General features: G+C 43.2%; 1 protein-coding gene across 1 annotated transcript; it reads right to left on the reverse strand.

Moving 5' to 3' along the window:
* Nucleotides 1-32604: 32604 nt before the first annotated feature.
* LOC311111894 (very-long-chain 3-oxoacyl-CoA reductase-B-like) lies at nucleotides 32605-47394 on the reverse strand. The gene is made up of 10 exons (XM_084154814.1): nucleotides 47035-47394; nucleotides 40327-40373; nucleotides 39645-39720; nucleotides 35952-36059; nucleotides 35686-35750; nucleotides 35480-35524; nucleotides 35207-35241; nucleotides 34819-34966; nucleotides 34490-34639; nucleotides 32605-34115 (listed from the first exon to the last, which is right to left on the reverse strand). Exons 1-10 carry the CDS (start codon nucleotides 47210-47212, stop codon nucleotides 34008-34010), a joined length of 960 nt encoding a protein of 319 aa, XP_084010940.1. The 5' UTR covers nucleotides 47213-47394; the 3' UTR covers nucleotides 32605-34007.
* Between the last annotated feature and the right edge of the window lie 24695 nt (nucleotides 47395-72089).

The following is a 72089-nucleotide window of genomic DNA, read 5'->3' on the forward strand; positions in this document are numbered from 1 at the left end:
CTAGCATTGTCTTGCATTAGGAGGAACCCAGGGCCAACCGCACCAGCATATGGTCTCACAAGGGGTCTGAGGATCTCATCTCGGTACCTAATGGCAGTCAGGCTACCTCTGGCGAGCACATGGAGGGCTGTGCGGCCCTCCAAAGAAATGCCACCCCACACCATGACTGACCCACCGCCAAACCGGTCATGCTGGAGGATGTTGCAGGCAGCAGAACGTTCTCCACGGCGTCTCCAGACTCTGTCATGTCTGTCACATGTGCTCAGTGTGAACCTGCTTTCATCTGTGAAGAGCACAGGGCGCCAGTGGCGAATTTGCCAATCTTGGTGTTCTCTGGCAAATGCCAAACGTCCTGCACGGTGTTGGGCTGTAAGCACAACCCCCACCTGTGGACGTCGGGCCCTCATACCACCCTCATGGAGTCTGTTTCTGACCATTTGAGCAGACACATGCACATTTGTGGCCTGCTGGAGGTCATTTTGCAGGGCTCTGGCAGTGCTCCTCCTGCTCCTCCTTGCACAAAGGCGGAGGTAGCAGTCCTGCTGCTGGGTTGTTGCCCTCCTACGGCCTCCTCCACGTCTCCTGATGTACTGGCCTGTCTCCTGGTAGCGCCTCCATGCTCTGGACACTACGCTGACAGACACAGCAAACCTTCTTGCCACAGCTCGCATTGATGTGCCATCCTGGATGAGCTGCACTACCTGAGCCACTTGTGTGGGTTGTAGACTCCGTCTCATGCTACCACTAGAGTGAAAGCACCGCCAGCATTCAAAAGTGACCAAAACATCAGCCAGGAAGCATAGGAACTGAGAAGTGGTCTGTGGTCACCACCTGCAAAACCAGACCTTTATTGAGGGTGTCTTGCTAATTGCCTATAATTTCCACCTGTTGTCTATTCCATTTGCACAACAGCATGTGACATTTATTGTCAATCAGTGTTGCTTCCTAAGTGGACAGTTTGATTTCACAGAAGTGTGATTGACTTGGAGTTACATTGTGTTGTTTAAGTGTTCCCTATATTTTTTTGAGCAGTGTATATGGACAAGCAATGACAGAGTGGCATGGACTAAGATACAGAAGCATATTATAGAATAGAATACAGTATATACATATGAGATGAGTAGTGCTAATGAGTAGTGCTACCTCCTGAGTGGCGCAGTGGTCTAAGGCACTGCATCGCAGTGCTAGCTGTGCCACTAGAGATCCTGGTTCAAATCCAGGCTCTCCTGGCCGTGACCGGGAGACCCATGGGGCGGCGCACAATTGGCCCAGGGTAGGGGAGGGAATGGCCGGCAGGGATGTAGCTCAGTTGGTAGAGCATGGTGTTTGCAACGCCAGGGTTGTGGGTTTGATTCCCATGGGGGGCCAGTATGAAAATAAAAAAATAATGTATGCACTAACTCTGGATAAGAGTGTCTGGTAAATGTAGTGCAAGATATGTAAACATTATTAAAGTGACTAGTGTTCCATTTATTAGTGGCCTCAGCAGCCTCTAATGTGCTAGTGATGGCTATTTAACAGTCTGATGGCCTTGAGATAGAAGCTGTTTTTCATTCTCTCGGTCCCAGCTTTGATGCACCTGTACTGACCTCACCTTCTGGATGATAGTGGGGTGAACAGGCAGTGGCTCGGGTGGTTGATGTCCTTGATGATCTTTTTGGCCTTCCTGTGACATCGGGTGCTGTATGTGTCTTGGAGGGCGGGTAGTTTGCCCCCGGTAATGCGTTTGGCAGACCGCACCATCCTCTGGAGAGCCCTGCAGTTGTGGGCGGTGCAGTTGCCGTACCAGGCGGTAATACAGCCCGACTGGATGCTCTCAATTGTGCATCTGTAAAAGTTTGTGAGGGTTTTAGGTGATAAGCCAAATTTCTTCAGCCTCCTGAGGTTGAAGAGGCTCTGTTGCGCCTTCTTCACCACACTGTCTGCGTGGGTGGACCATTTCAGTTTGTCGGTGATGTGTACGCCAAGGAACTTGAAGCTTTCCACCTTCTCCACTGCGGTCCCGTTGATGTGGATAGGGGGGTGCACCCTCTGCTGTTTCCTGAAGTCCACGATCATCTCCTTTGTTTTGTTGATGTTGAGTGAGAGGTTATTTTCCTGGCACCACACTCCCAGAGCCCTCACCTCCTCCCTGTAGGCGGTCTCGTCATTGTTGGTAATCAAGCCTACTACTGTTGTGTCGTCTGCAAACTTGATGATTGAGTTGGAGGCGTGCTTGGCCCCGCAGTCATGGGTGAACAGGGAGTACAGGAGGGGGCTGAGCACGCACCCTTGTGGGGCCCCAGTGTTGAGGATCAGCGAAGTGGAGATGTTGTTTCCTACCTTCACCACCTGGGGCCGGCCCGTCAGGAAGTCCAGGAAGAAGTTGAACTACTAGGAGTAATCATGGTCAAGTCATATTGACAAAGTTGTTGTGAAGATGGGGAGGGGTATGTCTGTTATTAAAAGATGTTCTGCGTTTTTGACACAAAGATCAACTGTACTAGTTGTTCAGGATCTGATCTTGTCCCGTCTTGATTACTGTCCGGTAACATGGTGCAGCAAAGAAAGACCTAGCAAAGCTACAGCTGGCTCTAAAAGCAGCACGCCTAGCCCTTAACTGCACACACAGAACTAACATCAACAACATGCATGATAGTCTTTCATGGTTGAGGGTTGAGGAGAAATGGACTACTTCTCTTCTAGCCTTTTTAAGAAACATGTGTATGTTGAAAATGCCTAACTACTTGTATAATCTATTTGCATACACTTCAAACAGGCATACATACTCCACCAGACACGCCACTATGGATTTCTTCACTGTACCCAAACCAAAAACAGATTTAATGCGTCACTCAGTTATGTATAGAGCCATGTCATGGTGGAATGCTCTGCCCCAGAGGTTACTCAGGCAAAAAGCAAGTTTAGCTTCATTGTGCCTCTCCTCTTTCTAACCATTTAATTTAACTGTATATAAGAATATGAATATGTATATATGAATAGTGTGTAAATAGTATTTTTGTTGTCTCTTGGTGTCTTTCCTGTACATAACTATTAAAAAATATATATATATTTTATATAATGTCCTTGTCTACAGTTTGACTGTTCTGTACTTTGTCATATACAGTATTTCTACATTTTATGTGGACCCCAGGAAGAGTAGCTGCTGGGGATCCGAATAAACTAAACTATGTCACAGCGTCCCCTACTGGTGACCGAAGAGAGATCCCCTATATAACTCCTTCCAGCCGCCCCACCCACCTTCCCAGCCACACAGCAAAAATAACCTCATTGTCTCTACAATCACCCTGAGCACATATTCAGGAGGAAGGAATTGCTTTCTCCTGAGCCGATTACCCATGTGGACATATTCCGATAAATGTTTGTGGAATAATACAGAGCTGTTTCTACAATAGCAGCTGTGCTGGGTGGCAGGGGGACAGTACAGGCACCCTGTGCTGCAGCTCTCTAAAATAATTACTGTTTACTCCTCACTCGTATCTCCACTCTCTCTTCAGTCGCATTTTCACTACATACCACTCGCTGAGTTTCCCATATTAGCTCTCTGCTTCAACTCTTAGGGAAGATCTCCTTAGGAAGGGGGAAGGAAGGGGGGGGGGGTGGGTAGGAGGGATACTCAGCCCTGTGGGACCTGACAGTTTACTGTAATAGAATTGTGTGTGGTGAAAGTGAGGGGAGACAGAGGGATGAGCTGAGCAAACCCCCTGGGTAGCATTTTCCTGTTCACTCAGCTCTGTGAAGGCGATGAAACTGGGCAGTGGATACTGAGACGGTGCGCGTTCCTCACACACATGCAGTAGATAAATGTGATTCCCTCCCACCCCCCAGGGAACGTTAATGAGCTATGGTGATTAAAATGAATGGGGAAAGAATTTATGCTCCTGAGAAATTGTAAATTTTTCAGGTTCAATGTCTTGAGCATCTGCTTAACGTATGAACACTTAATAATCATTATATTTACATTTACATTTTAGTGATTTAGCAGACGCTCTTATCCAGAGCGACTTACAGTAGTGAGTGCATTCATTTTTATACTGTCTTGTCATTAGTCTTGTTTGACTATTCTACACTGTAATTACACTGAACCTGCATCAGTACGTTGTACTGCATGTGCATAACAACCAACTGCATAAGTATTAGGGGTCCTTATTGTAAAGCGAGACTGAAGGAACACTTTGTAGGTCTGTAATGTGGTAGTATGCTTTTATTTTGAAAGTCATACTTTTATTCTGACATACCCTGCCGACTACGCCAGTTATAAGATGGGTAAAAAAAAAAACGATGCTTTCACGGTCAACAGTCATATTCCTTCATGATAATATGCCATTTAGCAGACGCTTTTATCCAAAGCGACTTACAGTCATGTGTGCATACATTTTTACGTATGGGTGGTCCCGGGGATCGAACCCACTACCCTGGCGTTACAGGCGCCATGCTCTACCAATTGAGCTCTACCAATTACCCATCTTCTAATGGAAGATGGGTAAAAACCCTATGCTTTCACAGCCAACAGTCATATTCCTTCATAATGGAAGATGGGTAAAAACCCTATGCTTTCACAGCCAACAGTCATATTCCTTCATAATGGAAGATGGGTAAAAACCCTATGCTTTCACAGCCAACAGTCATATTCCTTCATAATGGAAGATGGGTAAAAACCCTATGCTTTCACAGCCAACAGTCATATTCCTTCATAATGGAAGATGGCTAAAAACCATATGCTTTCACGGCCAACAGTCATATTCCTTCATAATGGAAGATATCTGTGAGAAATATATGAAAAACCAAACAAATTAACATGAAGCAGATGATGTATTATGCGTGTTACACGTAGCATAAAGGGCCCCGTTTAAACCACGGAGGGACAATTAGTCTCAACAAAAGGCAACAGTAAAGCCACACAAACACAGACAATGAACAGCAACGCAGTGCTACACGTCCACTGACCTTTCAGACTCAACCTATTACTATGGGCAGCTGCAACCCTTTGATATTCATGGTTATGTTTTGTTTGCCTTTTTCACGACCGCCAAAAATGTTGCGGAACAAACATGATTATCTGTTTTCTTTCAGGGCAACTTAACCACACTCACTATGTTAATTACTGCAATGTACTTCTGACGATATCTCGTGAATTTACATGATGTGGATTTTAAAGGTCAAACAAATGATCAAACAAGTCTTGTCTAATTCCCCCAAAATGACGTGTAGCCCACAGAAATATAATAACTAGTAGAATAACTAGTAGAATGACTAGTAGAATTACTAGTAGAATGACTAGTAGAATGACTAGTAGAATGACTAGTAGTATGACTAGTAGAATGACTAGTAGTATGACTAGTTGAATGACTAGAAGAATGACTAGTAGAATGACTAGTAGAATGACTAGTAGTATGACTAGTAGAATGACTAGTAGTATGACTAGTAGAATGACTAGTAGTATGACTAGTTGAATGACTAGAAGAATGACTAGTAGTATGACTAGTTGAATGACTAGAAGAATGACTAGTAGAATGACTAGTAGAATGACTAGTAGTATGACTAGTAGAATGACTAGTAGTATGACTAGTAGAATGACTAGTAGTATGACTAGTTGAATGACTAGAAGAATGACTAGTAGAATGACTAGTAGTATGACTAGTAGAATGACTAGTAGTATGACTAGTAGAATGACTAGTAGTATGACTAGTTGAATGACTAGAAGAATGACTAGTAGAATGACTAGTAGTATGACTAGTAGAATGACTAGTAGTATGACTAGTTGAATGACTAGAAGAATGACTAGTAGAATGACTAGTTGAATGACTAGAAGAATGACTAGTAGTATGACTAGTTGAATGACTAGAAGAATGACTAGTAATTCTGCTTCTATGGTGTTGCCTACAAGATGCAGTATGTCCGGAAACATAGCTAAAAAGCATATCTATAACATGTAAATGTATTTACATTCTCCATCTGGTATTCAAGAAAACGCACAACAATGAACACCCGGTCATGAGTGATAAGTGCATTAAATGTAACCATTCCTGCTTAAGTAATTACATCTCTCTCAAATTCAGAGTCATTCTAAATGCCTATGTTTAAAGCTGTACTATGCAGAAATCGCTCCAACATTTCCTGATTGCAAAATGTCGAATAGTTCGCCTAATTTCAGATTATGTGACAAAACAAGCAAGTTTAGTGTAGAGAATCATTGTACCATCTAAACCGCTGTGAAATATATTTTCCATAATCAAAAATATTGTATTTTCAGCTGTTTGAAGCTGGTGTTCAAAACCAAAAGTTAAAGATGCAAAAATGAAACTTAGGAATGGGAAGCATAGAAATAGCGCACATAGAACAGATCTACCTCTTCTTAGACTTGCTTTCAATGAGAATGGCAGATCTATAACTTACATTTCTATGTGAATTTGAATGAGTCCCCCAAGAAGTGACATATTGCAGCTTTAATAAGAGCTGTAAAAGAAAAATAATTCATATGAGTGATGGTCTCCCTCCCATTCTAAATGCGTTGCAGTTGTTTCCATTCATGCCCCTCTCTCAATCTTTTCTCTTGGTGTTTTCCCCTCTGCACTTGTTGCCATAGGAACATGAAGACATGCTGTCATGCTGTGTTCTACAAGTAACAATGTTGTTGTCTTCAAACTGAAGAGTTCATTTATAGTTTTCTACTGAAGGTCTCAAGTCACAAGGGTAAGGTTGTAAACCAGCAGACAATGCAGCACTCTTAAGACCTGGGTTGCATCCATAGACGTGCAAGCTGCAGTAATGTGGTTGGTTTTAATCCATAGAAAGCAGTAGGGGAAATGTAGATTATAAATACAACTAGACAGAGCAGCAGTAGGTGTGGGTAGAAACAGTAGAAAATCCATAAGCCAGATAATGTGAAGCCAACACACAGACATTTTAAATTACCGCAACCCATAATTATATTATACCAGCATTATTGTCAGAACTCTGTAACTCAACCTGTAATAAAGGCTATGAACCTTTCACAGGGACTGAGATTTCCCACGACAGGCTAACTGTTACAGCTCCCAGATCTCTTTCAATCCATTTACTGCGTGTGACTCCCTGGCACACCTACCTCTGTGTCATGATGTTTGCACAAAGAGATGGAAATGGACTTCAAAGAGATGAGCTGACTTCTGATGTTTGTTGGTTTCTCTATGGTGGTCTGTGTTCAGCTGAATTTTTTATTTTATTTATTTTATTTCACCTTTATTTAACCAGGTAAACCAGTTGAGAACAAGTTCTCATTTACAACTGCGACCTGGCCAAGACAAAGCAAAGCAGTGCGATAAAAACAACAACAACACAGAGTTACACATGGAATAAACAAAACGTACAGTCAATAACACAATAGAAAATCTATATACAGTGTGTGCAAATGTAGCAAGTTATGGAGGTAAGGCAATAAATAGGCCAGGGTGCAAAATAATTACAATTTAGTATTAACACTGGAATGATAGATGTGCAAGAGATGATGTGCAAATAGAGATACTGGGGTGCAAATGAGCAAAATAAATAACAATATGGGGATGAGGTAGTTGGGTGGGCGAATTTCAGATGGGCTGTGTACAGGTGCAGTAATCGGTAAGGTGCTCTGACAACTGATGCTTAAAGTTAGTGAGGGAGATAAGAGTCTCCAGCTTCAGAGATTTTTGCAGTTCGTTCCAGTCATTGGCAGCAGAGAACTGGAAGGAATGGCGGCCAAAGGAGGTGTTGGCTTTGGGGATGACCAGTGAGATATACCTGCTGGAGCGCATACTACGGGTGGGTGTTGCTATGGTGACCAATGAGCTAAGATAAGGTGGGGATTTGCCTAGCAGTGATTTATAGATGACCTGGAGCCAGTGGGTTTGGCAACGAATATGTAGTGAGGACCAGCCAACAAGAGCGTACAGGTCACAGTGGTGGGTAGTATATGGGGCTTTGGTGACAAAACGGATGGCACTGTGATAGACTACATCCAATTTGCTGAGTAGAGTGTTGGAAGCTATTTTGTAAATGACATCGCCAAAGTCAAGGATCGGTAGGATAGTCAGTTTTACGAGGGCATGTTTGGCAGCATGAGTGAAGGAGGCTTTGTTGCGAAATAGGAAGCCGATTCTAGATCTAACTTTTGATTGGAGATGCTTAATGTGAGTCTGGAAGGAGAGTTTACAGTCTAACCAGACACCTAGGTATTTGTAGTTGTCCACATACTCTAGGTCAGACCTGCCGAGAGTAGTGATTCTAGTCAGGTGGGCGGGTGCCAGCAGCGTTCGATTGAAGAGCATGCATTTAGTTTTACTAGTGTTTAAGAGCAGTTGGAGGCTACGGAAGGAGTGTTGTATGGCGTTGAAGCACGTTTGGAGGTTTGTTAACACAGTGTCCAATGAAGGGCCTGGAAGTAGCTCCCCTGAGCCTTTAGCTGCTGGGTTGTGTCTCCTTCTGCAGTCATGGTGCTGGGGCATTGGGGTTCTCCTTAGACCGGAGGGGGAACTATTGCCCTCCTACTGGCCCTCCAACTCCACTTCCAGCTCTTTCTGGTCTCCCATCCAAGGCCTAACCAGGTTCAACCCTGCCTAGCATCAGAAGCAAGCCAAACCAAACAGGTTGAGATCTTCAAGTTCCTTGGTGTCCACATCACCAACGAACTATCATGGTCCAAACACACCAAGACAGTCGTGAAGAGGGCACGACAAAGCCTATTCCCCCTCAGGAGACTGAAAAGATTTGGCATGGGTCCTCAGATCCTCAAAATATTCTACAGCTGCACCATCGAGAGCATCCTGACTGGTTGCATCACCGCCTGGTATGGCAACTGCTTGGCCTCCGACCGCAAGGCACGACAGAGGGTAGTGCGTACGGCCCAGTACATCACTGGGGCCAAGCTTCCTGCCATCCAGGACCTCTATACCAGGCGGTGTCAGAGGAAGGCCCTCAAAATTGTCAAAGACTCCAGCCACCCTAGTCATAGACTGTTCTCTCTGCTACCGCACGGCAAGCGGTACCGGAGTGCCAAGTCTAGGTCCAAAAGACTTATCAACAGCTTCTACCCCCAAGCCATAAGACTCCTGAACAGCTAATCATGGCTACCCGGACTATTTGCACTGCCCCCCCCCCCCACCCCATCCTTTTACGCTGCTGCTACTCTGTTAATTATTTATGCATAGTCACTTTAACTCTACCCACATGTACATATTACTTCAACTACCTCAACTAGCCGGTGCCCCCGCACATTGACTCTGCACCGGTACCCCCCTGTATATATAGCCTCCCTACTGTTATTTTATTTTACTTCTGCTCTTTTTTTCTCAACACTTTTTTTGTTGTTGTTTTATTTTTACTTTTTTGTTAAAAATAAATGCACTGTTGGTTAAGGGCTGTAAGTAAGCATTTCACTGTAATGTCTGCACCTGTTGTATTCGGCGCATGTGGCCAATAAAATTTGATTTGATTTGATTTGATTTTAAACCGGCAGTGGGGATGCAGGGTGGTATATTAGCTACTGGTGAGAATAAGGCACAGCGTCTTTAACTGTTTATTCTACCAATGCTAGTAAAGTACCACGCTGCCTCAGCAGCGATTAACACACTTCCTGTGATGATGATGACATTGAGTGATCCAAGAACAGAAGGATCTTTATTCATTAGGGTCTGGATGTCAGTTTGATGCCCGCTGCTCTCCTGCACAGTCTTGGGGACTCCATCATGACTCCTTAGTCCTTCCCTTATCTGCTACTGCGGGGCCTGTCTGGTTTCCAATTACCAGGGCTACGAAAGGTCAGTGTGCAAGTAAATTACCGGCTTCGTATTTCATTATCACGTCTTCATGGTTGGAGTGTCAGGAAGCCATAGACACTTCATTTGATGAAGCACAAGATGAAAGCAACAACTTACTTGATTTCTCTGTAGATCACTCAAATTAGGTTGTCTTGGTCAAAGTCGGCCAGGTAGCGTTGAGTAGCGTCCCAGTTTCACATCTTGAATGAAACGTTTCCCCCAGGTGTCTTTTATTGTCCTCGACTGCAGAATCAAGCACAGATCATTGCACATTCTGCTCTTCCATTTGCAAATGCATTGAGTTTCTATTCACATGTTTGTTTGCGCTTTCCCTGAGGAAATGAAAGCATAAGATCTAATAAAGAAACCATTCAGTTGAGCTGGGTTCATTACAAAGTAATTGCCATTTCGAGCAACTTTGTTTTTTCCATCGTTGTGCAAATGCTACACTGTACAACTCCAAGCCTATCACGGCTCTGTGTGTCTCAACAGGAAGTAGTACTGGATTGGGCCTAGCCTATTGTGGCTCTGTGTGTCTCAACAGGAAGAAGTACTGGATTGGGATCAAAAACGAATCACATTGTCAGAATGAATAAACGATTTATTGGTTCAAGTGGAAAGATCCTCAACAGAGATTCAACAATATAAATGCAACCAATACACATCTGAAACATTGTCATATTTCCTGTCCATATACAGCTGGCTCCTGATATAGGATATTTATATACACTGAACAAATATATAAACGCAACATGTAAAGTGTTGGTCCCATGTTTCATGCCTGTTAGTAAGAATTTATCCTTTGCCAAGATAATCCATCCACCTGACAGGTGTGGCATATCAAGGATCTGATTAAACAGCATGATCATTACACAGGTGCACCTTGTGCTGGGGACAATAAAAGGCCACTTTAAAATGTGCAGTTTTGTCACACAACACAATGCAACCGATGTCTCAAGTTGAGGGAGCGTGCAATTGGCATGCTGACTGCAGGAATGTCCACCAGAGCTGTAGCCAGAAAATTGTGTTTTCATTTCTCTACCATAAGCTGCCTCCAACATTGTTTTAGAGAATTTGGCAGTACGTCCAACCGGCCTCACAAGCGCAGACCACATGTAACCATGCCAGCCCAGGACCTCCACATATGGCTTCTTCACCTGCGGGATCATCTGAAGGGGTGGGGGGGGGCAATAATTCTGATTGGCTGGTCCTAGCTCCCCAGTGGGTGGGCCTGGCTGCCAGGTGGGTGGGCCTTTGCTCTCCCAGGCCCACCCATGGCTGCACCCCTGCCCAGTCATGTGAAATCCATAGATTAGGGCCTAATTAATTTTTTGCAATTGACTTATTTCCTTATATGAACTGTAACTCAGTATCATGTGTAAAACACTTCCAAGGGAAGTAGTCAGAACACATGATATCATCAGAGATTTACAGTCAGAACACATGATATCATCAGAGACTTACAGTCAGAACACATGATAACATCAGAGACTTACAGTCAGAACACATGATATCATCAGAGATTTACAGTCAGAACACATGATAACATCAGAGACTTACAGTCAGAACACATGATATCATCAGAGATTTACAGTCAGAACACATGATATCATCAGAGACTTACAGTCAGAACACATGATAACATCAGAGACTTACAGTCAGAACACATGATAACGTCAGAGACTTACATTCAGTGGTCACATGTTTATGAAAGCAGATTTGCTCGTTGGGGTGTTTCTCTCTGATGAAGATAATGGGACGCGTGGTAATTAAAAGACTCATTCATCTCATCGTACTCCAGGAGGAAATGGAGATCCAAGATACTCCATCACCAGCTAAGCCCCTCTCAAGTCATGTGACAGACAGAAGGTGAGTCAGAGGGCCTCTGTCATTGACTCTTAATGTTCTAATAGAGTCGACTCCTGAAGAGGACACATCAGATAAGTAAGAACTGAAGTTTAAGTCCCAACACTCGTAATGCATATCCTTTTTATTTGCTTAGAATACCTGCAAAATCTGCTTAATGACGTTTGAAATGTGATTTGAAATCCAACTGGTAAACAACAGACTTGAGCTAATTCCATTTCTATTCTATTTTAAGACACATGAGTTTTCCCCCTAAGTTTATTTGCGCACATATTCCAGTAAATCTAATCCTCTAAATTAATATATTCTGGATGTCAGCGGCAGAGTTCGCCGAGCAGCACACAACTGAATTGCATTGATGTCGTCACTACCTGGATCAGGTTGAAGTGAGTTTACGTTGAAATTACATTCACTCTCATTAGCTCGAGCCCTAGTCTGTGCATTGCCATGAGAGTAATGGTGTTTTCCTTTCATTTAGGCACAAAAAAAAAATGGATTTAGCATCCATTAGCTGATTAGGCGTGAAATGACATTATCTCCCTCAATGTGAATTTAATAGCGGCCATTTTAGGATAGATTACGCCTGAGTAACACCCCATGGATCTGTCAATCAATCCTCTTATTACTCTGTGGCTGTGTGGCTCTCCTGGCGGGTCGATAATCAGACTGTTATTGTGTGAGTCTGATGAATGCTCTTAGCACACACCATAGTGATGAACAGAGCACCTCCCCAAATGGAGAACCAAGAAGAGAGGGGAAGTACTGGACACCGTACAGAATGACTTTCTTGTAAAATAATTGAAGGGGAGGAAATTGAAAGGGAGAGTGAGTAAGGAAAGATAATGTTTCATCTGACTAGTTTGTGCAGGACACTACTTCCAACAATGCACTTGCACACACAGACAGGCACATGCGCTCGCAAATGCACACACACACACACACACACACACACACACACACACACAGTCTTACCTAATTCCTTTCCCTTTACGTCAAGGCAGGCCACTAAGTACATTACAATTACCCCTTTCAAATAATGTGCCTCTTTCCCTTCAAATGACTTTAATGACTTCAGTCATTAAAGTTCAGTGCATTATCTCAACAAAAGACAGGCAATATGGAAGGCCTAGGCTTTCTTAGTGAATAGCAGAGTTTCTTCATGTTATAGTTGCCTTCAGCTTGCTTTCTCCGGTGATTTTAGGTTGAATCCTGTGACAGGTGACCTTTGCAAAAAGTGCTTTACCTATTTCATTTACGTTGAGATGTAAGTATCTCAAAATGGTTGAATATGGTTCCATTTCCTGCTACCGGTGAAGGATCTTAATTTGATCACTCTTTTGTTGCTGAGAATTTTCCTGCACCGCAGGAAATGCAGATGAGCTTTGTGATTTGCATAAATTCATTGAAAACCCACACTAAAACAGGGTTATATTAACAGTATTGCACTTTTCATGTAGCCTACTTTTGGCCAGCTAATAGCCTAACCACCGATCAAGCAACATTATGGACTAAATGTTCAAATCCTGTTGCTGCAGGATTATTTTGCTGTGACAATATGGGTCAAATTAAGATCCTACAGCTGTACTTTAAATGTTCATGTCAAAACAATCATATCTTCCTTTTGCTAGTTCTAAATGGAGAGGATTTTTACATTCACCAGGCAAGGTAATGGCATCAATCAAGACCTCTATTCTTCTGTAGATGTCTTCTCTCAGAGCTGATTTATTCCACAATCAAATCTTTGCCCAGGGTTTAGCGCTGTCAGCACTGGATGTTTAGTCATCCAACCAGGTCATGAATTTCAGAGCCTTGGCCGCCATTTGATTAGCATGTAGATGAACACGCGTGCCGTCTCTCTCTATTCCCCTCTACACCATCACAGTCTCAGACGTGATAAAAACCTCATCATGCCAAAAGCCCGGCGAGTCCATTTCGCAATCTCCTAGCGGTAAGCGCCTGGCTCGATAATTAAAGGGGCTTAGAGAGAGAGTGAGATATGGGGGCCAGAGAGAGAGAAAGAGAGAGAGAGGGGGGACAGAGAGAGAGGGAGAGAGGGTCCCTGAGCATCCAGACGTAGCCTATCGTGCCAGACAAGGAGAGACAATGGCCACCATAGTGTTGATTTGACAGAAGAAAAAAAATACATTTCCATTTCCGAGTGAAGTGTCCATAGAGTAAAAGGGGATTATTTATCGCCATGGGAGAGACAAGGAGAGAGAGGGCCTTTGACAATGGCAGGGTTTTCTGTCCTTCGTTGCATGTATCCCCTCTTCAGATAGACAGAGGGAGGGTTCAGGGTTTGAATACATTTTTTAGTTTGTTTACCGTGAGGGGGGGGGGTATTCATAAATATGTATATAGATTCACTGTAGATTTGTGTTTTCCTTTCCACGCATATGTAATTAATAAATAGAAAAATGCAATACTGTGAAGAAATTGAAATATATTGTGAGAGAAATGTTCCATACTGCTCAGTGATGTGGAGTAGCGTTCTAAAGCGTTATCTTTTTTTTTTATGTTGTATTTGTTGACCACCATTCTCCACCTCCCACTCTCATTCTCTACATGTTCACACACAAAAATCCCCAACAATGATACATTTTTCACTTTATTACAATATTAGCCATTGTGGAGATTAGGTGGAGAGAGTCTGAAGATACATGCTAAACGCTAAATGGTTCCTTTGTGAGTAGCCTAGTAGATAGCAGGAAGGAAATGAATAGCTTCCGTGTAATTTCCTGCCAAGTATTGGAAATATGTAGAATGATTCATATCATTTGCCTGGTGCACAGGTCTTTTCAACAGCAACAGCATGTTTTTATTCAGTATCACACCCACATGTAGATTAACTATGCACTATATTAATAGTTTATTTCCAAAACGCTATATCCACCAGTTTTTCACATTTGTGTTTTTACACCAGAAGTTATTGCTCATGGGTACATGTGTGTGTGTAAAATATTACTGTTCTCAGATTTTTTTATTCATTGATTTTAGGTGTATACTGTATATTTGACAAAGTCTGTGGATGTCTCACTACCTAAAAGTGCATAAATTTTTTTTAATTAAAGTCAAATGTCAATTTTGTACATACAGATCTCAAATCACTGTATTGATTCATAAAAAAAAATCATTATATTGACGTCGCAAATCTATCATTTGTACAGTTCTTTATTAAACGTTTAGTTATTTGTTACATATGACTGTAAAACCTAGCAGTACTACTTATTTCTCTGAGAGTGAGGCGGATATATAGCGTTTTGCAAAAAAACTAGATTATTTGTCTCTCTGAAATGAAACCATCAAGTGAAACATTTAAAACAAATACATGTCTGTCACTGAACATCCCCATGTCATCATTAGATAGTGAAAAAACACAAATCTCATTCAGAAATTCTTTAAACAATAAAAGCTAATTTACCAACGTTTCTGAAAATATATATATAGCGTTTTGGAAAGACACTCTTCATGTTGCAACCCAGTATCACAGATTATTGTGACACAAATTGCTTATTGGAAATTTGTGACAGGCACACGAAAAAGTATGTTTTTTTTGTGTGCAGTACATTTACATTTAGCAGACGCTCTTATCCAGAGCGACTTACAGTTAGTGAGTGCATACATTATATTTTTCATACTGGCCCCCCGTGGGAATCAAACCCACAACCCTGGCGTTGCAAACACCATGCTCTACCAACTGAGCTACATCCCTGCCAGCCATTCCCTCCCCTACCCTGGACGACTTGTGCGCCGCCCCATGGGTCTCCCGGTCACGGCCGGCTACGACAGAGGCTGGATTTGAACCAGGATCTCTAGTGGCACAGCTAACACTGCGATGCAGTGCCTTAGACCACTGCGCCACTCATCTTTATACAGTCCATTTCACAGATAAAGACAGTAGGTTACTTAAGACAGAAACGATAGGAGGGAGATTGGTCCGGGAGGATAGGATAGGTGGGTGTATAACATGAACATCTAGCAACCCGAAAGTTGTGTGTTCGAATCTCATCATCAACTTTAGCCGTTTCGCTAATTAGCTACTTTGCAACTACTTACTACGCTTGAACTACTTAGCATGTTTGCTATCACTTCCCCTAACCCTAACCTTAACCCTTTAACCTAACCCTTTAACTACCAAGCTAATGTTAACTAGCCCTAACCTTAACCCCTAGCCTAGCTAACTTTAGCCACCTAGCTAGCCTAGCTAACATTAGCCACAACAAATTGGAATTTGTGTAATGAAGACAAATGCGTTATGAAGACAGAAAATCGTGTAATACACACAAATCAGTTGACTTTTTCGTGTGCCTGTCATGAATTTCGAATAAGTAATTTGTGTCTATTTCACAATAAGCTGTGATAGTGGTGCATATATGCATGTATGATTACACACTTAGGCCTACATTGCATACAAACACACACACACAAAACCTGTTTGTATAAATCACTTTGATGTATACCTAAATAATATATTGCCAAAGTTAACAAAATGAACATATTTTATGAATAGAGTGTTAGATTCATGTTCAAACACCATTGCTGTATCTTCTCCTCCATGAGTTAAAGCAGGTTTGTTCAGTCTTCTGACTTGAACCACACAACAAACCAACCCAAAAGCAGGGCAATCGATGAACAGGGGACATATCAACGGGGACAAAGTCTATGGTCAGGGGACATATCAACGGGGACAAAGTCTATGGTCAGGGGGACATATCAACGGGGACAAAGTCTATGGTCAGGGAACATATCAACGGGGACAAAGTCTATGGTCAGGGGGACGTATCAACGGGGACAAAGTCTATGGTCAGGGGACATATCAACGGGGACAAAGTCTATGGTCAGGGGACGTATCAACGGGGACAAAGTCTATGGTCAGGGGACGTATCAACGGGGACAAAGTCTATGGTCAGGGGACGTATCAACGGGGACAAAGTCTATGGTCAGGGGACATATCAACGGGGACAAAGTCTATGGTCAGGGGACGTATCAACGGGGACAAAGTCTATGGTCAGAGGACATATCAACGGGGACAAAGTCTATGGTCAGAGGACATATCAACGGGGACAAAGTCTATGGTCAGAGGACATATCAATGGGGACAAAGTCTATGGGGTTAGCGCGCTATGCTCTAGTTAGCGACTCAACATTTTAGTGAGGGTTGAGGGGAGGTACTGGGGGATCTCTCTTTGTATTAGAGATTGCCTGCCTCTCTTCTCCTGGAACAAAAAAACGAGCTGATTGCTCGGAGGCAGACCAATTCCCTGAGAGGAACTCAATTATTGACTTTGCTAAGTCAACCTTTAATGTACAAATCACCGTACAAACTCTGTCCTTGTCGCGGCCCACAGCCAATGACAGAAGGCATTCGGCTCACAGTCAAGCACACATTAATTCCTCTCAATCTTCACACTCAATTTAGTCGTGAATGTTCCTGCCAATGTGGCTGAGCCTCAACATTAGGAGCAGTAAATTATACAAACAGCCACTTAATAGTGTGCTGTGCTTCGATGAAGTGAACCCAGGAATGTTGCAGCTATGGGAGGAGTTGGGGGGGGATGAGAACCCAGGAATGTTGCAGCTATGGGAGGGGTTGGGGGGGGATGAGAACCCAGGAATGTGGCAGCAGTTGGAGGGGTTGGGGGGGATGAGAACCCAGGAATGTGGCAGCTTTTGGAGGGGTTGGGGGGGGATGAGAACCCAGGAATGTGGCAGCTGTTGGAGGGGTTGGGGGGGAATGAGAACCCAGGAATGTGGCAGCTGTTGGAGGAGTTGGGGAGAAATGAGAGGGCAAAGGCAATCGTGTCCTTACATACAGTGGGGAGAACAAGTATTTGATACACTGCCGATTTTGCAGGTTTTCCTACTTACAAAGCATGTAGAGGTCTGTAATTTTTATCATAGGTACACTTCAACTGTGAGAGACGGAATCTAAAACAAAAATCCAGAAAAACACATTGTATGATTTTTAAGTAATTAATTTGCATTTACAATGTGATTTTCTGGATTTTTGTTTTAGATTCCGTCTCTCACAGTTGAAGTGTACCTATGATAAAAATTACAGACCTCTACATGCTTTGTAAGTAGGGAAACCTGCAAAATCAGCAGTGTATCAAATACTTGTTCTCCCCACTGTATGTGTTCAGTGGAGAATGTGAAACTTGGCTAATGAAGATTGGCATTAAGATTGGCCGTCAATACTAATGTTTGACCCCTCACTGCCTGTCTGTCTGAAGGATGGCCAGCTCTCCTGAAAACTAGCGGGAAGAGGGCGGTGTGTTCAGATCAGAACAAGGGGCAGACCGTGACATCACATGGTGGAGATCTCACCCGACTCATAGTGAATCTATCAGTAGCCAATTCCGGACAGTGTCAAATCTGGGTGGTTAATCAGTTCTACATTAAACCCAGCAACATAGTGTGACACAGTTGAACTTCACTCATAAACGCACCAATCACCCAGAGATGTTGTGGATGTATGCAAATATTAATCAAATATGACATACTGTACAACCCCTCCAATGTGCTCAACTTTTCTCTATTATTTTAGTAGCAGGCATTTTGATGTCCAGTTTTCAACATCAGTGTAGATGAAGGAAAGATGTAGGAGCCACTTTAGACTCTGTTTAACTTATGTCTTTGTTTAAACTTAGTTTGAAGTAACTAAAATCTGTTTTTTTTCGCATCTCCAATACATATCTGATGTTTTTCCTGAGGTCTGAACAGCCAAACAGCAAATGGAATCGGATATTTCATTCATAGGTGATTTGAAATAATATACAAATCTGAAACCTTGCCGTGCAACTTGCATTCAACAGCGCTCATGTGTTGCACATAATTCATGTTGCAAAAAGAGGGACCTGGAGCTTTCTGATCGGGTCTAGAGCAGTGCAGCAACAGTGCCACCACATGGAGATACTAGGAACCTCCTGTAGATATCAGTAAATCCTCATTGAACTCAATCTCATACAGAATAGGATTTTGGTCGTACATATCAATGTGACACACCGTGTATGGATTTTTCTACATAATTATGTCAATGTCCATCCATTCGATAAAAAAGTATTGGAAAAGCACTCAACTCTACTGCAGCCTATTTGGTAGAGATGGTAATATTTATTACTGACAATAATGATTGAGCATCAGGACAATGCTGCCTTTACCGCTCAACCTAAGAAGACGAGAAAACTAAGGGGACGTGGCTGATGTGAAAACCAATATTATTATTTTTTGAATTTGTTAAAATTAAGGTTAGGGTTTAGGTAAGGGTAAGACATAGATTTTGGCTAGTCGGGCTGTCAATGGGATGCTGGTCAGAAAAGTCCCCTTAGTCTCTCCATAAGAGGACACATGATAGGCTACTAGAATTCCCCCCATTTAAATGTCCAATTGGCATCCATCGCAATACATCCTAGCCAGTAGCGGTGCGGGTAAAACCACTGGGGAAGCCAATGCCATCCTCCTCTCTTTCATGTTGACCAAATGGTCTATCACTCTGTCATACAGTACAAGCTTTTAATTTTTGTTGTCCTAGGCTACCTGGCTAAAATACTTGCTATCTAGCCTAACTTCCATTCATGGGTAATGTTAGCTAGTTAACATTAGCCTTCTACATCTAGCTACTGTGCATATTGAACTTCCATTATCTCAGTCCAGGGGTACAACAATGTATGAATTAATGGTTGGATCAGAATCGTCGTTATAATCATTGGCCAGTACGGAGAAATAAGTAAAACCACAAGTCCAAATCCCTATCTCCATCCATGGCTAATTTAGGAAAGGGCCAATTTTAGCTAGATACTTAGCTAACCACCGGAGGACAACAACACAACAAGGGTGCGTTCGTAAATTCAATCTGGAGTGCCAGAGTGCGCTCTGGGAGTTCGTAAATTCAGAGCGTTGTCAGAATGCTGGCTTCCCTTGCATTCAACGCTACGGGCGGCGACAATGTCATACTGGTTTGGACCAGACAGTATTAGATAGATGACCTACACGTAGAGAGAGAGGGGCGCTGTTTCACTCGCTGGGATGCTTTCTCCTGTGAGATACTTTCAGCCTCTTGCGAATTGAAGGAAAATTATGAAACACAGAGAGACGAAAGATAAAATAAATTGTTATTTTTAATTGTTGAACATTTTTGAGGGAAGCCTGGCCATGAATACACACCACTGATCCTAGCATACTAATTCCTAGATTAAATCCGGGAACGCCGAAGATCCGCTTTGTAAACAGATTGACATTTAAAGGTAATTTCCAATTGAGCCGATTTATATGCTGCGTTTACCCTGAATGTGGTCTCCGCTAACTCAGGAAGATGACCTCTAAAATGTGCAAAACCGAAAAGGGGGAAAGTAACATTATTGTCTAAAGTAGCATATTGTCAATGACATCAGATTGAGTACAACAATTGATCCAACAACTATTTGTCTCAATCTGAAGCATTTTAATCAAAAGATCACATTTGTCCTCAAAATGGGAATAAAATAAATACTTTTTTAAATATATTTATTTATATTTTTACATAAAACGTTAATGATACACATGCTTTCCAGGAAGCAATGAAACAACAAAAAACAGTTGCATCATACCAAAATATTGACCTAAATACCAATAAATAATTGTAAACAATGATAAACAGTCGACAGCCTGTTCTATATCCTGTCTGCCACAGTCCTGCCTCAGTGCCAGGCAGTCTGTAGAAGGGCGTAGAGGAGTCACAGGGAAGTCACCTCTGCTATTGCTTTGGAACACAGCGTCTCCTGAGAGGGTGGTCCTCACAACCTGCACGGCCACCCCTGGGTACTCCACCTCAGGCTCTCCAGGGTCTTCAGGAAAGAGCGCAGGGCCTGATCCTCTTCCTCTGTGATGTCAGAGAAGGAGGAGGGGTGTGTCTGCATCCGGAGGCGGTGCTCCCGGTGGCCCCTGCTGCAGAGCCGAACACCAGGGACCACAGGCTGAGGGAACTCCTCCATCGCCAATGGCAACAGATGGACGGGCAGTGTTTCCATTCTGGTGGCCATCGCACTCGAGGGGCTGCGAGGCCAGGTAGGGAAAGATCCGGTGTGGAGTTGAAAAGGTCTGGAAAATAAGTGAAGGAAATCTGGTGGGCTTTGAGCTCAATCTGAAGTCTGACAGTAAGTAAGCTATGCAGCCAGGAAGAATGCTATCAATTTATCGTGCTGATAAACAGCGATTTCAAAATCCCCAGGTCCAGGTTATTCCTACCTGTACTGGTATATCTGCCTGTTTACCTCCATCTGTCCTGGTTTCTGCTCCTGATAACAGTGGCTGGAGGGAGGAGAGCAGGAGAGCTTGATCTCTTCACCAGTGTCTTCAGTGCTACCGCTCCCTCTGGAACTTCTCTTAGTAGCTGTGAGTGTCTGTGGGAGCTGTTAGCTCCACCCGTGGTTATATAGGTCCCTCCCAGCCACCCACTCACTCCTGCTGACTACCCTCTTCCTGCAGTGCCAGGCACCCCTCTCCCTCCCTCCCTCCCTCCCTCCCTCCCTCCCTCCTTTTCAGCAAAGTCACAGTTCCGGCTTCCATAACGATCCTCCGGAATCAGCCCCCAGAAATAAACATGGTAAAGAGTCGGAGGGGAGGGGTGACAGCAGGAGAGAGAGGGAGAAAAAGAGAGAGAGCGGGAGAGAGAGACTCACACACAGAGAGAGAGACAGAGACAGAGACTCACACACACAGAGAGAGACAGAGAGAGAGCGGGAGAGAGAGAGTGGAAATGGAAAGTGGAAATGTAGATGTCTAGATAGATAATACATACATGATAAAAAGGGCAGCAGGTAGCCTAGCAGTTAGAGCGTTGGGCCAGTAACTGAAAGGTCGCTGGTTCGAATATCCGAGCTGACAAGGTTAATTTTTTTCCGATGTGCCCTTGAGCAAGGCACTTAACCCTAATTTGCTCCAGGGGCACTATCCTACTATGGATGACCCTGTAAAAGACCACACTGCACCTATCCGGTGTATGTGACAATAAAATATATTTTATTTTAATCAAGAGAATGAACTAGACTGGTAATTAAGAATGCAAGCAACAAATCCATCTCACACAACACACATAGGCCTGTCTGATGTGGGTGGGCTGCTTTCCCAGTCATGGCCCAGATGGCCTTAGGCGTGTGTGTGTGTGCAGGTCTCCGACAGAGACTGCATAAGTGACATACGGGCATGTGGAGTCTCAAACTCATGACATCACAACAACATGTCATTCTTGTCATCTCTATAATTATCCCATATGTCACACTGTTGTGACTGCTATATGGAGCTTCAGCTACAGTCCATAAAGAAAGCCCAGTCTCTGCTATATGGAGCTTCAGCTACAGTCCATAAGGAAAGCCCAGTCTCTGCTATATGGAGCTTCAGCTACAGTCCATAAGGAAAGCCCAGTCTGCTATATGGAGCTTCAGTTACAGTCCATAAGGAAAGCCCAGTCTCTGCTATATGGAGCTTCAGTTACAGTCCATAAGGAAAGCCCAGTCTGCTATATGGAGCTTCAGTTACAGTCCATAAGGAAAGCCCAGTCTCTGCTATATGGAGCTTCAGCTACAGTCCATAAGGAAAGCCCAGTCTCTGCTATATGGAGCTTCAGTTACAGTCCATAATGAAAGCCCAGTCTGCTATATGGAGCTTCAGCTACAGTCCATAATGAAAGTCCAGTCTGCTATATGGAGCTTCAGTTACAGTCCATTAAGAAAGCCCAGTGTTACGAGAATTTCTATCTCTAATTCAACCTACGTTTGAATCATTACCAGAGGTTGTAAGGCTCTGGTTTTAATCATCAATGATTCAAGGTCCACAACCCACAAGGATTATCTGTATCTTTATTCATGGAGAGCTCTGCCGCCCAAAACACATACACTCCTGTTTTATACCTCGACACACCAAGGCACCCTGCTCCGCCCACCTCTAGGAGGCCCCCTGTAACCCGTTTTCTCAGTCCCCTTCACCCTGGAATGTTTAGTCCCGCCCCCCTCTGTTAGTAGGTTGACAATACATTATAATTCTAACACAGTTCACACATTTATACTGTATTTGGGGTGAAATCCTTTAGTCATTATTCTTAAAATACAAATTAATCTAACAATCCACCCCTTTGACTAAATATCTTCACCTTCAGGATAAATGTATTTTACAAGCATGATTAATCTCAGAGATCACGTCAGAACTAATAAACATTTCATCCAATTGCGGTCTTTCAGGGTCCAAATCCTCGTCATCCACCAAGCCTGGAGGATTGTTTTTTTCACATTCCCCTGGTCAGAGTCCGGAGTCAGTCCATCTCTCATCATTGTTCAGATACTGCACCTCACCAACGCCTGATTCACCAATCCTCGGACACAGGGAACAAGACAACAACCACATAATACAAGAATAACCATACAAACACTGACCGCTCCTAAGATGGTGGCTGCTATGGTTTTCCATTTACCAAATATTTCATCAAACCACCCTATCCACGATGTACTAACTTCTGAGTTCTCAGTTCATTCTTCACTTAGTGCAGTTAATTCTGTAAGAGCTCTGGTGACTGTCCCATCCAGTGTGGTGTTGTTAGGGATAAATGTGCGACAATGGCTTATCATTCTATAGACACCGGCCCTTTCTGCCTGATCTAGAACCAACCTCTACTAAGTTATGAGCGGGATGGCGGATAATCGCTCTGAGATCCCCTTTACTGCATCTCTAGTCTGGTCAATGAATCGTTGTTGGTTGTGATAGATATCATTTATCCAATCCATATTTTTGTTTATCGTCACCCACCAGAAAAATGTTGTAGTAAAACCCTCCCATATTTGATTCATAGCTTTGTATTCGTCTGGAACACCCCTGGGGATGCCTATACCATCTATCCAAATTGGGCTATTTCCTTCCTGACCTATATTTCTCCTCCTCCTGATTATTCTTCCTGTCACTGGTCTTTGATGACTAATTCTTACAGGTTTGGACCAACAATACTGGTGCACAAGTACCCACCCATCCTTCTGGTAATGTCTGTCGAAATGCTCCCTTTGTTAGTACATGCCCACCACACATCAGTCAGAGGGATGGTTAGGTTCCTAATTTTTCCCCTCCCTTCCTTATCTAAATCAGTCCCATTAATTATCTCCTTACAGCCATCAAAATCACCTAAGTTACGGGTGCCATTTCTATGTCTGTAACACTGGTATTCACCAGGAGTTAAAGTGAATCTAGGTGAGCTGGCCGAGTATGTCAATTTTGCCAGCTCAATCCCTGTGCACTTTGGCTCTTTTTGATTGGACCCCAGGTCTAATACACAGGGAAACATTGCCTTTGGCATTGGGGCGGTCAACATTGTCGGTCGCCCAATGGAGCATGCATAACAATTGGTCTCCCCCAAGGCCCTAGCGGTGTACTTCATCCACTTTAACCAGAGATTCTCATCAGAGACCCCCTCCACTTCCCCTTGGTTCCATTCTTGGAGGAGAAAATCTTTCATAGTGGACGGGTTAGTCGAATTGACTCCGTCATCCCTTGACTGATCTACTCTGTCTATTGCTATTAATGACAGTACCTGTGCCCTCCATATCTTTCAACTCCATCAAATGTAATCTTAGACAAGTATCCCATCCGTGCAAGCCCAGTAAGTTATTTTCATGTCCTCTCTAGTGACCTTTACTATTGTTACTACCATCTCTGTGGGGATATCGTTATACCTTCTTATCCTCCATCTGGATGTCCAGCCCCCCCCCCCCCCCCCCACCCTCCCCCGTCTCATCTCTCCGTCCCCCAGTATCTCTAAATACCTGAGCCCAGGAACAATCCGCAGAGGGAGCTGAACATAATTACAATGGGATTTTATAATCCCAAGTTGCTTGCTTATTCGTCCTGATAAGATCCCTAATCCTAATTTTGAATCTTACTCCCCACCCTTCTCTGACTCCTATTTTGTAGATCACTCGTCCTTGACGGTCAGTAGGTCGGGTCGCTTCCCTTTTATTTCTTAATAATGGTAAGGCCATAGCGTAATTGGTGCGAGGTGGTGGTGGATCTTGACATACCAAGACTATTGCAGAGACTATGATGCAGCTCAGGGTCACCCGTATTCCCAAAAACCGCCAACCCTCTCCTGCCTTTAGTCCTTCTGCTTGGTACCACCCCATACTCACACCCTAAGAACACACTACAGTGATGATAGGTCGGGGTAGGAGATCTTCGTTGACAGAGGTGATCCCTGGACCATATTGGTCTAGTTCTGCTCTCCAACTCTGTGTGTGCTAAGTGGTGCTTGTATGTGGTCTTACCTCTTGCAGTGGGTAACATGGACCCAGGTTCCTTTCTCTGCTATTCTAATGGCCAAGGCGGTGACCAATATAACCTGATAGGGCCCTTCCCAACAGGCCTGCTTCCAGTTTTCCTTCTAGTGACTGGATGCTCACCAGTCACCTGGTTAGATAGTGTGGGTCACCTTCTCCTTTAGTTCACCTATGGGGCACAAAACCTCTGACATAAAGGGTGTGGTTAATAAACTATCTTCACACATGTTCAGATTAATCTAACAATTTCTGACTGCATTCTCTTTCTAGACTGTATCTAAAAAAAATGTTTTTTAAAAGTATTTTGTCCTCTCCTTCGTATATTATTTAATCCTACAATTAGCCTCTTCCCTCCTCTTGACACATAGTTCTGCTCATGTGTCAATATTACCACCTACCTAAACAATCCCTTAGGTAATTTATCAACCAATTGCCATGCCTTTCATTTTTGAGATTGTCTTTTGCTTCTTTATTGCTCCTCCCACTTCCTTTGTCTTTTATGGCAGCTAAATTCGACTTTCATCCAGTTCAGAATCAATTAGTAATCCAATCATCAATCTCTTATCTTGTAAAAACACTTATGTTTAGTTCAAACTCTGTTCTACCCAGGCTCTCCCGGGCTTGACCTGAAGACTGATTGTTGGACATGACAAGTCCATATTTAGGTCACCTAAGTCTTCTGCCTAGCAACAAAGAATAAAAACCTCTATGTTCGTGATTAACCCAGTTATATCTAATAGCCCACCAAAAAAAACGTCATCATCTTTAAATCACGACCAATGTCATATCCCTCTTTACTCTCTACCATTTGGATAACATCCCTGATGTACAGTGGGGGAAAAAAGTATTTAGTCAGCCACCAATTGTGCAAGTTCTCCCACTTAAAAAGATGAGAGAGGCCTGTAATTTTCATCATAGGTACACGGCAACTATGACAGACAAATTGAGAATTTTTTTCTCCAGAAAATCACATTGTAGGATTTTTAATGAATTTATTTGCAAATTATGGTGGAAAATAAGTATTTGGTCACCTACAAACAAGCAAGATTTCTGGCTCTCACAGACCTGTAACTTCTTCTTTAAGAGGCTCCTCTGTCCTCCACTCGTTACCTGTATTAATGGCTCCTGTTTGAACTTGTTATCAGTATAAAATACACCTGTCCACAACCTCAAACAGTCACACTCCAAACTCCACTATGGCCAAGACCAAAGAGCTGTCAAAAGACACCAGAAACAAAATTGTAGACCTGCACCAGGCTGGGAAGACTGAATCTGCAATAGGTAAGCAGCTTGGTTTGAAGAAATCAACTGTGGGAGCAATTATTAGGAAATGGAAGACATACAAGACCACTGATAATCTCCCTCGATCTGGGGCTCCACGCAAGATCTCACCCCGTGGGGTCAAAATGATCACAAGAACGGTGAGCAAAAATCCCAGAACCACACGGGGGGACCTAGTGAATGACCTGCAGAGAGCTGGGACCAAAGTAACAAAGCCTACCATCAGTAACACACTACGCCGCCAGGGACTCAAATCCTGCAGTGCCAGACGTGTCCCCCTGCTTAAGCCAGTACATGTCCAGGCCCGTCTGAAGTTTGCTAGAGTGCATTTGGATGATCCAGAAGAGGATTGGGAGAATGTCATATGGTCAGATGAAACCAAAATTGAACTTTTTGGTAAAAACTCAACTCGTCGTGTTTGGAGGACAAAGAATGCTGAGTTGCATCCAAAGAACACCATACCTACTGTGAAGCATGGGGGTGGAAACATCATGCTTTGGGGCTGTTTTTCTGCAAAGGGACCAGGACGACTGATCCGTGTAAAGGAAAGAATGAATGGGGCCAAGTATCGTGAGATTTTGAGTGAAAACCTCCTTCCATCAGCAAGGGCATTGAAGATGAAACGTGGCTGGGTCTTTCAGCATGACAATGATCCCAAACACACCGCCCGGCAACGAAGGAGTGGCTTCGTAAGAAGCATTTCAAGGTCCTGGAGTGGCCTAGTCAGTCTCCAGATCTCAACCCCATAGAAAATCTTTGGAGGGAGTTGAAAGTCCATGTTGCCCAGCAACAGCCCCAAAACATCACTGCTCTAGAGGAGATCTGCATGGAGGAATGGGCCAAAATACCAGCAACAGTGTGTGAAAACCTTGTGAAGACATACAGAAAACGTTTGACCTGTGTCATTGCCAACAAAGGGTATATAACAAAGTATTGAGAAACTTTTGTTATTGACCAAATACTTATTTCCACCATAATTTGCAAATCAATTCATAAAAAATCCTACAATGTGATTTTCTGGATTTTTTTTCCTCACTTTGTCTGTCATAGTTGACGTGTACCTATGATGAAAATTACAGGCCTCTCTCATCTTTTTAAGTGGGAGAACTTGCACAATTGGTGGCTGACTAAATACTTTTTTCCCCCACTGTATGTATGCCTCCTTAGAGTTTCAAATGATTTTACCATGGGCTGCCATTGCCTTCCCATAGATAAGATCACTTAATTTACCCGTATGCAGTACATAATGGAGTACCCAAGCTTTACAGCGGTTTATCATTACTAAAAAGCTCATCATTAGTTTTTTGTTTAACGGTTTTGGCGCTTCAAGTATAGCAGTTTTCCTGGATGAGTTTAACATTCGCCCCTCCTGAGTTATAGTGTATCCTAGGTAAATGACCTCGCTCTGCCAAAGTTGAAGCTTCTTTTTGCTCACTTTGTGTCCCTGTTCTCCCAGGAAGGTTAACAATTGGATTGTATCCAATTGAGTGGGATTAGCTAATAGAATATCATCTACATAAACTAACATTTGGCTTCCTTCCCTAGGTTCAAACTTTCCCAAATTCCTAGTTATAGCCTGGGCAAAGATTGTAAGACTTTCCGAGTAGCCTTGAGGCATCCTAGCGTAAGTTCATTTCCTTCCCTGAAAAGTAAAGCCAAACCACCCCTGACTATCCGGATGAACTGGGATACTAAAGAAAGCATTAGCTAAATATATCACTGTAAAATAGGAGTTCTCTGGTTTCAATTGGTTCAGCAATGTATGTGGATCTGGTACACATGGAGCTCTGGGAATTATATTTCTATTAACCCCCTGCAAGTCCATGACCATCCTCCAGTCGGCGCTAGGTGCCGCCTTTTTAACAGGAAATACTGGAGAGTTGCATTGTGCCTCATCTCCAGGAATTATCACCCCTCCCTTAAGTAAATGCTCAAATGTAGGTGTTATCCCTTTTATTGCTTCTGGTTTCATAGGGTATTGCTTTTGGTATGGTCTATGATCGGATCGAGGAATCACTTGTACTGGAGCTACCCCCTTAATTAGTCCTACATCGGCTGGTCATAATTTGAACGGAATTGCAGCTAACTCAGCCTCCTGTTCCTGAGTTAAGAAAATCTCTTCCTGTCATCCGTTAAAACTTGTCTCCAGGTGGACCCCGGGCTGGGTTTTTGCTCTCCAATTCAACTTTCTTCTATATCTCCCAGTGGAGTGGCTATACTGATCCCCATTTGGTGTATTCTGCCAGTCAGTAATGTTTTTCCCCTGTTTTATCCATTTACCTAGTGATAACCATTCCTCTGAATGTTCTTTCACTAGGGCAACATGGGGGCTCCATCTTTCTCTGTACAGCCTCTGGCTCTGTGGTCCCAACTCCACCTCTACAGCTGCACGTTTTTAATCATAGTGAACCCATTTTAAACCAATATTTTTTTCTGTGGTTTTTAACACTTCTTCCTCATAATCTGGGTTAGGGCTTGGGTGCTCATTACACCATAATGTACAGTGTAAGTCATCTACTGTCATCTTAGTTGATCCAATCACTAACTCATTTCCTAGGTCTATTAGTGCTTTCGGTATGTCTGTAGGTCCCCCTCTTAGCAGATCCTGGCTATACCAATAGCATGGTTTTCCCTCCCCGCTCAATACCATATTATCCCTTACGACATATGCCTTCATACCCCTCAGCGTAGGCTTCACAGCTACGTTCAACTGAGTCATGGCATCCCTTCCTAGTAAATTGACTGGACACAGGCTTGATACCAGTACAGGTATGCATACCTCTCCCCCTGAATCTTCATGTTGTAAAGTCACAGGGGCTGATAATCACTCTATAAATTGATGGCCCGAGGCCGAGCGTACCATGATTTTTTCCCCATTAATTCTAATTCCTTTGGGTATGTCGGCTACACAGATTGCTGTTCGACATGCCCCTGTCTCACACAAGAATTTAATATTTTTCCCCAATATTGTTAAGGTGAGGTATGGTTTCTGTTCTTGCTACAGAGCCAATTCAATTGTTTCCAATTCAAACACTTCCCACCCCGTATCAATGGGTTCCTCTGACCCCTCTCCTGTCTTAGGGTGCACTACACCCTCTATAGCTCTTACTACATCTTTATACCTTACTTCTATAACCACTTTAGTTATGGTCCGATTACCCATTAAACCTTATCACATAACCTTATCACCTAATCAAACAACGGCACAACCTTAAACTCATCTCCGCCGGCTGGTAGCCCAGTAACCAAGAGCACCGTCTCAGTAACCGAGGTCGCCGGCTCCAACTCCCGAGCCGACCAGGCGAAAAATCTGCCGATGTGCCCCCAAGCAAGGCACCCAACCCCCACTGCTCCTGCAAGTCGCTCCGGACCAGAGCGTCTGCCAAATTACCAAAAATGCAAATGTAAATATTCTCTGCTTTCTCACTCATGACGTACGTCTACGTTTGAGTGAGAAAGTTCATACATATGCATCGTTGGAATTTTATAGGGACCTCTCAAATAATCGCTTCGTATTGTTTTTAGCCAATTCTTAATCGACACGAATCATTTTTTCAAACATTTTACCCGTTGAACCAAAAAATAGACTGTCCTATCTCCGACACTGCCCTTCCCTTTACCCCTGCAGTCACGATGGTTATGACTTGTTTTGTTCCAGTATTTACACGGGGCGATACACTTTTGCCAAATATTCCTTTGTTTCAGTTAAAGCACTTCCTCGCTCCTTCGCGCTTAAAAAACCCCTCGCTGTCTCCAGCCCCTCCTTTCGCTGTTTTTTCAAATCCGTTTTACATGCATCTGCCTAATCATATAACTTCTAACTTTTTTACTTCGAGATGCCCAATAAATTCATACCTCTTCTCCCAAATGGATCCATAAAACATATTTCTTCGATCTCTTCCTAACATATATCTTTCATCCCCCGTTAATTCTCGGACCTCTTTAGACTATTTATTTCCCATGGTGGAAAAATAAAAAATCCCCCCCTTTAGTAATAATTCCCAGAATTATTCTCCTAGGAGTTATTATTTTAGTGCGTCTCTCTCGAGCCAATGTTATGATCTGCTTTTGTAATTAACCATTTAAAATTATCCACCCGTAACCCAGAGTTTTTTATTTAAAACTCCGGTTTCATGAAAAGAGTCAGATAACCATTTTTTCTCACGCGACCTATTTTTAGCTCCTTCCTTGAAACAATTATCACGTATTCCGATGGATTCAAGTCTCACACGTACACAACATTATACAATCATTTGCCAAACCTATTTGTAACCTAGAGGTCGTAACTGCTCCAGTTTCATGAAACAGACAGAGTTCTAGCAAATCCCCAGTTGTTTACGCGACTTTTGACCTGTTTAATGTATCTATCGCACACGACGAAAATCATCCCTTTCCCTGTTTATCGTAGCACTGTACCCAGTACAGTCTCAATAAAAACTAGTTTACATTGGTGATGGCCTTTCAACCCGTGTCATTTCGGACTAGACTATTTTGGTAATAGCTATTTACCTAGGGTCAATTACGGACCCTCCTTGTTTAGTAATAATTCCCAGAATTATTCTCCTTCGCGATTTTGATAACTATTTTCTGCCCTCCACAAGAATCACTATTCTTATAGAAGTTCAAATCATTTCACCAAAATCCATGAATAAAAATTACTGACCTTTTCCTTGCAGTTTGGATTTAAATGCTTTTTCAAACTCGTTAACGTCTTTATCGTTCATAAGAGTAATCACCGGCCTGTTTATAACCTTAACGTCGAAGGCCAGGACTATTCTCCACGGATGCAATCATCCGCCCGTGCACGGTTTCGGTGTTTCTAGAACGACAAAGACGTATTTAAGCTCCGCTCAAAGGACCACACTGTTACGAGAATTTCTATCTCTAATTCAACCTAAGCTTGAATCTTTACCAGAGGTTGTAAGGCTCTGGTTTTAATCATCAATGATTCAAGGTCCACAACCCACAAGGATTATCTGTATCTTTATTCATGGAGAGCTCTGCCGCCCAAAACACATACCCTCCTGTTTTATACCTCGACACCCCAAGGCACCCTGCTCCGCCCACCTCTAGGAGGCCCCCTGTAACCCGTCTTCTCAGTCCCCTTCACCCTGGAATGTTTAGTCCCGCCCCCCTCTGTTAGTAGGTTGACAATACATTATAATTCTAACACAGTTCACACATTTATACTGTATTTGGGGTGAAATCCTTTAGTCATTATTCTTAAAATACAAATTAATCTAACACCCAGTCTCTGCTATATGGAGCTTCAGTTACAGTCCATAAGGAAAGCCCAGTCTCTGCTATATGGAGCTTCAGTTACAGTCCATAAGGAAAGCCCAGTCTCTGCTATATGGAGCTTCAGTTACAGTCCATAAGGAAAGCCCAGTCTCTGCTATATGGAGCTTCAGTTACAGTCCATAAGGAAAGCCCAGTCTCTGCTATATGGAGCTTCAGTTACAGTCCATAAGGAAAGCCCAGTCTCTGCTACATGGAGCTTCAGTTACAGTCCATAAAGAAAGCCCAGTCTCTGCTATATGGAGCTTCAGTTACAGTCCATAAAGAAAGCCCAGTCTCTGCTATGTGGAGCTTCAGTTACAGCCCATAAAGAAAGCCCAGTCTCTGCTATATGGAGCTTCAGTTACAGTCCATAATGAAAGCCCAGTCTCTGCTATATGGAGCTTCAGTTACAGTCCATTAAGAAAGCCCAGTCTCTGCTATATGGAGCTTCAGTTACAGTCCATAAAGAAAGCCCAGTCTGATATATGCAGCTTCAGTTACAGTCCATAAAGAAAGCCCAGTCTATGCTATATGGAGCTTCAGTTACAGCCCATAAGGAAAGCCCAGTCTCTGATATATGGAGCTTCAGTTACAGCCCATAATGAAAGCCCCAGTCTCTGCTATATGGAGCTTCAGCTACAGCCCATAAAGAAAGCCCAGTCTCTGCTATATGGAGCTTCAGTTACAGCCCATAAAGAAAGCCCAGTCTCTGCTATATGGAGCTTCAGTTACAGTCCATTAAGAAAGCCCAGTCTGCTATATGGAGCTTCAGTTACAGTCCATAAGGAAAGCCCAGTCTCTGCAATATGGAGCTTCAGTTACAGTCCATAAAGAAAGCCCAGTCTGCTATATGGAGCTTCAGTTACAGTCCATAAAGAAAGCCCAGTCTCTGCAAGTGACACACAGATCAGATGATATCCACAGTGAATTCCCAGATGAGGGTCCACATGACTCTTACCCGGTGAAAGGAAGTAGAGGAATTATGATGGCGTAGATTGCATCACCTCATATCTCAACATCTATTTCAAGACGGTTGGGAGTGGAAAGGAAATGCTATTCAAATACAGAAGCAGGTAATTAATCAGCTATCATCTCTTATGTTAAAGACCACATGAGGGAATAGATGGTTGACCAGTGTTTTATTGATGTGGCCATGACAACAGTCTGGGAATATACCAGATAGATGGTTGACCAGTGTTTTATTGATGTGGCCATGACAACAGTCTGGGAATATACCAGATAGATGGTTGACCAGTGTTTTATTGATGTGGCCATGACAACAGACTGGGAATATACCAGATAGATGGTTGACCAGTGTTTTATTGATGTGGCCATGACAACAGATTGGGAATATACCAGAGCTCTCGACCAAACCTTACAATTCTCACAATGTTAAAGACCTTGTTACTTAAATGCATCTAAAAACAATCAAATGCAAAGCTTTCATCAGCACAACCAAATAACAATGTGTGTGCCTTGGTGAGCACATGGAGTAAGATGTAAATCTGATATTATGCTGTACAGTTTGAAGACAAAATCACAAATGTTTCAAACTATTTTTGGGGGGTCATGATGAAATGCTTAAGAATAACAACAAAAAAACTGCGTATAAAGCATGTTAAAGCAGAAACCTCTGTTAACAGACCACTGACTGGCTTGGAAGAAAGTGACTTGAGGGTGAGAAGGACAAAACAGTTGGACAAGACATTCGGTTCAACAGTAAATGCCCTGGCCTGTTAAACCCATCAACAGTTAAAGAGCTTGTATCTAAAGTATGCGTACTACTTCCTGCTTTTTTTTATTTTTATTTTATTTTTTAAATGGGACACCGCCTTGATGAACAGAGAATTACATGTAAGTTGTGTCCCTTCTGTATTGAAGACCAACCGGCTAACTCGACCCATTCCCTAGTTGCTGACATGCTAGCAGACACACAATATCCTCCTTCAAACTGGACATCAATCCATCCAGTATGCAAAAAGGAACCATTCCGTTAATGCTGTTTCCTTATCCTCCCTTTAGTACATTCATTTAAATTAATGAATACATGATTTGTCCACAACAACCTTTTCCATTGTAAAGCAATCCAGGGATTACTTTTATTTTCCTGCCCTTTGCCAATTAACTTTCATAAATGAGTCAAATCCATGTATTTAAATATTTGGTTTATCTGAGTTCACCTAGACTCCAACAAGAAGAATATAACATTACTGTGAAGAAATAAGTGGCGACTAGCATTGTTTTTTTTCCCAAAGCGTAGCTCACAAGAGCAGCTCCTAATACCTGTCCACAAGAAAATGTTACTTCAACAGTTTAATTTAACTTAGTGAATTATGTTTAAGTGGCTGGTCAATGTTTCAACACAAGGTGTTCCAACTCCAGGAAGTTCCTCCATAGACACCATTATCCAAGCCAGGGCTCAGTGAAGAACACAGTAGACAACACAGTAGCAGTCTGACAGCCCTGTCCTTGGTCCGTGATGACGTAAGAACAGAAGGAGCCGTCCCCTTTTCCCTGATCGTCTCTTAACCCTGCTTCTGTTTCTTCAGGTAGCGGGAGCGCATCCCCAGGTGCAATCCCATGATGTAGCTGTTCAGGAGCCTGGCAGGGCACAGCACTGTGGTCAGCCAGCCCTGAGGGGAAAAAATAAATACCATTATCACTTACAATCTGGTCTGGTAATCCATGCCTGTTACTTTCATCGTTTTCATGGTTAATGTCATAATTTGTGGGTATTTACAGTCAAATTCTGTATTCATTCCTATTAACTTGCGTTAAGATACTTACCCCTGGAATAGTTATGCATTTGCAAAAGCATGAGAGCTTCAAGCAATGCTCATTTGTGGCTAACTATCATGGAAGAAGCTTCGTAAGCTGATGCGGTAAAATCTGGTATAACCTGACAAGTAGCTACTTGTTCAACCTTGTGATAAAAGCGGTCATCCTGAACCCTACAAATGTCCACGGAAATGGACAATGAAGTATGGTATCGTCAGCCCGCCCCTACCATGACTGCGTGAGGCAGGTAGCCGTTGGTCTGGCTCTGCAGCCCCACTGTGTTGAGCTCTGCGGCCACATAGCGGTCAGGGTTGGGCTTGTCCAGTGTGGCCCGCCGGATCTTACTCAGCTTGGTGGCCACAAAGAACGGCAGGACACTCTGGAGAGGAGAGATGGCTGTTACTCACATTTACAATGGATGCTCCCTCCCTGGTTTCAGAACAAACTCCTACCTCCAGTGTCAAGATGGAGGCATGGTGGCTTCAACACAGCGCCCCCTGCCAGTCATCTAGTGTATATATAAATCATTGGTTAAAACAGGTCAGTCTTCAGTCTCACCTGGATGAGGAGCCCTTTGCTCTTGTACTCAGCCTCCAGCCCTCGGGAGAAGAAGTCCACAAACGCCTTCGAGGCAGAATAGACCGTGAGGAGGGGACAAGGGTACATCCCACTGGCAGAAGAGATGTTGAGGATGGCCCCCTTTTTCCTGAAACAGGTGACACTCAATCTGATGTTTAGGGCTCAGAGACAAAACGAACCTCTGGTGCCGGACAACATCACACCTCAGTACATGAGCACATAAGAGTTTGGGAATAAGCGTTACAGTTTGGGCAGAGCGAGTGGGAGAATCTCCACTGACCAGAGCGGCTCTACTAACTGACAACCATTCCCTCCCTGGGAACCCCAGATACCTTCACCACCTCCGTCCCTCCCTCCCTCCACGTACCTCTCTACCATCCCAGGTAGCACCATACGTGTCATCTGCATAAAGAGAGACAGAGATTGTGGGTGTTAGAGAGCAGAAAGCATGCTGTCGCTTTGGGCTGGGTAGCAATCCTCTGCCTCATCCCTTACATGGCAGACTGTGTGTGTGTGTGTGTGTGTGTTCACTCATTGTGGTGCGTGACAGATAAAGTAAAAAAAATAAAATAAAGACTGTTCATTAATAAATTGTTCATTTCTGTATCGCTAGCCTTCCTTTCCCATAATGAGGACTCACCTGGCAAACAGAGGTGATGTTGATGTTCACCATTGTTTCGATGAACTGCAAGGGGCAGAACAAAAAACTATTTAGTTCTGGGTTCATCATCTCTGAGGCGTAATGTTTTCATAGAACAGCATGTGTGATTGACCTCTAGAGGTCATAGGTCATCTTGGTACACAATAGATGGGAAGTGAACAATCCACAAGGCCATTCAGACTTACACTATCCAGGTTGGGAACGTTGAGGAAGAATTCAGGATAGGAGTAGGACATTCCCACATTATTCACTATGGATAAAAGCCATACGGAATAGAGTCAGGACTTTCAAATACAAGATCATTTAAGGGAATGAAAGAAGTGATCAACAAATGCCTCTCTGCACTTGATTTCCAACTTCTAAACAAAGGAGGGCATCCACAGAGAACCATACCCTCTGAATGATTCACAAAAAACAACTGTCACTGTCGAAGACTGCCTCTCTCACTTACCCAGAACACCAATCTCTAGCCCAGTAAGACCAGCTTCAATCTTGGGATATATGTCAGACGCACTGAAGTCTACAGCGATGGATTTGGTCTCAACGCCATATTTGCTCTCTAGGAGGGAAGACACATGCAAGACGTCATTACTGTAAAATTAAAAAGGTACGGAATGATCTGTGAGGATATCCCCATTAACAGAGAAACTGTAGAGGGGGATTCAGATGTCAATACACCAGTGACCAGCAGAGGGCCCCGTCACATAAGAGAACTAGAGAAAGACTAATTCTCCTCTAGTCCAGGGATTCCCCAAACTTGGTTTACCATTTTATTTTTTTACTCACAATACCACAGCTCCATTATAAAAACCAGTCAATACCACAGCTCCATTATAAAAACCAGTCAATACCACAGCTCCATTATAAAAACCAGTCAATACCACAGCTCCATTATAAAAACCAGTCAATACCACAGCTCCATTATAAAAACCAGTCAATACCACAGCTCCATCATAAAAACCAGTCAATACCACAGCTCCATCATAAAAACCAGTCACAATACCACAGCTCCATTATAAAAACCAGTCACAATACCACAGCTCCATTATAAAAACCAGTCACAATACCACAGCTCCATTATAAAAACCAGTCAATACCACAGCTCCATTATAAAAACCAGTCACAATACCACAGCTCCATTACAAAACCAGTCACAATACCACAGCACCATTATAAAAACCAGTCAATACCACAGCTCCATTATAAAAACCAGTCAATACCACAGCTCCATTATAAAAACCAGTCACAATACCACAGCTCCATTATAAAACCAGTCACAATACCACAGCTCCATTATAAAAACCAGTCAATACCATAGCTCCATTATAAAAACCAGTCACAATACCACAGCTCCATTACAAAACCAGTCAATACCACAGCTCCATTATAAAAACCAGTCAATACCACAGCTCCATTATAAAAACCAGTCAATACCACAGCTCCATTATAAAAACCAGTCACAATACCACAGCTCCATTATAAAAACCAGTCACAATACCACAGCTCCATTATAAAAACCAGTCACAATACCACAGCTCCATTAAAACAGTCCACAGAGGACTCCTAGTGTCCTGTTGGAATATACCAGCATCACTCACCATCAATGTAAAGATATTGTTGGCTTGTCAACAGCCTCACTTCCAAAGCTGACTGTGTGTAGCATGTAATATTACTCAAACTCACCAGTATGGAACTTCTCCACACACAGAGGAACAAGCACTCCATGATGCCTTCTGTATGTTATTCATATCCAGATACCCGTCTACGCCAAACAGGTCCAGATACCCGTCTACACCAAACAGGTCCAGATACCCGTCTACGCCAAACAGGTCCAGATACCCGTCTACGCCAAACAGGTCCAGATACCCGTCTACGCCAAACAGGTCCAGATACCCGTCTACGCCAAACAGGTCCAGATACCCGTCTACGCCAAACAGGTCCAGATACCCGTCTACGCCAAACAGGTCCAGATACCCGTCTACGCCAAACAGGTCCAGATACCCGTCTACGCCAAACAGGTCCAGATACCCGTCTACGCCAAACAGGTCCAGATACCCGTCTACGCCAAACAGGTCCAGATACCCGTCTACACCAAACAGGTCCAGATACCCGTCTACACCAAACAGGTCCAGATACCCATCTACACCAAACAGGTCCAGATACCCGTCTACGCCAAACAGGTCCAGATACCCGTCTACGCCAAACAGGTCCAGATACCCGTCTACGCCAAACAGGTCCAGATACCCGTCTACACCAAACAGGTCCAGATACCCGTCTACGCCAAACAGGTCCAGATACCCGTCTACGCCAAACAGGTCCAGATACCCGTCTACGCCAAACAGGTCCAGATACCCGTCTACACCAAACAGGTCCAGATACCCGTCTACGCCAAACAGGTCCAGATACCCGTCTACGCCAAACAGGTCCAGATACCCGTCTACGCCAAACAGGTCCAGATACCCGTCTACGCCAAACAGGTCCAGATACCCGTCTACGCCAAACAGGTCCAGATACCCGTCTACGCCAAACAGGTCCAGATACCCGTCTACGCCAAACAGGTCCAGATACCCGTCTACGCCAAACAGGTCCAGATACCCGTCTACGCCAAACAGGTCCAGATACCCGTCTACGCCAAACAGGTCCAGATACCCGTCTACGCCAAACAGGTCCAGATACCCGTCTACACCAAACAGGTCCAGATACCCGTCTACACCAAACAGGTCCAGATACCCATCTACACCAAACAGGTCCAGATACCCGTCTACGCCAAACAGGTCCAGATACCCGTCTACGCCAAACAGGTCCAGATACCCGTCTACGCCAAACAGGTCCAGATACCCGTCTACACCAAACAGGTCCAGATACCCGTCTACGCCAAACAGGTCCAGATACCCGTCTACGCCAAACAGGTCCAGATACCCGTCTACGCCAAACAGGTCCAGATACCCGTCTACGCCAAACAGGTCCAGATACCCGTCTACGCCAAACAGGTCCAGATACCCGTCTACGCCAAACAGGTCCAGATACCCGTCTACGCCAAACAGGTCCAGATACCCGTCTACGCCAAACAGGTCCAGATACCCGTCTACGCCAAACAGGTCCAGATACCCGTCTACGCCAAACAGGTCCAGATACCCGTCTACGCCAAACAGGTCCAGATACCCGTCTACGCCAAACAGGTCCAGATACCCGTCTACGCCAAACAGGTCCAGATACCCGTCTACGCCAAACAGGTCCAGATACCCGTCTACGCCAAACAGGTCCAGATACCCGTCTACGCCAAACAGGTCCAGATACCCGTCTACGCCAAACAGGTCCAGATACCCGTCTACGCCAAACAGGTCCAGATACCCGTCTACGCCAAACAGGTCCAGATACCCGTCTACGCCAAACAGGTCCAGATACCCGTCTACGCCAAACAGGTCCAGATACCCGTCTACACCAAACAGGTCCAGATACCCGTCTACACCAAACAGGTCCAGATACCCATCTACACCAAACAGGTCCAGATACCCATCTACACCAAACAGGTCCAGATATCCATCTACACCAAACAGGTCCAGATATCCGTCTACACCAAACAGGTCCAGATACCCGTCTACACCAAACAGGTCCAGATACCCGTCTACGCCAAACAGGTCCAGATACCCGTCTACGCCAAACAGGTCCAGATACCCGTCTACGCCAAACAGGTCCAGATACCCGTCTACACCAAACAGGTCCAGATACCCGTCTACACCAAACAGGTCCAGATACCCGTCTACGCCAAACAGGTCCAGATACCCGTCTACGCCAAACAGGTCCAGATACCCGTCTACGCCAAACAGGTCCAGATACCCGTCTACACCAAACAGGTCCAGATACCCATCTACGCCAAACAGGTCCAGATATCCATCTACGCCAAACAGGTCCAGATATCCATCTACGCCAAACAGGTCCAGATATCCATCTACACGAACACACATCAACAGGTCCAGATATCCATCTACACGATCACACAAACAGGTTTGCGTTGGTTAGGGGAACCAACGGAAAGTGTTTTAATATATTTTACAACGGGAATCAAAAATGCGAGCCCAGGTATTCCCTCCCAGTTTGTTCCTGTTTTCTGCCTAATGAACATGCCCCAGTTGTAACCACTCACCGATGGACTTGGCCACATCATCCAGCTTCTCCTGGGTGCGGCTGATCAGCACAATGGAAAAACCCCTCCGAGCCAGCTGTGGAGACAGACCAACTGCTAGAAACCAACATCAACATGGACACTGAACACTAAGACCATCATTAAGACCGGCCATTAAAGAGGGTCAAACATTCAACACTACCACACCCAACTGCACCCAAATCCACGATCTAAAACACTCAAATCACAACACCCATCGTCAACACTGAGAAGGATAGCACTAACTGTTATCAAGCAGGCCATTTATTATGAGGCTGTCAACTGATGGGAAATCCTTTGACAAATGATTGTACTTTAAAATGAATTCTGCCCTGGCTATGCAGCATAATAATATAATATGCCATTTAGCAGACGCTTTTATCCAAAGCGACTTACAGTCATGTGTGCATACATGTTTACTTATGGGTGGTCCCGGGGATCGAACCCACTACCCTTGCGTTACAAGCGCTATGCTCTACCAATTGAGCTACATAGGACCATTAATCCCTCAGCGCTTGCTCGCAAAAGGCAAACGTGTGTGTGTGTGTGTGTGTGTGTGTGAGAGACAGTCACTACTTCCGACCTCATGGTTAAACCTCTCTCTCCCCCCCCCCCTCTCTCTGATGAATCACTGTGGTTTTCCCAAACTCCGGGAATCTCTTACATCCTCCGCATAGGCTTTCCCGATTCCATCCGTGGCTCCCGTCACAACTGAAGGGGAAGACAAACGAGGGGAGAGGGGGAAGACGAACGAGGGGAGAGGGGGAAGACGAACGAGGGGAGAGGGGGAAGACGAACGAGGGGAGAGGGGGTTTTAGTCAAGGGTAAACAAACACACTGCACACAAAACTGACCCCGAAAAAAAAACACTAAAAGCGCAAGAGCACACAGATTCCATTCTAGTCAACGTGGTCACAAGCCTATTTGTGTCAAGCAGTACTCAGTCAATGCATCAGACCTGGGTGAAATACATCAGCATTTAAATATTTGTATAAATGTCGTGAAAAATTATATGCCACATAAAAATGATGACATGAACAATGCATTCTGTGTCCTTCCACTGCCACCTGTGGTACGGTCATTTGAGAGAGAGAGAGAGAGAGGAGGACGAGCGAGAGAGAGAGAAGGACAGAGAGAGAGAGAGAGAGAGAAGGACGAGAGAGAGAGAGAGAGAGAGAGAAGGACGAGAGAGAGAGAGAGAGAAGGACGAGCGAGAGAGAGAAGGACGAGCGAGAGAGAGAGAGAGGAGGACGAGCGAGAGACAGAGGACGAGCGAGAGAGACAGAGGACGAGCGAGAGAGACAGAGGACGAGCGAGAGAGACAGAGGACGAGCGAGAGAGACAGAGGACGAGCGAGAGAGACAGAGGACGAGCGAGAGAGACAGAGGACGAGCGAGAGAGACAGAGGACGAGCGAGAGAGACAGAGGACGAGCGAGAGAGACAGAGGACGAGCGAGAGAGACAGAGGACGAGCGAGAGAGACAGAGGACGAGCGAGAGAGACAGAGGACGAGCGAGAGAGACAGAGGACGAGCGAGAGAGACAGAGGACGAGCGAGAGAGACAGAGGACGAGCGAGAGAGACAGAGGACGAGCGAGAGAGACAGAGGACGAGCGAGAGAGACAGAGGACGAGAGAGAGAGACAGAGGACGAGAGAGAGAGACAGGACGAGAGAGACAGGGGACGAGAGAGAGAGACAGAGGACGAGAGAGAGAGACAGAGGACGAGAGAGAGAAGGACGAGAGAGAGAGAGGAGGACGAGAGAGAGAGAGAGAGAGGAGGACGAGAGAGAGAGAGAGAGAGGAGGACGAGAGAGAGAGAGAGAGAGGAGGACGAGAGAGAGAGAGAGAGAGGAGGACGAGAGAGAGAGAGAGAGGAGGACGAGAGAGCGAGAGAGAGAGGAGGACGAGAGAGCGAGAGAGAGAGGAGGACAGAGAGAGCGAGAGAGAGAGGACGAGAGAGAGAGAGAGAGAGAGGAGGACGAGAGAGAGAGAGAGAGAGAGAGAGGAGGACGAGAGAGAGAGAGGAGGACGAGAGAGAGAGAGAGGAGGACGAGAGAGAGAGAGAGGAGGACGAGAGAGAGAGAGAGAAGAGGACGAGAGAGAGAGAGAGAAGAGGACGAGAGAGAGAGAGAGAAGAGGACGAGAGAGAGAGAGAGAAGAGGACGAGAGAGAGAGAGAGAAGAGGACGAGAGAGAGAGAGAGAAGAGGACGAGAGAGAGAGAGAGAAGAGGACGAGAGAGAGAGAGAGAAGAGGAGAGAGAGAGAGAGAGGAGGACGAGAGAGAGAGAGAGGAGGACGAGAGAGAGAGAGGAGGACGAGAGAGAGAGAGAGAGGACGAGAGAGAGAGAGGAGGACGAGAGAGAGAGAGAGAGAGGAGGACGAGAGAGAGAGAGAGAGAGAGGAGGACGAGAGAGAGAGAGGAGGACGAGAGAGAGAGAGGAGGACGAGAGAGAGAGAGAGGGAGAGAGAGAGAGAGAGAGGAGGACGAGAGAGAGAGAGAGAGAGAGGAGAGAGAGAGAGAGAGAGAGGACGAGAGAGAGAGAGAGAGAGGAGGACGAGAGAGAGAGAGAGGAGGACGAGAGAGAGAGAGAGGAGACGAGAGAGAGAGAGAGGAGGACGAGAGAGAGAGAGGAGGACGAGAGAGAGAGAGAGAGGAGAGAGAGAGAGAGAGAGAGGACGAGAGAGAGAGATAGGAGGACGAGAGAGAGAGATAGGAGGACGAGAGAGAGAGAGAGGAGGACGAGAGAGAGAGAGAGGAGGACGAGAGAGAGAGAGGAGACGAGAGAGAGAGAGGAGGACGAGAGAGAGAGAGGAGGACGAGAGAGAGAGAGGAGGACGAGAGAGAGAGCGAAAAAGAGAATATTTGTGAAAGATTGAGGAGGAAGAGGACTACCGGTACTGAGATGGCGGGGAGGAAGGGTGCAGCAGGACAGGCTCCTTGGCCTTCCTCTGCCACCCCGGTGCAGGCAGCCTGGCACTGCAGAGACAGCAGTAGCTTTATTTAGCCTTTACCTGCTGTCAGTGGGCTCAGTTGGCCCCTTTACCTGCTGTCAGTGGGCTCAGTTGGCCTCACCTCAGGTTCAAAATAGAACCAAGTGAGGCTGCCTCCCTCTCACCCTCAAACCGCAAGCTAGAGCAGCAAAATACTTTGTTTTCCAGCTCTCAAACTCTCCACCCACCCCCTCCCTCCTTCACTACACCCAACTCTCCACCCCCCCCCCCCTTCACTATACCCAACTCCCCACCTTCACTATACCCAACTCTCCACCCCCCCCCCCCCTCCTTCACTATACCCAACTCCCCACCTTCACTATACCCAACTCTCCACCCCCCCCCTTCACTATACCCAACTCTCCACCCCCCCTCCTTCACTATACCCAACTCCCCACCTTTACTATACCCAACTCTCCACCCACCCCTCCTTCACTATACCCAACTCCCCACCCCCCCTCCTTCACTATACCCAACTCTCCACCCCCCCTCCTTCACTATACCCAACTCCCCACCCCCCCCCTCCTTCACTATACCCAACTCTCCACCTTCACTATACCCAACTCTCCACCTTCACTATACCCAACTCTCCACCTTCACTATACCCAACTCTCCACCTTCACTATACCCAACTCTCCACCTTCACTATACCCAACTCTCCACCTTCACTATACCCAACTCTCCACCTTCACTATACCCAACTCTCCACCCATCCCTCCTGCACTATACCCAACTCTCCACTGCTGTTGCCTTGGTGATTAAAGCAGAGGAAGATGAGAAGCAGCCAGGCACGAGACCAGAGAGGAGGGAGGGAGAGAGATGACCATGGATCCTGGGACCAGCTAAAAATAGAACGGAGCGATTGAACAGAGGGGAAGTGAGGGAGAGTCTGTATGGACGACAGGGCAAGCTTCCCCTGGTTATTTTAACATTGTTTAAGAATTAAACTCAATGTTTGGAGCTCAAGGCATGTTCCTTCCATTCACTCAAATAAAAATTTTAAAAAGTGTCAATTTGAAGAGCCCCCATCAAATATATGCTAGGTTATGGAAGAATCTCTACTCATAGGACCTAACCTAGACGGCCTTGAATGGCATCCAACATCCTCATATCGTCAAGAAACTAAAATGTGGTTATAAAAATCCAAAAAAAAAGGTTTTTATTTATTTTTAAAATCACAATAAAAAAAGCCCTGCCTCTCAGTCACAGACAGCGGTGCTTCTGCTGCTGAATATTCTGAGCTAAAAAAAGAACTGCAGATTTAAAATAGCAGAAGGCTGCAACCTCGTCTAGAACAGTCGCTGCACAGAATACCAACGAGCTGCTGCTCCCAGCGGTTCTTCACACACCTCAGCATTCCTCGCCCCATCTTTCCTCTTACTTATGGACGGTTGGAAACACACACACCTTATTCATCTGTCTTACTTTTTTTTACAAACAATTTCATGGCTAACCCCTGGTTCTACAACCCCTGGTTCTTTAGTCTTAAAAATGTGTTGCATATTCTGTTCAGACCACCACTTTGTACAGCAGCATGCCTCCTTGGATAGGGGGGCACATGTCTATCTATATACATTACTGAACAATATCCAGACAGACGTCATCTCCTGGCCTGTATTTAGTGATGCAGCCATTGCTAAGAGGAGGCAAGGTGGAGGAACTGTGGTGAAATAGCTACATCTCTAAAAATGCAATGTTTTTCACACATCATAAATCCCATTTATGGCGTAAAGCTCAAGTCTCAGCCTGCATTTACACTTTAGCTTTTTTCCTCAAATTGCACATTTGCATTGATAAAGTGGCCAATATTGAATTAATATCCCAACTTTCAGCAATTATTTCTAAATAATGATTTACAAATGCAGTGTCAAAGATCCCTCCTCCAAAGCATATTTGTTTTTAGTCAATTGTAATAAATTCTAGGAAAATATTAACTTTTTTAAACTTGCGTTTCATTTTTTTGTTCTAAAAGATCCCCCTTCCTGTCATACTCGAAGCAGTCAGAAGAACACCGGTGTGGAACGTAACAATGTGTGTCAGTACATGACCTGAGAACGACCTCCTTCAACCAATGACAGAGAGAGGAGCGATCCACTTATGGTTACCAGTGTCCAACAAATCTGTCAACCACACCAGATATTACCCATGAGCCAATGCATTTCAATAAAAGGACTTGACAATAGAATAGTCTAAATAACCATTGTGTCGAGACAGAGCAGGTGTCGTGACAGAAAAAGACAGGGTGGGGGAAGCTCAGAACGGGACGAGGGGGGAGGGAAAGATGGTGAATATCGGCTTTTATGAATGGGAGGTGAACCCCACAGAAAGATGGTGAATATAGGTTTTTATGAAATGGGAGGTGGGGCTAGAGATATGCACCCTCTGTTACGTGATGCTGCTCCACAACACACACAGCGGTAAGTGTAATTTAAACAGAACACCCTGAGTCCTCTGCCTCCTCTATGAATGGCTCTAGTCTTCTTACATAATCAGGCCGTTCTCTCAGTCACCTCTGCGCCAGTGAGCAAGGGGGAAGAGCTGTCCAATAGCTATTCACAGTGTTTCTAAATAAGCTACATAATGCATGTCAAACTTGGTTGAAATGTTCCCACATTTATAATTTCCCTTTGCTGCAAACATGAGCAAACCAGGATAAGACTGCTATGCAGCAGGCCTTGACAGCTAGCCTGAAATCCAGACCCGTTTGGTGTTAACATTCCATTCCTTGTACTACGTGTCATTTGCCAAAGCACAGGAGTTGAACGTTAGCAAAACGTTTTGTCATGTGCTATTTATAATTTAATTTCCAGGGGTTTATTTTGATTTCAAAATGGGATTTCAATTATTCAATTACTTTCTGGAGCTAGTCCACTTCTGGGTGCGATAGCCGCAGCTGTGTTTTGCAGTCACATGGTCAACGCATGCCCTAAACTGGTGGTTGCACTTCAAAGATGGATGGACTCAAATATAATAATTAGGTGGGTGCTTACTCTTCTCCCATTTCACACATGTACCAGTGTGTCAATACACGTGTGAATTGGAAATGTGTTTTTTGCATATTCCACACATGCCAGGGTCTACCATAATCAACGGTGACCCTGGAGCAATTAGGGTTAGGTGCCTTGCTCAAGGGCACATTGACTGATTTTTCACCTTGTCGGCTCAGGGATTCGAACTAGAGACCTTTCGGTTACTCGCTCTAAGCTACCTGCCACCCCAAAGGTGGTAATCCTGATGTGGTAACCCTGTTGATGTAACCCTGATGATGTAACCCTGAATGGATGAATGGCCTTGCCCTAGCAATAAGGTTGGGTAAACATTAATGTAGCCTATTACTCACTTCTGTGAGGAAAGGCAGACTCATGCCATTCCTACGCAATACTGATGTGTTGTCTAGGAACCACAGAGTCCGCTGTGGGTTCCAAAGGACAATAGGGCTGGCCAGCCTTTCAGTGTTTCCCCTACATGCATTTAGCAGTGGGCACCCCCCAAAAAATAAATAAATAAAAACAATTAAGAGATTTACAGTAACATTCCTAAATATTTTTTCAGGATGGTAAAACGTTTTCAGTGTAAACTTAAACGACTAAAACCAGATATAAAGTACGTAGTAAAGTTAACAGAGCAATATCTTTTTTTATAAGATCTTTGAGAACTAGCCATTGCCAAAATAAAAACTAGACAGTCCGGGAGAATCTACAATTTTAAAAATATTATGGCATTGGGGCCCCATTGATTTAGTTATAATGTTAGAGTCACTCAGACAGCATAAACCACGGCAAAATGTGTAGAAGTGCAGGAAATGACATTTAAAAACAGAACATTTTTGTCTCTACAGTTGGCCTCTAAAACCGTGCCTGCCCCCCGGGTTAACTTTACCACCACTGCAGAAAAGAAATCCTAGGGGAAACACTGTAAATGTATTCTACTAGCTACAATGTTCTACTGATAGCTAGGAGAACTACATGTAGACTACTAGCTACAATATCCTACTGATAACTAGGACAAAGTATTGTCTGATTCACACTATAAACTGACCTGAACCATTCTGTAGTGGGTCGAGGGTCACTGGTTTTGAAGTACATGTAGGGCTACCCCATTACTAACTCTCAAACTCTAGGCGGCATTCTGACTTCTCCCTACAGTTTTGAGCCATTAGCTTCGCCCACGAATGGCTCATGTGAACTACAATTCATACACTGTGTTTTAACGTTTAGAAACGTCAATAATTAGCGCTTGAGATACGGCTTTCGAAACATATGGCTCTTATCTTTCATCAGCGACAAATACTTGAAATAAAATAAAACAAACACGCCATAAAGCAATGGTGAGGCCATGCAAACATTGTCTTTATATAAATATTGCTTGCTAGCTACTCACCTGCCCATTTCCCGAGTTTAGCAGGTGATACCAACCGTCCATTCCCCAGCACCCACACTCTGAACCCGGACAGCAACCGATATATTGAGCACACTGAGAAATAGGCCGCAGTCAGCGCACCGATCCAGAAGAGCGGTGTCTCCACCGCGCGTAGCAAAGCCTCTCCGGTTGACAACATGATATTTGCACAACGCACACGGCTTTCACAACTAACTTGTGAGATTAAATGTATGCGTTCATAAATTGCTGTCTACAATAAATGAATCTATTGCAAAAGCTTCTTGAACATGGTGCGTCCAGTCATTTTGAGCTCGTGCTTTTATACTTGGCTTTGCTTCCGCGTCTAACACTTCCGCATTCGCTGGTTTGCATCACTGATTTGTTGAGGTTGGAATCTGTCAAAACATGCTCCCTTTCGATTCGTTTATATTTGCGTCAAATTCGTGGGACAGCAATGACATGTTTTTAGACAGCCATTCTCATTCATTATTTGTAACTTTATGAACGAGGAAGGCGGGACAACACTTTCATGAAATCTGACTGGATGAATATTTTTGTTACCAGATTTTCAAATCTCTGATTGGTTTGTGCTGTAATTACTGTCCAAAGTAACAAACAGGACTTGGATTTTTGATGGGATTATTTCACTGGATCTGGCGACACCTGTATATAGTTTTCATTGTTATCTGTGCTCTATGTTCTGTGTTTTTTTTATTTGATAAAAAAAGTAATATATATATATATATATATTATTATTATTAATACTAGACTGCAGTGGAGAGGTCAAAAACGTAATGTTCCTCTGCATGCACATCACTGACGACCTGAAATGGTCCCTTCACACAGACAGTGTGGTGAAAAAAGCACAACAGCACCTCTTCAACCTCAGGAGGCTGAAGAAATGTGGCTTGGTCCCCAAGACCCTCACAAACTTTTACCATTGAGAGCATCCTGTCAGGCTGTATAACCGCCTGGTACAGCAATTGCACCCTCCGCAAACCGCAGGGGTCTCCAGAGGGTGGTGCGGTCAGCCCAACGCATCATCAGGGGCACACTGCCTTCCCTCCAGGTCATCTACAGCACCCGGTGTCACAGGAAGGCCAAAAAGTTCATCAAGGACCCCAGCCAACCGAGCCACGGCCTGTTCACCCCGCTACCATTTAGAAATGGAGACAGTACAGTACAGTTGCAGCAAAACTGGGACTGACTGTTGAATCAGACCGTTAAACAGGCTCTACTAGCTGGCCTCCGCCCAGTACACTGCCCTGAACCTCAGACACTGTCACTAGCCGGCTACCACCCGGTACTCTACCCTGCACCTTAGAGGCCGCTGCCCTAAGTACATAGAGTCATTGAACACTGGTCACTTTAATAATGTTTACATACTGTTTTAACCACTTTATATGTATCTACTGTATTCTACACTCTTAGAAAAAAAGGGTTTGAAAAGGGTTCTTTGCGGAGGGATAGGGTTCTACCAAGAACCGTTTTGATCAGAAGAACCCTTTTTGGAAGACAAGGGTTCTTTGTAAGTTAAATGGTTCTACCTAGAACCTTTAACATCCTAAGAACCGTTTTTAGAAGAAAGGGTTCTTTGATGATTCTTTGGAAGGCAAGAAGGATTCGTTGGAAGGCAAAAAAGATTCTACATAGAACCATATATAGTATTTCCCAGCATGCTCTATTGCAGGGAGATTTTCAGAATTGTTTGTTTTACTGTAATATCTGTGTTTTTGCATGTACATTGACTGGTTAATACATTTTATGCTACACAAAGATAAATAACATACAGTTTTCTAAACTAATCCTATCTGTTGGATTTATAGTACCCGTTACTGAGATGGTTGTTGCAGTTTAGATGATTGAGGTAATCTCAGTATTCAATCTTCCCTACCCTGGCAGTCATTCTGAATTCAGGTTGCGGGTGATTAACAATATCCTAACTCTGGCTGGATTCCAATAGGAATTACACATCACTTTGCAAGCCAGCATAATGTGATTTGCAGGCCTGATGTGGCCTGTAAACCAGGAGTTTCCTAACACCACTGTGTTAAGGTATAACTAGGCCCTCAAAGAAAAGCCTTATGATATACAGTGCATTCAGAAAGTATTCAGACCCCTTGACTTTTTCCACATTTTGTTAAGTTACAGCCTTATTCTAAAATTGATTAAATAAACAATTTCCCTCACCAATCTACACACAATACCCCAGAATGACAACGCAAAAACAGGTTTTTTGCTAATTTATTACAAATAAATGTTGAGTCTCATAGTCTCCTGTTTCCATTGATCATCCTTGAGATGTCTGGAGGAAACCTGGCACCATCCCTACGGTGAAGCATGGTGGTGGCAGCATCATGCTGTGGGGATGTTTTTCAGCGGCAAGGACTGGGAGACTAGTCAGGATCGAGGGAAAGATGAACGGAGCAAAGTACAGAGAGATCCTTGATGAAAACCTGATCCAGAGCGCTCAGGACCTCAGACTGGGGGCAAAGATTCACCTTCCAACAGGACAACGACCCTAAGCACACAGCCAAGACATTGCAGGAGTGGCTTCGGGACAAGTCTCTGAATGTCCTTGCGTGGCCCAGCCAGAGCCCGGACTTGAACACGATCTAACATCTCTGGAAAGACGTGTGCAGCGTCGCTCCCCATCCAAACTGACAGAGCTTGAGAGGATCTGCAGAGAAGAATGGGAGAAACTCCCCAAATACATGTGTGCCAAGCTTCTAGCGTCATACCAAAGAAGACTCAAGGCTGTAATTGCTGCCAAAGGTGCTTCAACAAAGTACTGAGTAAATGGTATGAATACTTATGTAAACGTTATTATTTATTTATTTTGTATTAGCAAAAAATTCTAAAAACCTGTTTTTGCTTTGTCATTATGGGGTATTGTGTGTAGATTGATGAGGGGGAAAAAACTATTTAATCCATTTTAGAATAAGGCTGTAACGTAAACATTTTTTGGGAAAAAGTCAAGGGGTCTGAATACTTTCCGAATGCACTGTATGTGATGTATTGCAATAAATAATACAATTTTAAAGGCTAATAAGGATGGTGGAACCATTCATAGAACCCTCCAAAGATAAAAGGGTTCTAGGTAGAACCCTTCATAGACGGTTCTAGGAAGAACCTTTAGAAGATAAAATTGTTCTTGGTATAACCCTTCATAGAGGGTTCTAGGTAGAACCATATACAGGGGGTTCTTTGAAATACCCCCCATATAGAGGGTTCTAGATGGAACCTCTGCAAAGGGTTCTACCTATCACCAAAAAGGGTTCCCCTATGGGGACAAACCGAAAAACCCCATATAGTTCTACTTTTTTCTAAGAGTGTAGTCACGGCTCATCCTATATAACTACTGCTATACACCCTATTTTATTCACAAACTGTCCATACTGTCTATACACACCATTCACATACATATATATTGTTTACAGTATAGTCCGGACTCAGGTCAGGAAGCTAATTTCCTGCAATTCTATCCATTTTGCTATGGGGTTTTGTACTGTGTATTTAAATACTGTATTCTCGACATAGCTCATTCTAATATTTCTACTACTGCATTTTGCTTACACTGTTTTTACACACCGCATATTTATGTATTTACTGGATTATTGACATAGCTCACTCTAATATATCTACTGCTGTATTCCTAGTATAAATTGTGTAAATTCTTCCAGTGTAGATACATTTAGATTGCATTTGGATTACTAGTGCTATTTGGGTTGTTCATTAGATTACTGTTACAGTGCTATTTGGGTTGTTCATTAGATTACTGTTACAGTGCTATTTGTGTTGCTCATTAGATTCGTTACAACATTTCTTGATTTCTTGTTGTTGTTTTTTTAAATTAATTACTTGCGTGTTTGACATTTTATTGCATTGTTAGGAGCTAGTAACATAAGCATTTCGCTGCACCCGTTATAACATCTGCTTAACTGTGTTGGCGACCAATAAACGTTGATTTAATTTGATTTAAAACCATTTATGAATGACTCGATATAAATACTTCAATATGTGTCATTCATAGGTCAATATCATATTTACAAAATATAGTAGACCCAGGACTAGTTCCTGATTTAAAATGTTTTAAAATGTCAATAGTAAACTATATTGAGCTTTCAAAGCATCTGAGCTGAATTTTACATGAGAGCACACTATGAGACTGCTTAATTTGATAAATATAATATAAACATGATCCTTGGAAGGTTTTATAGATACAGGGTAGGCAGTAGGCTACTTGAATAGATTGAAGTACTAGAATAGAATCTCAGTGTGTTTGTGTGTGTGTGTGTGTGTGTGTGTGTGTGTGTGTGTGTGTGTGTGTCATATCTCTTGTTAGAAAATAAGAAAAATATGAACATCTAAGAAGCACAGGTTGAATCGTAAAACGAATACAAAGGCTTAGCTTAATAAACGTATGAAAATCACATGCCAAGTGATGTTGCAGCGCTTTGGAATGTCTCATGTTGATTTACCTGCCCTGAATCCTAATATACTCATAAATATAACATATACTTTATATACTTTCTCTTTTGAACAATTAAATGTGTCAAGGGACTAGAAGATCTGCTTAATAACGCGTTTTTGTTTGTCTTTCGTTTCAACCCATAAAAATAAAATACAAAATGATTTCAGCACCACATCTTAACCGACAGCTCCCTTGCATGGTTTCTCCCCTCGCTTCCCTCAATATCCCTTGTAGTGAGTTGTTGTGATACTACTCTCACCTATATCTGATTTAAAATACATTCGCTTTAGTCTCTGAATTAAGGTTATAGTCTAGATGTAGATATATCGAACTTTCTCTCCCTCTAAACACTGCCAACAGACGTCCTTAGTAAAGGAAAATCTAGGAGGGTAAAATAATAAATATCTTATTTTATCTCCACTACAAACACAGTTGATTGACGTGAAATATTTGCTACTTAAATTTTAAAAGCGCATAGACTCACACCACATAATGTATTTCTTGATTACGTCTCCTTACTCGGCCTAATACAGGGGGGCATCCGAGCTGTTTGTTGGAGATCGTCTATGTTTATTTTCATATTACATGACTTCAAGACTATACAACTTGTATTTATACCACCCAATAAAAGCCTAAAATTACAATCCTACGCTTTTTTCAGATTGTTATCCAACTCCTCAACATCTTTTATTCGCTCATAAACGCTTTATGTGGAATGTCTTCATATTTCAGACATAATTAGAGGCTACCAAGTGCAAACACTTATATACAAAAGTCATAGATTAGGTGAATATTCTCTAGAATTATGTATATATTTTATAGATCAACTCCATGCTTTTTCAAATGTAGGCTAATAAGGTAACAACTTTTACAGGTTCTGAAAATTGCTTGTTTGCCAAAAGAAGCGCACAATGTTTAATTTTAATATTTTATTGCAACTTTAAGGTACAAATCTACAAGACAAAAATGTGTGACATATATTATACAAAATAAATGTACCTCTCCCTCTGAAGCAACATATAAAGCAATCAGTCACAAAGGAAAACCAACATGTAGTAATTTACATAAAGTCATAAACACATTCCACCACAGATAAGACCCCTTTCTCCAGAACTAAGCTGATACATTCTGCGTACATTCTGCATACACGGTGCCAGATCTCTTCTCAAGCATGCATGGTTCATGGCCTGTCTGCATTTTGTGTAACACAAAAAGTACAACAAGGAAGACCTTGCATGAATCAGTGATTGTGTTTTGTCTGTACTGACAAACAAATCCGTAACTACATATGAGAAAGGACACTGAGGTCCGGACCTCGGTAATTTGTTCTGATTTGAAGAAAAATAATAATCAAAATATATATTTTGTACACAAAGAAAATCAATTAGCCTACAGGTCATTTAAATATTGCACCCAGCGTTGAACGCTTATATTCTTGATCTGACTGAGTTATATTCGCGCCGTCCTCTTTGCGAAGGAGTGGAATCATGAACAGTGTTGGTTTGTTATGTTCGCCTGAGTCCCCCGGATTTGCCTTTTTAGCAGCACAATCACCACTCTTTCAAACCGCTAACTCTGCCCTCTCGCGGCACAGCGAACTACCCCAGCTCGCAGTAGGCTCTGCTGACAGCGTGTTAGCGAGATGCCGGACAAAAGGTTCTTTTAAAACTGGCCCGCCTTGTCTACAGACATCCCCCAAACAAACAAAAACGGAATGAGTGCACAACTGGTAAATATTCGCGTATAGATATGTCAGTCAGTTGGCTAGCTGCCGGCAGACTTATATTGCAGTAAAGTTGAAGGGCTCTAGCTAGTATTACTTAGCCAGCTAGAAGGATGAAGTAAGAAGCTAACGTTAAACGGAGCCTACCTCAGCAGGAGAAAAAAAATACTCTATTAAATTATCATAATAACTTTGCTTTACAGAGAGTGACGTGGCACTCAGTGGTGAGGCTGAGGCAGGCTGCAATGCATGCAGGAGGAAGCAGAGACAGAGAGAGTTAGGAAACTTGTGGTCGGGGCCCCATGTGGGGTCCCCTGAGAAAATCTGAACTAATCTTATCAAACAAGTTAGGAACTAAAAAACAACAACAATACAGTTCTAAAAATGTCATACGTTTTTTGTTTCGTTGCCGATGCTACGTGTCAGAAGTTAAAACCCAAACCCTGGTTACAGCCCTGCTGACAAAATGACAAACACTTTGTATTCTTTCCAGTCCAGACAAAACAATAACTCTTCAGACAGATGGTTTGAGCAGATATAGGACACATTATGCTCTCTCTCTCTCTATCTCCTCTCTCTCTCTCTCTCTCTCTCTCTCTCTCTCTCTCTCTCTCTCTCTCTCTCTCTCTCTCTCTCTCTCTCTCTCTCTCTCTCTCTCTCTCTCTCTCTCTCTCTCTCTCTCTCTCTCTCTCTCTCTCTCTCTCTCTCTCTCTCTCTCTCTCTCTCTCTCTCTCTCTCTCTCTCTCTCTCTCTCTCTCTCTCTCTCTCTCTCTCTCTCTCTCTCTCTCTCTCTCATAATTACATTTATTTGGCTGTGCACTATGAGGTCCAATGGCACTAAACCCTCTGAGCCCATAATTATAGAGCCAAATACACCAAAATGGAACAAGCACGGTCTAATTCCAGACTTGTTTACTGTGGATGGCAAACACACACACACACATACACAGGGCTAACCACACTCAGTCCATTAAAATTGTTTACAGACTCAATGTACCTGTCTGGACCTAAAAATAGAACACATCCTTGTTTTGAGATTGGGAGTAGAGAACTTTTGAGCATCTCAGTTTGTCTCTCTCTCTCGCTCTCGCTCTCTCCATATACATTATGACTGTGTCCATCTATATCCACAATCCAGCTAGCACATTTGGTTCCTTGGAAGATGTGGGAACCTATGTGTTTGGTTTCCCATTGGCTCTGGGAATGAAGCCATTTGTTTCCTTACTGGTAAAACCAAACGTTTTGTAAACGTTCTGAGAACGGAAGTGAAAATTCCGGCTGTTCTGCGAATGTAAATGTTTAAGTTGCAGGGAGTTTCTGAGAAAAGTTTTACTATGGTTCCCTGAAAGTTTTCCTTAGAGGTTTCATTAACGTTCTGAGAACGGAAATTATACGTTATTTGAAGATAATTAAATAACATTCTGAGAACATTCTCTAAATGTTATGAATGTCTGGAACCAAATGTAAAGGTTATTTAGAGGTTTTTGAATATATTCTAATAACACTGCTAGCTTAGGTTAACTGTATAGAACTCCAAGCACAGATAGGACACATGGACATTTATTTGCTTAGGCATTAATCATGCAAACACATTTATTTTTTATTGTGGCTCAGCGTCAGTGAGATTCAAACCTATAATCTTCTGTTTTCTATCCATGGAATTAGTCCTCTACACCAACAGGATGGAGCTAGCATGCTGTGTTTTTTTTAACTCATACAAAGCTGTTCATTTTAGTTTATTCAACCAGATGTCATTCCAACAGAAACAAGCACTCATTAAGATCAGGTGTGGCCAATTAGTGGGTGCAGCCAACACACCTGAACACACTTAACAAGATAGAGGATAGAGAGTTTGTTGATGCAAAGAACGGAATGTACATGGTTTTAAATAACATTCTTAGAACCTTCTTTGAACATTATTAATGTTTTCTTGGGGTTTTTATGGAAAGTTTTCTTAATGTTCTGAGAACATGACTTGAAATAGAACCATGAGGAAACCTGCAGAAAACATAATGCTGAAGAACTGAAATTCCCACAGAATAACGTTTTTTTTTCTTCAAGTGCCTTAAATGTGCTGAGAATGTTCCAAAGCCAAGCAACTATCCTGCACCATTCCCAGAAAGTTGTGGGAAAGTTGTAAACTAAATAACCATAAGACAACCACGCTCTCACCAAGCTCTAAGAAACGTATGCTTCTCAAAACGTTATGTGCTAGCTGGGAATGTCTCCATTTCTTCATTTCACCCCTGTGCTGCTCTCAACTGTGTGTCTGCATGATGTATGTGGGGGGGTTGAGAAATGAAGAAAGCAGAAGAAACATTTTGGTTGTTCGCTGGAACTAATGTTGTATTGTATTGTATTTCTCCATCTCTACTTTGTAGGACATATCTCTGCCTTCCTGTCTGTCTCCCTTCCAGCAGTTCCAACAGCTCCAGTGCCCTCCGTAAGTATTGGGACAGTGAAGCATTTTTTATTATTTTGGCTCTATACTCCAAAAGTTTGGATTTGAAATCAAACAATGACTATGAGGTTAAAGTGCAGACTGTCAGCTTTAATTTGAGGGTATTGTCATCCATATCGGGTGAACCGTTTAGAAATTACAGCACTTTCGGTACATAGTCCCCCCATTTTAGGCGACCAAAAGTATTGGGACAATTCATGTGTATTAAAGTAGTAAAAAGTGAAGTATTTGCTCCCATATTCATAGCACGCAATGACATTTTTTACATTTTACATTTTAGTCATTTAGCAGACGCTCTTATCCAGAGCGACTTACAAATTGGTGCATTCACCCTATAGCCAGTGGGATAACCACTTTCCAATTGTTTGTTTTTTTTTGGGGGGGGGGGGGGGTAGAAGGAATGACTACATCAAGCTTGTGACTTTACAAACTTGATGGATGCATTTGCTGTTAGTTTTTGGTTGTGTATCAGATTATTTTGTGCCCAATAGAAATGAATGTTAAATTATGTATTGTGTCATTTTGGAGTCACTTTTATTGTAAATAAGAATCGAATATGTTTCTAAATAATAATCCTGAATGAATCGTGAATAATGATGAGTGAGAAAGTTACAGACGCACAAATATCAAACCACCAAGACATGCTAACATCTCACCAAAACCAAAACAAACAGCAAATGCATCCAAGAAATGTATAGAGTCACAAGCTTGATGTAGTCAATACCAAATACTTTACTTTTTACTACTTTAATGCCCATATGAGTGAATTTGTCTCAATACTTTTGGTGTTCTAAAATGGGGGAACTATGTTCAAAAAGTGATAGAATTTCTAAACGGTTCACCCGATTATGGATAACAATACCCTAAAATTAAAGCTGACAGTCTGCACTTTAACCTTATAGTCATTGTTTGATTTCAAATCCAAACTTTTGGAACAAATAAAAAAATACTTCACTGTCTCAATAATTACAGAGGGCACTGTGTATGTCTGTTCATTATCCAAACCAATATGACATGTACCCAGTCCTCAGGGGTTGTTGGATCGTCCTTTAGCCAATGTCACCGTCAGGCTCTCATAAGGATACAACATAATATGGTGGCATTAATGTTCAGGTAGACAGAACAGAGTTCTAACTGTTATCCCAAGACTGTGTGAATGGTAAACACATGTTTGTGGTGATCATGGCAAGACACAAAGAGGGGAGGAACTGACAGCGTTTTAGCAACATGAAGTCTCATTAAAATGTGTTCATATACACCCCCAGGATGAATATGACACCTTTTTTTTGGGGTTACATTTTCTGACAAGCGAGCACTTAGATATGGTCATTTTCACATTTTCATAAATTCATATAATGTTTGGGAATGACGTATAGTAAGGCATTTGTGAAAATTCTATATCAATATAGAGTGGGAAAGCGGCTGTGTGTTTGGACAATGAATAGACACTGCAGTAAATAAAACCTAATGAAAACACCTGTCTCGTCCTGGACCGGAGTCCACGCAGACCGGTGTGCCATGGCCAATCAGAGCTACAGTAGGCCTTTATGCAAATAAGCAATTTGCCACATGGGCCTGCCATCATTCACTTTAAACTGGACTGTGTTTTTACAGGCAGTAGCAACAGCGTGACTTTAGATCATTAGAACGCATTCGCCAAAAGCCACAAAATACACCTGAATGGATTTCTGCAAATATGTAAATACGATGGGAGTCCTCTTAGATGTGGGTACTTTACAGTCCTTTTGATCAAACAACCATGAACAGGTAGGCTGTCTCTCTCAGTTGCCTATGCACATCAGCAACTACAAGATCAACAACTGTTGCTAGCCAGAGCGAGATGAGCTAAAATCTAACAAGGGAACATTAGATAAACCCTCTCAAACTTTTTCAGCTTGTAGTTGTCTGTCAAAATTGCACTGATAAACGATGGGAAACAGTAACCTGTTCGTCCTTCTGCAGCCTGCCTGCCAATGCATGCTGGTCCCAACCCACGTTTTGACAACTGAATGGGAACTTGCCTGCCCGCCCATTTGATCGATGCCAAATGCATTTGATTGACAGCTAAGGTTGCAGAGAGCACACTGCACTATTGACACTGGTCTGGACACTCTGGCCAAGGGTCGATCCCAGCGTTCCTCACAAGTGCAGTCAAGCACCCCAAGCTAACTGGCTAAAGTTGACAAGCTTGCTAGCTACTTCCAAACTCAAATGAGAGAACACCTCACTGACTATTTTACTCAACCTAGCAGAGCTGGTTAGGCTGTTTACATGTTATGTTATCTAGAGCATTAGTGACTGACTGTGCTGCTGGCAACAATTTAATTACTTTACTAACACCAGTCATGTTCAGCAGGTGTTGCGCGTTCGTAAATTAATCCGTTTTTCTGCGCTTTGGCACGCTCAGACGAGTGCTCTGAAATCAGAGTAGATAGCCAGAGTAAATGTACGAATGCAAGAGATATGCTAACTGGATAACAGTTGTTCAAGTTCAGCATAACTAGCTAGCTAGCAAAACGATTCACATTTCTTGCTAGCTAACCAAATGACTCCTGCATCTCTGCAAAATTATATGAGGAGAAAAAGTGTATTGGTAAATTATATTAATCATGCATTGAACTGCATCCGTTTTTTCTGCCAATAATGCTTTACTGTACGTCATGGAATTTTGAGTCAAATAGAACCTATTCTTTTAAACCTCTTATACAGTTGGCTTTGTAGCATAAACTGGGGATTTGATATTTTTTTTACTGATATTATGATTGCCTGTTTGTTTCATATCTACAAAGTAGTTAAAACGCAGTCAGTTCCACTTGAAGTGGAGCTAGACTCATGAGAGCATTTCCCTCATAGTCACACACTCTTCATAGAATACATTGGTGAGGCTCAGCACACCTGCCAGAAGACCATAAGGACAACTGATATGTAACTCCAAGACTCCCAGTGGGTTAGAGCACATTCATATCGGACCAGGTTAGATGGGGAGGGGTGAAGTAGTGGTTCAGTAGGGGGGTGACGGGGGTCTCAAAATATCCCACAATACCTTGTGGCATGCAAATGAGTCCTTATAGACTGAGAAGGGGTCAGTATTCATTTTGCTCAGCACTTGAGGAAACCCTTAAAATAACGTAGCAGCCATCTTACCCTGCGACAACACAAACCACTAACCAATCTAATAAACAATGTAATTAAATACAAATGTAACTGTCTCCAACTTGGATGACTGTAATCAATTGATTAGTGGAAACAGGTGGGTTAGTGCTGTGGTGAAACAAAATCCTGCACACCCAGGACCAGAGTGGGGGATCCCTGGTCTAGATGAACTTGGGAAACAAGCACCTTGCCTCCAGAGGAGGCTGGTGGGAGGAGCTATAGGAGGATGGACTCATTGTAATGGCTGGAATGGAATAAATGAAACGGTATCAAACAGATGGAAACCTCATGTTGGACTCTGTTCCATATGGAAACCACATGTTGGACTCTGTTCCATATAGAAACCACATGTTGGACTCTGTTCCATATGGAAACCACATGTTGGACTCTGTTCCATATGGAAACCTCATGTTGGACTCTGTTCCTTATAGAAACCACATGTTGGACTCTGTTCCATATGGAAACCACATGTTGGACTCTGTTCCTTATAGAAACCACATGTTGGACTCTGTTCCATATGGAAACCTCATGTTGGACTCTGTTCCTTATAGAAACCACATGTTGGACTCTGTTCCATATGGAAACCACATGTTGGACTCTGTTCCTTATAGAAACCACATGTTGGACTCTGTTCCATATAGAAACCACATGTTGGACTCTGTTCCATATAGAAACCACATGTTAGACTCTGTTCCATATGGAAACCACATGTTGGACTCTGTTCCATATGGAAACCACATGTTGGACTCTGTTCCATATAGAAACCTCATGTTGGACTCTGTTCCTTATAGAAACCACATGTTGGACTCTGTTCCATATAGAAACCACATGTTGGACTCTGTTCCATATGGAAACCTCATGTTGGACTCTGTTCCATATGGAAACCTCATGTTGGACTCTGTTCCATATGGAAACCTCATGTTGGACTCTGTTCCATATGGAAACCTCATGTTGGACTCTGTTCCATATGGAAACCTCATGTTGGACTCTGTTCCATATAGAAACCTCATGTTGGACTCTGTTCCTTATAGAAACCACATGTTGGACTCTGTTCCATATGGAAACCTCATGTTGGACTCTGTTCCATATGGAAACCACAGGTTGGACTCTGTTCCATATGGAAACCACATGTTGGACTCTGTTCCTTATAGAAACCACATGTCTGACTCTGTTCCATTTATTCCATTCCAGCCATTACAATGAACCCATCCTCGTATAGCTCCTCCCACCAGGCTCCTCTGCTTGGTTCACAGTTGAACTTTGAACCCCCACAAAAAAAAAAGATCCCAGTGATACCTGTTGTGTAGCCTACAGCTAAATTAGTTGGAGCAGATTTGTCATTTTTCTAAGGCAACCTGTCCTACCTTATGGAATACATGTCCTAGGTGTGATGTTGGGACATTTAACCAACATCTAATTATCTGCTCCATCTAAGTAAGTTATTCTCTCACCAAGTGAACGCTAGCCCCTTTTTACTTCTAGAATGTTCCTATATTACAAATGCAAAGAAGAGAGAAGAAATCACCCATTCATAATCAACATTTTATTCAAACAGCAAACTCATACAATGCTCCCAAATAACTGTGTTTTGAGACTACGTAACTCATCTACAAACGTGAGAGATACAATTGAACTGCAATCTAATATTAAAACATCAGACTGCAACATTTACCACATGTAACATGTGTCTCTCTGTTTTGCTTTTCGTTTTATATTGATGTGTACTTTCTATAATTACAGGGCTCTTCTGTAAAAGAGACCTTGGTCTCAGCATGACTCCCTGTAAAAAAGAAAAGGTGTAACGTCAAGTAAAATGAATGTCATATTAACAGCCATAAATCTATATCATTTGACAAATGCCTGAAAGAAACCAGTTTTCTGAAGTCATTATAACACTACTAAGGTGGATGTTGTGTTGTTTCTCCTCTCAGGTAACCTGTATGCGTCACCGCTACACACTTTCCTACTTTCCTGTTGTGTACACTACATACATTTACATACATTTGCTTTAAACACGATCAATGATATACCTGTAAACTGTGATCTGACAAACACTCATATTTCAGTATTCTATAGATTTTCTATAGAAAGTTAAAGTTGAGCATCCACAATGATAGGAAAGTTATCCAACTCGTGTGTGTGTGTGTGTCCTGTAATAGGGATTTCCTATTTTCCTGAACTATAGGCCTATACCACAACATGCTCATGAAATCACAACAATGCATGCAGATTTTGACTCCCCAAATTCCTTCTCTACTGACTAGGGAGATGTTTGACGACAACAACAACAAATACAACAACAATTAACATCTGTAATAATATGACAATAATAATATCACTCATCAATAAATACAATACATTCAATTCGGCGACTGAGTCCTCCACAAATGCTTTTTGGGGTAAGGGCTTCCCAGATTGATATTTATGAACAGCAAGCCCAGACCGCAAAAAGAGTCGTGACAGACAATCTATGGGTCCAGATCCACATCACTCCACGAACTACTGCCGTAAAAGAGTCTTCCACTGTCTCTCATCCACACCAAGTGCATCTGTCCAGCAATTGGCACAACACTCACAATCTATCCTTGCCTTCAAGGTTCTTGCGTGGGGAAATCCGACATTGCAACCACATTCGACTAACCATATCAATTCACATTAGGCTACAGAAAACACTGTTTTATTTCTAAACCAGCAACAATCGCGGTGTGTGTACATCCTCTTACTCGTAATGTCGCATGATGGAGAGCCGATCTCTAGTTGTCTGCCGATAGCTGTGCACAAGGAAGAACGCTGCTCCGCTCCAACACACCGTAAATAGAGAGCAGCGAAGGCTTTCATTGGAGAGAACAGAACTCGTCATCTACCAATCGCCATTAATCTCTATAGGGACCCCCCTTATCCAACAAAAAAAATACGAAAAGGAAAATTAACTGGTTTCCCCACCGTGAAAAAAGTAACGGGACAAACCATTTTCCATACAGTAGCCTATGCCTTGCCAAAGCCCAAATAAATGTGTGCAAACATGGGGAGCTTCTGAAACAAACAAGTAAATGTACAATCAAATGAATCTGATCCAACCAAAGGAGCTGTTTGATGGTGAGAAACATAGCCCTAATGTTGATAATGGATAATTACATCATCTGACAGCATAGCCTACTATTCATCCCACATTGACACATGTAAACTTCCCCTAACCAAATATTTACTCAACCATCAACAGCATAGCCTACTATTCATCCCCACATTGACACACGTAAACTTCCCGTAACCAAATATTTACTCAACCATCAACAGCATGAACCATCACTATTCATCCCACATTGACACATGTAAACTTCCCCTAACCAAATATTTACTCAACCATCAACAGCATAGCCTACTATTCATCCCACATTGACACATGTAAACTTCCCCTAACCAAATATTTACTCAACCATCAACAGCATGAATCATCACTGGACAACCCACATTGATGGGAATAGCACTTACTTATAGGTCTAACATTACAGATTCCGATGATCATCCACATTTAGACCAAGGCTGGGATTCATTCTGATCCGCGGTATCTGCGTCATTGCGCGCTTGACATTTAAATGAGCCGGCATCTGCAGCGTTTACCTTGAATGGGATTGAATCCCTGCCTAAATTGTCTTATTTCTAGTTCAAAATGCCAATATCTAGACTGGTGGACTAGGGGACTACAGGGCACGATATTAGGATAACCCATTGGCTACCCCTTTTTATATCGCACCCAAACATACATCCTCTATAGCCTACAGTAGCCTATTCAAGTTGGAGACAGTCACCAGTTGGTGGCACGAAAAAAAAAGAGCAGGTTATTCGATAAATTCGATCCATTTAAACCCAAAAGTTCCCGTACGCTACGGCCCATCTCTTGCGCGGGTTTCATTGGCCGTGACTTTAATTTGTGGCCGCCTCCAATCGGTCACGAATCCTTCCATCTGTCTCGAGCACACCGTGGCAGCCGCCTCTGACGCAGTACGCGCGTTACTCACTTTGGCAGTCACGACTCGAGAAGCGTCGCTCTTTCCACTGAAAAACGAACGCCAGAATTTAATTACTGAGGGCGGTTCTCCTCAGCTCTGCCCATCTTTGGCCAAAATGGTCCACAGAGCTAATGTTGATGTAACATAGAGCCATTCCTGTATTTTTGTTCCTCAGCCAAAACACAAAATTATGATAACATTCGTGGGGCACAATGTCTTAGTTACCCACTATAGCCTAGGAATGCTACACTGAACTGTCAGACACACATTTTAAAACAATTAAAACGTTTCAAGATGAATCCTCACATCAGAGTATTGGACCCATATCCATTCTAAGCATTATTCAAACATGGCCTAATGACGTCATCAGTCAGTGGTTGCATGAATAGCTTAGGCTATAGACTATGCCTACTTAACGATGGTTCAACCACACAAATCAAATGATTTATGCATCAAGAATCCAACTAAAATTGTCACTGGAGACATGGACGTCATTCAGTTAAGGTGTAGCCTAAACCACGAATGAATGTAGCCTAGAATATGACGGGGAAATAGCAGTTGACGTAAGTCTGCTATCTGAATCTAAGAGGTGGCGCTATCCAGACCAGATGTGAGAGCAATATAATTCCAAACATAGACAACTCCTCCCATAAAGTCAGCCTGGAAACTTTCTTCTTTCAAACTGAGTAGAATTTCCGTATGCTATTGGTCACGCTGTAGCCCCCATTGGCGTTCCAAACATTTCAGCAGCACCCCGAGTGGACAGCTCTCGACCGCCTTCACTTTAGTTATGTGCAGCTGTAGCGCATTTGACTCTTTCCGATTCTTGTCAAAAAATTCTAATTAAGTAGCCTAATTGGGATACGTTTCCTTCGTCCCAGGGAGACGTTTCCATACATTCGTATGTCCTCGCGGAAAGGGACATTTCAGCCATATGTGAGAGCTCAACAGCGCCGACTTGCTGTAAGGGTAATTCCCCGACTGCAAAGAAAAGCTGGTTTGATTTTCATTAAGCATACATCAAGCGCTCACATTTCACCCCAAATCACTCAGACCATTATTCCAAAGTCATCGTTGTTTACGTAGACAACAAACAAGGTATGCCATACATAACCTAAATACTTTGGCTTCACACCGCTAATCAACAGTCGAACGTATTAATGCATCCTTAACTGAAAAAATAAATGCACCGATCACTCACCAATGCGCGAACCCCTCGCTGAAAGGGGAAATGCGTTTCATTAACATTATTTTCAAGTGCAACAAAACAACAGAGAAATATCTTATAACAGTGCAAAATCAGCTACTGTTCTTGATTCTTACACTAAGTGTACACACTGTACTATTGAATGGTGTGCCTTTTATACGAGTGATGCCCCCTATCTATTTCTGGATCACGAGCCAACCCCGTTGCTATTTTTAGCTCGCATTGAGAGAAAAAAAGAAACCCTCACAGAGGTTCCTCGGAGGAATTTCAAGCGTAGGGCTGAACATGCGCGTTCATATTTCCCCTCACCCTGCACACACTGTATAAATGCGCGTTCCCATGTCGTTTTAAACCACTATAATAAACTGGTGCACATGACACGACGCCCTTATTGCTTTCATTGCATTGCATGAGAATACAGAGATTCCTGTCAATGTAGTCTCTCATTTATCCTACACATTCTTTGTTTTATTTTTCATGCTCTCTCTCTCTCTCTCTCTCTCTCTCAACTGTCTCCACCTCTCTCTCTGTCTCTCTGTCTCTACCACTCTCTCTGTCTCCACCTCTCTCTCTATCTCTCTGTCTCTACCTCTCTCTCTCTCTCTCTCTCTCTCTCCATCTCTCTCTCTCTCTCTCTCTCTCTACCTCTCTCTCTCTCTCCATCTCTCTCTCTCTCTCTCTCTCTCTCTCTCTACCTCTCTCTCTCTCTCCATCTCTCTCTCTCTCTACCTCTCTCTCTCTCTCTCTCTCTCTCTCTCTCTCTCTCTCTCTCTCTACCTCTCTCTCTATTCGTTTAGTCTTCCCTCCCTTCTCTCTTTCATGTCAGTGGGAGCTACAGCCCACGCAACAACTCTCACGCACGCACGCGCGCCTACACAAACACACAAACACACACACACACAGGACACATGAATACACACGACCACAAAACACACGCCCACTTTCTCTGATGGAAGATAGCTTTCCAAATATATTCCTCAGTCACAACAATGGTAGCCTATATTACTGTCTTAATATAGCCGGCAAGATGTATCTTTTTTTTTTTTTACCGAGCAGAATGCTGAAACGCGTGGTAACGGAGCGGCGTGGGGCGTCCGATGATGCTATTTTTAGCTCCCATGCTCAATATGCTTGGCGCTGCGGGTTTCTCTCTTTCTGATGTAGGCTCCAAAACATAAACACAGAACAGATTATAGGCAGTCATGCGGGACCAAGGTATACGTGAAGAATGTTACAGTTATGCCTATAGACTATCAAACATATGCACAAAATAATAATTCAATGAAATATAGGTTTGCTCATTCATTTTTACACGGTTCAATATCACAGGTGTAATTGTGTGGTTGGTTTATTATTACAATGGTTCAAAGGCTGACTGTATAATTGAACGAATGGATATGTCTCAATAGTCCGATAGCTTCCTTCCTATCTCTCCTTTCCTCCATGATCACATGTGGCAGGAAGTGACAGGTGAACGCAACGCAATATGGTGGAAACTTATGAAGTCCTTTCACTTATTAGTGGAATAATTGCTTCTCGGTGTCTCGGAACAGGAGACAAACATGAGTATAAAGACAGCCAAGTCGAGAGTTTGGGACTATAAGGTTCTATCTGCATTTTTGTCAAAATGTAGTTTTTGTCATAGCCTTGTTCTGTTTAATGTTCTCTCCCTATATAGTACTCTAAATACCCGAATCCATGTTGTTAAGTCCAAAATAATACAACAACAAAAAAATTCTGACACCATTCAAACCAATGAGGGTTCGGAACTTTAAAGCCAATGATCTCACAATCATCTATTTGCAGATAGAACCTTCTCGTCCCAAGCTCTCGAAATGTTGTTCTTATATCTTTTAGATGGTGCCCCACATTTAGGAAATGCTTTTTACCTGCATGATACTTCATTTTGTAAATCAGTAGGTAGCCATCTCAATTACCTAATGCGGTGTCCCCTCCTTGTTTCCTGCACTGACACTCAAGACCTCCAGAAGCCGGATCAATCAGGCATCCCCCCATATACAATATATTGGCTAACCAGTTTTAAAACCCGGAGGAGAGGAGGCCACAATTGAGAGGTACATGATGGACAGCTGCTGGTGCTGAAAAGAACAGGGCTCTCTGCCTTATGGATTGCACTTAATGGGAGACTAAGCCGGGGGAACCATAATGGACAAAAGCACACATTGGTCTATTGAAGCGTGTAAGCCTACAAGTTGCCTTGCATTGTCAGCTAAGATCACATTGATTGCTGCCAGTAACACAGAGATGCGTCCTTAAAGAGATACCAGCGCCTCTCATTCTTAGGCTGCACTGACATGAATAGTGTGGTGTGGGCATTCTACAGCCTACTGTGTTTTTTTGCTTATGCACGGATAATGGCTTATACATTTAAAAAACAAATGCAGAGTTAATCGAACAATTACCACCACATATAGGCCTAACTGATCTTTCCATGACGTGCGTATAGGGTCCTGGGGTCGACTTGGAATTACAAACTGGGTGGTTCGAGCCCTGGATGCTAATTGGCTGACAGTCGTGGTATATCATATAATTAACATATAGCCTTTATGCAGTGCAAGACATATTTTTGGTTAATCTTGATGTTGTGCTGTAATGTCCAACATCCGGTAATGTCCTAGCTGCAACTTACATTTAAGGTCTGGTAAGAGAAACGTGATGCAGGTGTAAAAGCAATCGTTATGATCAGAGAGGTCTATCCCTTGGCCTCACTGCCTTTCTCTAATGCTATTGTGCTCTATTTGGCTGTTAAACATCTAGAAACAATGTTGACTTTTGTAGAGGTCTACAGATAGAAATGTCATGAATAGAACTGACATGATCAGAGAGGTTCTAGAATGTAGATTACACATTTATATCTAAACGTTGAAGCATCTGATAAATGGCTTTGTCCTGTTGCTGTCTACGGCTGCCTTTACACAGGCAGCCCAGTTCTGAGCTCATACCCAATTATTGGCAAAATAGCTGATCTGATTGGTCAAAATACCAATTAGTGGAAAAAGATCAGAATTGGGCTGCTTGTGTAAATACAGTCAATAGGTTCTGAAACCACTTCGTGCACAGCAGGCCCTGTCCATGGTTCTGAAACCACTTCGTGCACAGCAGGCCCTGTCCATGGTTCTGAAACTCCTTCGTGTACAACAGGCACTGTCCATGGTTCTGAAACCCCTTCTTGCGCACCAGGCACTGTCCATGGTTCTGAAACCCCTTCGTGTGCACCAGGCACTGTCCATGGTTCTGAAAGACATTCGCGTACAACGGGCGCTGTCCATGGTTCTGAAACGCCTTCCTGTACAACAGGAACTGTCTGGTTCTGAACCGCTTCCCATACAATGGCACTGGGTAAATCCGGGCCTCGTGGACTACATAATGCAACAAAAATGCATCCTTTCCCTAACTGATTTAGACCTGGGATTCCAGGTGAGTAGACTCCACGGTCAATCAATGACATGAATTAATCAGTATGGGTGAAAAAAGGACAACACCAACAGCACTGTGGACCTCAACCGAAATAGTCCTTCCAGACCCAAATTGACTTCATAGGAAAAACGTACAAAACTGTAAGGATAACCTAGGACAACATTGCATACAAAATGTCGCTGTCCTGTTGTTACTTGATAGAGATGAATTTGTATTTGTATTTTAAAAAATTTTAGTCATTTTAGCAGACGCTCTTATCCAGAGCGACTTACAGTTAGTGAGTGCATACATTTTCATACTAGCCCCCCGTGGGAAACGAACCCACAACCCTGGCGTTGCAAGCGCCATGCTATACCAACTGAGCAACAGGGGCCTTAAATCTAACACTATCTTCTTTCTGTCAATACATTCTCTTCAGCTATTACCGCACATGTGACAAGTTTCATTTAGAAATGTCTCCTCTGATTGTCCATTGGGCATAGCGAATGTGTAGATAGTTACAGCACAAAATACCTCGTTAAAAGCGTACAATACAACATGCCGACCAAAACTAACATACAGGCTATATACAGATGTGTGACGGTCGTGACTGAGAAGGGCGGCAACTGGGCGGAATCATAAAGAAAAAAATGAATGATTGAATGGCAATGCGGGGAAGTTGACTAAAAGTGAAAACACAAAACTTCCATATTATGTGCACAGCAGTTTACAGTTTATTAGATGCAGGTAAACTATTTATTGCTTTTACAGTTGTATGAAGCCCTGCAGCTATCAGTGAAACGGAGCAGACACTCAAACTGAAAATATAGGAATGCCAGCGTCTTCACAAATAGTCCAGCTTGCACGCCGGTTCTCTGTTTTCTATATCTGATACATTGTCTGTGTGCGTTCACAATCACCATGTCCCTCGTATCTCCTCACCCGTATATATCTCCTAACATCAATGATCATTTATTTTTGGATCCGGCACCAGTAATTCACAAAATTAAAACTGTAGTTTGAAGTCCCACAACAGAGAGAACGTGCCCGCCTTTTAACGGAGAAATCACATACCTTCTCAAATGGCACAACTCTAATTCACTGCGCAACCAGTGGCTCCGTGACTATGGGAAGTTCCTTCTGGGAAGAGTTGATCAAAGGAGGAAAGTAGCCTATATTAGCCGATAGCTATATAAATCCCCTCGCATTTGGACGAAGGCGTTCCCTGTGTGTGTGTGTGTGTGTGTTGAGCGGGGTGGCAGAGTGCTAGGAGGATACCCAAAGGCTGTCCGTGTCAGGGAGTGCATGTGTACATAAAGATTACGCACCAGATAAATAAATATGTAAATGATTCCAACTACCCTCTTGGTATGTTAAAGCTCACAACATTTATACATTATTTTGATATGCAACCAAATAATGTCGCATTTTTACCTTTGAACTATACTTATTTGCTTTATTACCACAAATTGAAAGCATGGCTTCATAGGCTCTCATTGATAAAGCTTGGTTCCTGAAGACTACCGTCTCAACCACCAGTCTGCCAGTGTTCTACTGACCCGCATTGACGTCATTGCGTCATTAGGTATCCCTTAGAAACACAGACGTTCAAAAATAGTATCAAATTAATTCAGCTTGCGAGAAAGGAGGGCGGGCGGTTGGGAGGAATATGGGGTGCTGAAAGGAACATGGGGTGCTGAAAATGCATGTGTCTCTTAGCCACCACAAAATAAAATGCATTGGACCTTGTGAATTGTAAAATATTGGGACATCATTTTCAGGATGAAAATGGTAGGCTACAGGGCGGTGACATTAGGCAACATAACGCAGCCCAGTTCTTGCTTTGTAGCTCTCCATGGTTCTCTATCTGCTTCACATGCAATAGAACAGACCAGGGTAATAGAACACACCAGGGTAATAGAACAGACCAGGACAATAGAACAGACCAGGACAATAGAACAGACCAGGGTAATAGAACACACCAGGGTAATAGAACAGACCAGGACAATAGAACAGACCAGGGTAATAGAACACACCAGGGTAATAGAACAGACCAGGGTAATAGAACACACCAGGGTAATAGAACAGACCAGGGTAATAGAACAGACCAGGGCAATAGAACAGACCAGGGTAATAGAACAGACCAGGACAATAGAACAGACCAGGGTAATAGAACACACCAGGGTAATAGAACAGACCAGGGTAATAGAACACACCAGGGTAATAGAACAGACCAGGGTAATAGAACAGACCAGGGCAATAGAACAGACCAGGGTAATAGAACAGACCAGGACAATAGAACAGACCAGGGTAATAGAACAGACCAGGACAATAGAACAGACCAGGGTAATAGAACACACCAGGGTAATAGAACAGACCAGGACAATAGAACAGACCAGGACAATAGAACAGACCAGGACAATAGAACAGACCAGGGTAATAGAACAGACCAGGACAATAGAACAGACCAGGACAATAGAACAGACCAGGGTAATAGAACAGACCAGGACAATAGAACAGACCAGGACAATAGAACAGACCAGGGTAATAGAACAGACCAGGGCAATAGAACAGACCAGGGTAATAGAACAGACCAGGACAATAGAACAGACCAGGACAATAGAACAGACCAGGGTAATAGAACAGACCAGGGTAATAGAACAGACCAGGGCAATAGAACAGACCAGGACAATAGAACAGACCAGGGCAATAGAACAGACCAGGACAATAGAACAGACCAGGGTAATAGAACAGACCAGGGTAATAGAACAGACCAGGGTAATAGAACAGACCAGGGTAATAGAACAGACCAGGACAATAGAACAGACCAGGACAATAGAACAGACCAGGGCAATAGAACAGACCAGGACAATAGAACAGACCAGGACAATAGAACAGACCAGGGTAATAGAACAGACCAGGGCAATAGAACAGACCAGGGCAATAGAACAGACCAGGACAATAGAACAGACTAGGGTAATAGAACAGACCAGGGTAATAGAACAGACCAGGGCAATAGAACAGACCAGGGCAATAGAACAGACCAGGGTAATAGAACAGACCAGGACAATAGAACAGACCAGGGTAATAGAACAGACCAGGACAATAGAACAGACCAGGGCAATAGAACAGACCATGGTAATAGAACAGACCAGGACAATAGAACAGACCAGGACAATAGAACAGACCAGGGTAATAGAACAGACCAGGGTAATAGAACAGACCAGGACAATAGAACAGACCAGGACAATAGAACAGACCAGGGTAATAGAACAGACCAGGACAATAGAACAGACCAGGACAATAGAACAGACCAGGGTAATAGAACAGACCAGGGTAATAGAACAGACCAGGGTAATAGAACAGACCAGGGTAATAGAACAGACCAGGGTAATAGAACAGACCAGGGCAATAGAACAGACCAGGGCAATAGAACAGACCAGGGCAATAGAACAGACCAGGACAATAGAACAGACCAGGACAATAGAACAGACCAGGGTAATAGAACAGACCAGGGTAATAGAACAGACCAGGGTAATAGAACAGACCAGGACAATAGAACAGACCAGGGCAATAGAACAGACCAGGACAATAGAACAGACCAGGACAATAGAACACACCAGGGTAATAGAACAGACCAGGACGATAGAACAGACCAGGGTAATAGAACACACCAGGGTAATAGAACAGACCAGGGTAATAGAACAGACCAGGACAATAGAACAGACTAGGGTAATAGAACAGACCAGGGTAATAGAACAGACCAGGGTAATAGAACAGACCAGGGCAATAGAACAGACCAGGACAATAGAACAGACCAGGGCAATAGAACAGACCAGGACAATAGAACAGACCAGGGTAATAGAACAGACCAGGGTAATAGAACAGACCAGGGTAATAGAACAGACCAGGGTAATAGAACAGACCAGGACAATAGAACAGACCAGGACAATAGAACAGACCAGGGCAATAGAACAGACCAGGACAATAGAACAGACCAGGACAATAGAACAGACCAGGGTAATAGAACAGACCAGGGCAATATAACAGACCAGGGTAATAGAACAGACCAGGGTAATAGAACAGACCAGGACAATAGAACAGACCAGGGTAATAGAACACACCAGGGTAATAGAACAGACCAGGGTAATAGAACAGACCAGGGTAATAGAACAGACCAGGACAAATGCGGGCCTCGGAGTCTGCATATAGACACCTATAGAATTCAATCTAACACACTCAGAACTGAAACATATCCCAGGTAAATCCTTTCATTTAGCAATACCCATTCAATTTCTCCATAGGCCTATTCATTTTATATGCCAGATTACAGAGTGTGCATTGACCGGATCTAAATAGACATATACAGACACCACAGGTAACCTACCAGATACTCCTGTCCTCTTATCTAAATAGACATATACAGACACCGCAGGTAACCTACCAGATACTCCTGTCCTCTTATCTAAATAGACATATACAGACACCACAGGTAACCGACCAGATAATCCTGTCCTCTTATCTAAATAGATATATACAGACACCACAGGTAACCTACCAGATACTCCTGTCCTCTTATCTAAATAGACATATACAGACACCACAGGTAACCT

Source organism: Coregonus lavaretus (assembly GCF_964263955.1).
Source record: "Coregonus lavaretus genome assembly, chromosome: 37".
Classification (NCBI taxonomy): Eukaryota; Metazoa; Chordata; class Actinopteri; order Salmoniformes; family Salmonidae; genus Coregonus; species Coregonus lavaretus.

Coding starts and splice junctions, on each gene's coding strand:
- LOC311111894 (XM_084154814.1), bottom strand. CDS start 47,212: ATGTTGTCAACCGGAGAGGCTTTGCTACGCGCGGTGGAGACACCGCTC. Junction 39,721..40,326: donor GGAAAGCCTATGCGGAGGAT/GTAAGAGATTCC, acceptor CTGTCTCCACAG/CTGGCTCGGAGGGGTTTTTC. Junction 34,116..34,489: donor ACCTGCCTCACGCAGTCATG/GTAGGGGCGGGC, acceptor TTTTCCCCTCAG/GGCTGGCTGACCACAGTGCT.